We start from the raw sequence: 71798 nt of genomic DNA on the forward strand, positions 1-71798 counted from the left end.
ACACCATATCATCTACAACATAAAGTATTAGACGCATGCATATAACTAATAACATATGTAATATGCATAACATTTGCCCATATGATTCTCATTCAAAATATAAAGAATTAGAGTTAATACAAAAGTAATGCTTTTAGTATATAACCCTATCACCCCCAGCACCGAAGCTATCCCCAAGAACGAGCCTCGCAGCCTTGGCGATCTTCGCAACCTCCTGCTCGGTCACGCCAGCCTTCCGTCTTCAGCGAACTACTTCATTCCCGAACCTTGAAGACCACCTCATCCAACTCAACGGGAGAGCTACTATACCCCCCTCAACCTTCAGGTCGCCCGCCCGACCCACCCACCCCCGAGGCACCAGCACCTCCGATGGGTTGCTTAGGACCAATACGACCTCGGTCCCGGTCTTCCCTTGTCGCCAGATCGCTCTTACGTCTCTCCATAGCTGCTTCACTAGTTTGACCTCGAACCCTTCTCTTCTGAATTTTCCTCTTCTCCCTAACCACGGGACCTCCTCGCTCTACAAAGAAGTACGCGACCTCTGGTAGTGTAGCCTGCTTCTGCACTCGAGTTAGTTTCGCAAACCTATCGATCACCTTCCGATCAGTTCGCTTCTTTATATGAAGCTCTGCAAAGACAACAAAGAACCAGGTCAGCTAACACATCAGTAATCCAAACGTCAAAACAACAACACAATACACTCCTACCCACTAGCGAAGTTGCAAACCCTAGTTTGCAAACTACATCCTCTAGGACAAATGTTCCCAACTAACAGCAACGACCTCTTCTCCCAAGCTTCATTGCTTACACCATCAATCACGCTAGATCTTCCCGTCCGTGTTTGCAAGCTAAAGTTAAGAGAGTCAGATCGCTATACTGAGAAATGCTCAGCAATGTCAACGACCTCTATGCGGTATTCGCCACTCACGTTCAATAGATCAAACACCTTAAACAGCCGCCAAGTATTACCAACAAACTGGCAGGGCCCTTTCCAACAAAAGCTCAAGAAGTCACAAGTCAGCTTCGAGAATGGTATCTTCATACCAGCCCTCAGCTGTCCCTCGCAGACTATTACCCTGCAACTCAGTGGTACATACACCTCACTAAACACTTGTATGCCCTTCTCCAGTTCGTGTATTTCCAGGTCACTCCCCTGGATATAGTAAGCTTGCTGCAACTTAGCGAAAGCCTTAGTGGCATGTTTGTCTACAACCCTAGGAGGCAGCCCACTAGAGGACGACCCCTCATCGCAACCTGAAGTGCTAGCCACAGCACCAACAAATTCAGATCGCACATCTTCCTCCATATCCTCATTATCAAATCCTACTGACTCTTCCTTCTCCTCCTCCATTTCACCACAACTCAGTGACACTTCTCGAATCTCTTCAGATCGAGTATCGTCTGAGTCAAACATGCCCCTTTTTCTTACAAATTACTAATCCTAGAAGAGTAAAGCTAAAACCGACCTAACAACCATACGAAACAAGCAAGAGCAGAAGAAAGAAAAAGAAGATCAACAATGGCTGAAGCACTAACTTGAAGAGTTCTAGTTTCGGCAGTTCTGGAAATGAAAACAAGAAATGACTTTTCGGATCTCCAAAAGTTCGTTTATACAACCGCCCCTCCAGTTCCCAATGCATTATGATTACAACCTAGCCCTAGCCAGCACACGACTTCTGAAAAGTTGTCCTGTCTTTTCAAATCCCGAAAAAAGGGGCGACACGTTTTCTCCCTGTCGGGGCAAAAAGTTAACCCGGCGTTCCCGATGTAATGGTGCTTCCGAAGCTTGAAAGAGATGGGATTAGGTATTTTAGAAGAAGAGAGATTGCACCAACGTTCTGGTTGCCTACGTACCCCAGTAAAGAATCCGAAATCAAGTATCTTAAAACGTAGTTCTGGAGGCTGCAGAAGCCTCTGTATATATAACAATCTCCTGCCTTGGCGGCCAAGAAAGTGATTCTCGAGATTGCCTTCCTTGGTGAATCCTAGTATAATCCTATCTAAAATCGGATCATTCCCCAAGATTTCATCCTATCCTTGTGCAAGATCTTATCGGATTGCACTAGGATTCTCACCTCCGCGGATCGGGTTATTGGATCAGAATCATCCAGACGGATTGGATCCATGAACTTGGGCCACCCGGATGGGCCCTGGACCTGTTGTGAACTCTTACGGATTAGAGGTCCGGATGATCCAAAAGTGTTTATTTGATAGCCACCCGACTAATCCACCGTTGGTCCCACTCCCGGTCCATGGTCCGAGTACATTCTGAACTAATTCTGCCGCTGGTCCCACTCCTGGTTCATGGTCCGAGTACGTTCTGGACCGAAAATATGATGTAGGGTACACACACTCCCCAATTGCTCAGATTTGCTCACGTGCCAACCACGTACTAACTATCACCACACATCAGTTCGTCGGACAACACGAATCAATCTTTATAGTTCGTTGGGTATTTCCATTTACATCAGTTCACCTTTTCATTCATGATCAACACGCGCTACCGTGTTCTCTCAGTAGATCGCTTCAATATACTGCACGACCTACTGAGAGGGGGCTGTGTGAGGGAGTGATATTCTCATTCAGGAATATCAAGCACGTGTTCAGCATAGTGGAAATACCACACCAATCTCGACCTAGTTCTCTGAACTACCTTCAGAACGACCTACATCATCATTTTATGTCTGCAAGCTACGAGATCGCTCTAAGACAAATCGACTCGCACATCTCTCCACAGATCGTTCAGTATCATGACTCAGCCCATCTTCTAGAAGCAATCATTACCAAAGCCTTGCTTAATCAATCACTTGCCGCAAATTACGAACCACTGTAACTACTCCCCATCATTACAAAATTCCTACCACCTCCACTTCAACACTTCTTCTCAATCTCAATCATACATTTGTGATTGACAGGACACGTGTTGGATAGAGATCCACCTTTCATAGCTATAAATGCCTCACATATGAACTACGCCAGACCATATTTTTCTCTCCCCTCAGAATCGAGAGACAAATACGTAGGCAGTTCGCTTATCAACGAACTTGGTCTTTCCCATATTCAATCCCCTTCTCTTCTTAACCTTGTATATAAAGGAAGACCAAAACACTCATTTACAAAGACCACTACTTGACCTTCTTGATCATCCGATCTAATGAACATATCTTAGCCGCACTATTTTAAAAAATAAATAAAAACTAAAACTAAAACTAAAAATTACAAACTACAAATTAGTGAAATTACAAATGAACGACTAACCACACTGAATAACCAGTCATTATTTGGTCATTATGTCGATGTTTTGCACATAGCTTTCTCTGCTCAGTAAATACGGAGATTCATAATACGAGGATGTGCTGCCTGTTGTCCCCATTGTGTTGCTCGTGTTGCTATCCAGTGTGGATCGGACCATGGGCCAAACAAATGCTGGCTTGAAGTGAGGAACATCAGGAACAGGCACAAGTCCGCAGACAATTTGAAAGATCGTATCGGCTTTGGGCCTTTCACTTGCTATAGGATGAGAGCAGGCGAGCCCAAGAAGCAATAGTCTCACTGCTTCCTCGACCACGTAAGCAGTGCCCAATCTCTCATCAATTGCATCCAAAATGCGCCCCTCGCGATACAACTTCCACACCCAGTCGACCATGACCAATGACCCCAAGATCCTGGTCCATGGTCGTTGACCACAAACAACTTCAAGAACTACTGCACCAAAACCAAACACATCAGACTCTCTAGTAGCTTTTCCAGCGTGGAAGGTTTCCGGTGCAATATATCCAAACGTGCCAGGTACACCTTCAATTTCAGCATACGATGTTCGTCCATGCTCTAAAGCACGTGCAAGCCCAAAGTCACCTAGGCGTGCATTGTAGTCGGAGTCGAGTAGTATATTGCTTGATTTGAGGTCACGGTGAACCACCATTTGATCATATTCATTGTGAAGGTAGTGTAGGGCAGATGCTAGACCTGATATGATCTTGTATCGCTGAGCCCAACTTAAAAATTTGTCGGGTCCATTGAAAAGATGATTATCGAGACTGCCATTCGGCATGAATTCATAAACCAAAAGAAGCATACCACTTTTATGGCACCAACCTGAAAAAATATAACAACCAAATGTTAGACTATGAGGAAAATACATTTGATGACCATCAGTGAGAAAAATATCAATTGTTTTTCATGTTCCTTCATTGAACATTGATCATCAAGTATTTAGAAGAGATTCACAAAAATGAATTTTTTCTTCCTGAGAATCGAGATGAATTGGTCAAGGAATTGACTTTCTGTGGCTACTACTTCAATCCCCTCGCCCAGAAATATGTTGACCGAGGAGATTGATCCAAGGGAATTCTATGAAATTCGTTTTTGTAATATATAATGTGGTCCAATATATCTAGGTATGTCCCGCCAAGTTCTATTCGTGCATCTCTACAAGCTTGTGGTCAGCTTTGGATAGCTTTGAAAAACTATAAGAGGTCGCAAGTATAAGTCTCTTTAGGTGCAGTTACCATTGATCAGAACCATTTTACACATACACAAGAAAAATAATAGTATACATACACAAGCCTTGCTCCATTTATATGAAAGAAAGACAGCAGTAAAGAAAGTAAATCAATGTAGATAAATAAACATTGCATTAGATCAGAAGAAGAAGAAGAAGAAAAAGAACTCACCAATTAATCGAACAAGATGTTTGTGACGTAGGCGATTTATAATGGCTAGTTCAGCCAAAAAATCAGCTTTGCCTTCGATACTACCCCTTGAAAATTTCTTCACTGCCACTTCAAGATTCTCTTTAACTAAAACACCTCTATAAACAACACCAAATCCACCTTTCCCCAGCTTCATCTTCTCATCAAAATTGTTTGTTGCTTGCTTCAAATCCTTGAACTTAAACTCCCTTGGTATGCCAGGTAATGACATCAAAGCACTGGATATATTTAACTCATCAACATCCTTCTTCTTTAAATAATAAACCAAACCAACCAAACAAGTTACCATCAAACCCACAGCGACAACACCTACTCCTATCCCAACCTTTATCCAATGTTTCTTGCCTTTTGGCGGAATCTCACCAGTCGGCAGAATCTCAACAGTCAGATTCCATTTCAGCAAGCAGTTTAACTGCGCTGTAGTTCCTGTGGACGCAGAAAATCCGAAATAGGATATCTGATTTACATAATCCTTCAAGTTAATAGACTCATTTAGAATGGGGAGACTAGGCTTTGGCTTATCTTCTTTGTCCATGTAAACCTCCAAAAACTTTGTTCTACCATTATACTGCACCCAAACATTGTACTTGACTGCTGCATTAAAAGGTGCAATCGCCATGTCAGGCTTTGATAGTGACACGGTCTTGTGTGATCGAACGCTGTTAATGTTAAGTCCCATATGATTATCGTCGGGATCATAATCTTGCTTCTTTGTGTCAAGCTCTATGGCAACGAACTTGTTACTTGTATTGTTGTCATTGGTGGCGTTCGTTATGCCAAGCCACTCACCATGACTATTCAATGGAATAGTAAGGTCTGGGGCTATGATGAATGTGAAACCTTCGCCCGGTAATTCAGGAGGAGGAACATAGAAATTGACTAAAAAGGTGGAGTTGAAAGAAGCAACCACACCAGAAGAGTTGGTGTTACTTTCCCATAACGTGAAATTTCTTGTCATCATAATCCTACCAGACTTGTTTTGACGAATACTGATATTGCTAATTGTATCAGGTGTAATCTGAATAGCTCCTGTTGAATCGATTGTTGAATCTAGAGCAGTTAAGAAGCTGTACTGGCTGTTGTTGAATTTTTCCGCCGAGTATATAAAGGGATTTTGTATCTGAGCTTTACATGTCAATGGAAACATCATTATGGAAATGAAGAAAACTAAGATTATTGGGAGAAGACCCATTACATGAGATGATCGGGCAAACGACTTAAGGAAGTAATAGATTTTAATGGAGGGGATTCACAAGTATTTTAATTGCTTCTGGTTTAATAGAGGGAATTGAGTTTTTTATTGAGGGATTAAACATTAAAGGTTGAACATTCTTTTAAGAGATCGATATCCACTTCTTGGTTGTGCTCGAAGAAACTTCTTATTGTGGACTTTTGGAATTAAAATCTTGTTTAATGTTTATAAAACTAGGGTCTTATTATTGCCGGACCCCAATTTGTGTTGGGCGGACTCCTAAAAAAAAAAACAATTATTACAAATATGTCATTGGTTTCAAAAAAATCCAAAAAAAAAACAATTATTACAAGTATGTTATTGATTTCCAAAAAATTGAATTCGAAACCCCAAACTTAAACGACCCAGCTAAGTGGTTTGGACTAAACGACTTTCGTTTGGACTAAGTCCCAAACGACTTGACCACACCGTTTGTGACTTAGTCCAAACGACCCGACCAGGTCGTTTAGACTAAGTCCCAAACGACTTAGCCACACCGTTTGGGACTTAGGTCAAACGACCCGACCACACCGATCAAGAGCCCAAAAAAACAGAACTTTGAATTTTTTTTCAAAGTTCAAATCCCAAACAACATGGCCACATCGTTTTGAACTAAGTCCAAACGGTGTGACCATATCGTTGGAGACTTAGTCCAAACGGTGTGGCCATATCGTTGGGGATTTTTCTAAGTCCAAACGGTGTGGCCATTTTTTATAAGTCTAAATCCCAACGGCATACCACCACATCGTTTTGGACTCAAATCCGCACGGTGTGGCCATGTCGCTGGGATTTGAACTTTTTGAAAAAATTCAAAATTCTCGCTTTTTAGGCTCTTAACCGGTGTGGCGTCGTTTGATTAAGTCCCAAACGAAGTCCCAAACGAAAACGACCTAAATGATCGTTTAAGTTTGGGGTTTCAATTCAATTTTTCAATCAACCGATTTATAATAATCGTTTAAGTTTGGGCAACACAAATTGGAGTCCGGCAGTAACAAATATCTAAAACTATGAGGAAATGATAACATGCAACCTTCTAGCTAGCCTGTTTAGCACTCAAAATTGGTCTAGGGAAGTTTACATAAATCGTCAAAACGATCATTTTTAAACTGAGATAGACATAATGTATCATTGTTCCTACTTACTATATGCACTTTAATATTATTTTGAGCAGTTCATCATCTATTGATCTCTATTGTTCTTTGATAATTGATACTAGGAATTTTTCTGTCATTTAATTCTATAATAACGAACTCGTGTCACTCATGCCATTAGCTGAATGATTTGAGTTTGATTCACATACACCACCAAGTTAATTAGAGGTAGCTACTTTACTTAACCTGAGCGCTTAAAAGTGAACTTCGCTCTGGTAATGGTCTATAGACACTAGAGAGATTCCCTCATGTACGTCTACAGGCAGGGATAGAAACTGTTCCCTCATAGAATCTTAGAAGAAATCACATATTATTCTTCAGTTTTCACCAGGGTTTAGATAACACTGTCCGTTTTTGCTGCTCGCAAGGATGCCAGGAAACTACAAGCGACTGAATGGTTATTTCCCTTCTACCGCGTACCATTCATTTGTGGCATTCCGGCATCCTTGGAAGATGCCTTGCCCTTATCAATTTTGCTTCTCCCTATAGCCGGCCATCAGAAATTACTTGGAAGCATGCCTCTTTAGTCCGCCCAACCTTGCAGACCATGCCATAGAATAATTAAATAACATTGCTATAACTCATAAAATTCAAAATAAGGATAACATTAACTACCAGCCAAATGGATTGTGGATTTACTTTTCTCTTCCAGTGTGGAGAATATCAACCTTTGAAAGAACTGCAGATAGAAAACACCAAAGTAGATTTTTCTCCTTAGGCTTGGTCAATATCTCTAGCACTCTAGCAGGATAGGTATAATATGTTATACTGTGTGTCCAATCGACACAAGTGTATGGTCAAAATCCGCGGGTGACGGGCAAATAGAATAAACCTCACACCATAGGATAAAGTGTAATGTGTGATCCAATCACAATTAGATGCTGCCATGCCCAGGATGCGTGGATCATTTTTTGGCTTGGGTGCATCGAGAAGATGTGGAACAAAAGACGTCGAAGAGTCTCTTGTGACCGTTAGAACCCATCTTGATTTTACTTTGGTTATGGATGAGCTTGGTAGAAATAGAATATCCTCATTTACTGGCTTGATTCGGTTTCCTTGAATCATGCTAGCTATCACAAGGAAACGTATTAGATATTAGAGGATTTGTAGGAAGCTACCGTTGATAAAACTTCTATATATAAGACCCAAGAGAAGAAATAAGTAAATATGGTTTTTATCCTCCGTGAGATATCATGTTTAGTGTCTAATGTTTATGAACACAAGAGATTTGGAAAAGTTCAACCATCATGAGTTTGGTTAAGATATTGGCTATTTGAGAATGATTAGTCCCTGCCCTGCAGTATTATGGTGATACATAACGGACATATAATAAGTGGAATCAGATCACCTAAGCGCGGAGCCAAGAATTTCATTCAGGTAGGGCACCACGTATATCGCAATAACCTTTTGAATGTGAAAACAACATGGTTTCGCTTTAGCGGATGTTGCACTTGATTAGGGCGAGTATTTTGGAACTAATTAATAGGGACTTGAAATGTTTGGGCTCTCGTGATGTCACTTGAGTCCAAAATTAAAGGGCGATTTGAAAGGCGATTTCTTTTCTTCAGGAGTCGACTTTTATTTCCTCTTAAGCTACTATTTTTAGTAAGTTTTGGTGAGAATGGATCTCTACGAGTTTGAAAATCCAGTCTCTGTGAACAAGCCATCGGCAACTAATAAAGAGCAAGGAGAAGTACAAGTTACTAAGGTGCAAGCAAATGGAAAGAATCAGAGAAAATTTTCCTATGCAGATGCGGCAAGACAAAAGCAAAGTGTGGAGTTTCAAGATCTCCCACTACCAGAAAAAATGGGGGAATACCCTGCCATCACCATTCCACAACAAGCATACGAAAGGGGTCTACAGTACTGTAAGTTCTGGCTCTTTGGTAAAATCGACATACAAAAAGTCTCCACTGACAGAGTACGTGCGGGAGCTAGCTAAGGAAAAATGGGCACCAACTGGTGAGTGGCTTATAACCCCTATTGGTAAAGGTTACATCTTTATTAGATTTTCAAATGCAGGATATGAATCGGATGTGGGCTAAGGGTGCTTGGGAGTTTGACAAACTTCTATTGAGATTGAGTCAATGGATACCAAACTTTAACCCCGATTTGCAAAAACAAACACATGCACTTGTTACAAACACATGCACTTGTTTGGATCAGACTACCAGGGCTAAGTCAAGAGTACTGCTAAGTCAAGAGTACTGGGAACCAGAAACTCTCATGTCAATTGCTAACTCTCATGTCAATTACTAGAGGTGTAGGCTATCATATGCTCATAGATGAGAAAACACTTAAGAGACTTGGATATTATGCATGCATCTTAGTTGATGTGGACTTGGCTGAACCAATACCAGATCAAATCTATGTCAAGATGAAAGAGTTCAATTTATGGCAAACAATTCTAGTGGGAAAGCTGCCAAAAATGCGTAATCACTGCAAGATTGTTGGTTATCTTGTGACAGTTTGCAAAAAGCTTAAAGGAGTTATGCAAGCAAATGATAAGGGTAAGGAAGTGGTAGTGGACACAACCCCTCCAGTAGAAAATGCCCAGGTTGATGGTACAAAGAAAAAGAAAAGAAACAGGAAGACAGGGCATCAGGAATGGGTGAGAGTAGACACAAATAAGAAAGATGGAGCTAATAATGAGGAAACAAATAAGAAAGATGGAGATAACAATGAGGTTAGCGCCACTAAGGACGCAGGCACGAGTAACCAATTTGCGGCTTTGGCAGAAATTAAAGAGGATACACACGGAAACGAGGTAGTAGAAGTGCTGAATATTGAGACAACAGTCCGAGTGGTGACAGACTCACCTAGTGTGGATGATACTAACCTACCGCTTGTGTGTGCATCACCCACGACGATGGGTGCCACATCGCCTCAAGTGGATGTGCGACAAGAAAAAGAAATGGAACCTCTACGCTCAACGCTAGTGAGCACGAACTTGAACGAGCAAGTAAAGAAGGAGGCGACAGTGGTACAAGCTATGAATAGTAGAGTTTTAGACTCCTATTCTTCATCAACAACGAGAGAAGAGCCCTCTAGTGCCTCTTCAGAAGCAGCCAATAGAGTCTTAAATGAAACCAACTCCATATTGAGATTGGTCAATTGGGTAGATCTTGTTGAGGATAAAGATAACTTAGAGGATGGCGATGAACCATGGCAAGCTCAGAAGAAGAGAGGAAGTAAGCCAAAGGGGAAAGTTGCCGATCCGACTCCTCGTCCACCCAGGGATTGAAACATTCCAGCAAGATATAAATGAATTACTCTTACTGGAAACACACATGGTTTAGAATCTAGAATGAAAGTTTATCACCTTCATGGAATATATTATTTTGGATTCAAAATGGGAACTTAATCCAGCCCGGGTGGTGCTCAACCCCTATATTGTAACCTTATTATTATATATAATATTTACATTTTGCTTGCAAAAATAAAATAAAAAATGGAGGAGTATTTCTACTACCACGGCTATGGGTGATTGATCAGGAATACGCTTCATATGAATTTATCCATATCTAATTATCTATACAAAAATCAATTGCATACACTACAAAAAAAAATTAATTATTCCTTAAAGGCAAAAAATTAATTATTCTTTAAAGGCTAACCGATCGAACAAGTGAAAAACCCGACAAATTAAACATCACAAACACAAAGTCTGAGAACATAGCATAACCAAAACAACACAATCCACAGACAAACTAACAACCCAATTTCAGAAAAACAACAACTGAATCATTACTTTAACATATTGTCAAGTATAAAATAACAGAAGAAATTACCTTAAGGAAATAATCAGGAGTAGAAACAATCTCTTCGGTCCTTTAACAACGCATAGGTCATTTGCACTTAGGTTTTTTTCACACTTCAATTAGCCTTTGTTTTTAATGTTTGGGTTGTAGTTAGACGGTGGGCCTAAGGTAGGATAGTAAGTTAACAACACTACTATTTTTATTTTATTTTTATCCAAAGTTCAGGGAGGGCCCAGGCTCAGACTGGTCCATGAATAGATCTGCCCCTGACCTGCACCAAGGTTTGCTATCAGTGTATGTAGACTCTCGTAGAGGATACGATCTACACTTTACACTAGCCAGTCTCAAGGATAAGTGTTATGCATACATTAAAGAGTAAACTTGTTGCTATTGTGAAAGGTATATATGTAATGGCATCCAAAGTCGCACTCATCCCTAGCACATTTGAGTTCATGTCATATGAAGGCTAAATCTGAATCTGGACTAAGCAAGTGATGTCTACTACTCTTGTACCAAATTGTTGAAACAAATTTATGGGAGCTATGAATTGAATTTACTAAATTGAAAGAGAAGCCATAAAAGTGATGCACACAAATTGACACATACACACACACAAGTGTTGTACGGAGTTGAAGACATATGTAAACAACTTGCATCTGGTCATTAATTTATGGGTTTTTTTGCATTTTGGTCCTAGTGATATTAGGATTTGGTCAACAATTAATTGTTTATTGCACTTTGGATCTAAAATTGTCGTTAGCCCATAAAAAAATTTATAATACCACATTTATCTTTAAAATTATCGGCCATCACATAGCTGGTATTAAGCAGTTTGGTTCTAGTGATATTAGGGTTTGGTCAACAATTAATTGTTTATTGCACTTTGGCCTCGTCAGCCCATCTAAAATTTTATAATACCATATTTACCCTTAAAACGATTGGCTATCATTTAATCATTTGTTTTTAATCAATGACTCGTTTTACACCATGTGTATCTCAACTAACTGAGTCTCAAACTTACATTTTATCTTTTTCATATCTTATCACCACCACCTTCTCCTCCACCACTCAATTATCACCTCATTCATCACCATTCAACAATCACCGTCATTTAGCTTTCTCAACTTTATATAAATATTAAAATCATTGTCCTACTGAACTTAAAAGACTATAGGACTACAAAAATTAACTTTGAATTTAAAAAAAAAAAAAAAAAAAGATCCAGTATTTGAAATTTCAACTTAAACTCCCTAATAAATTAGACAAAAATCTTAACAACTCTTATCTAGCTTAACCCAAAATCTAAAAAAAAATGAGTATCAAAGATCAGCAACAAACTTGAATGTTCAAAGATCGCTGACAAACTTGAAAATATGATCGTAAAGTGAAAATGTGAGAAATGGGTTTTTGATTGAATTGGTAGTTGATTGTGTTAATGGTGACCATTGTTTTTGGATGGTAGTGGTGGTGACGATTCATATTGTTATGGAGGGTGGAGGTGGTGGTGGAGCGGTGTTCAAGAAAAAAAATGTTAACTGTCTAAACTCCATCGTTGGATTGAATGAATGAGATGATGTCTTGTGTAGTTTTTAGTAATTGGTTCCACTTTTAATATAGCAATATTTGCAGTTTGGTCCTCAAGTAGGTCACGTGTACTATATGCGCAATGTATTATGGGAATTTTAAAAAATATATGGACAAAATAGACGTGGAACGTTCGGTCAACACACTTTAACAGTAATTTTGGATCAAAGTGCAATAAACAATTAATTGTAGACCAAGCTCTAATATCACTATTATCACAATGACCAAAATACAAAAAACCCTTAATTTATATATAAATGGAGAATTATAGATCTGAATTTGATAGTATGCATTGCCTTAGTTTGGTTTGGCAGTTGGCCTAGATTCAATTAACTGCAATCCTGAACGACTTACTTTTGTTGTGGTCCTTGCAAAATAATACGTCTAGTACTCTAGTTGTTGCTGGATACTTTTCAAATATACATTTGGTTTAAATAAAATAAGACTTAGTTATTTTATCTCCTAATCCAAACCGACTATTGCTGATGATCGACCAAATTGATTATGCCAAGGGCCATATACATGTTTGGTAAAAATGCCCTCACCCCCTAATCATAATTCTTAAATCCACCACATTTTCTTTTCCAAATTTTCTTCCACTTCCCTTTCTTAAAAAATTTAATCACTCTAAAATATCCGCTCTTTATTAAAAAATGGTCTCCGATTAATATTTCATAGAACAAATGAAATATTGTGAAATATTAATTGGAGATCATTTTTAATAAAGAGCGGATATTTTAGAAGGATTAATTTTAAAAAAATGGAAGTGAAAGAAAGTTTGGAGAAGATGAAGTGTGGTGGATTTATGAATTATGATTAGGGGGTGAGGGCATTTTTGCCAAACATATATGTATCTAGCCCTTGGCAAAAGCAATTTGGTCATTGGCAATAGTCAGACCATATGTTAACGCTTAATTCCCCAAATCGCATATAGGGCGAGATAAACAAAATGATATATGGAAAAATAAGTAAACTAGATAGCAATAGGTCGGATAAAAAAATTAATAGTCAAAATTATTCATGGGTACTAAGGGTTAAATAGTATTACCACCACCACTGCACTCCCTGTTGGAGAATAACTTATCGATACCAATCGATCCTCACTACACATATTACTTGTAATATGAACACACTACTACTCCAAACAAATTCTAAATATCCACTAAAACCAACATAGCATGCCCAACTCTCTAAACAATTATCAACAACAAATAATAATGCAAATAAAAGTAAAGCATACACTACTACATAAATGTTCATTCCCCACGGTAGGTCAAAGAGTATATCCCACGGTTTCACTAATAACAGTGGCTAATAGGCATTTGTCACGGTAAGAATAGCTTTTCTAATTTCGGCACAAGCAAATACCACTAGTCTCATAAAGCAGTGGCATATAAAGTGCCATATACCACGGAACGACTCAAAATCAGTTAATTTGTGCTTCGGTATTCATATATCCCACAGTTTCAACAAAAAAGGTGGCGAATGTTTTGCAAAATAGCCTGGATACCGTGGACAAAGGCAGCCTACCAAAACCCCGCACCCTACCTTCAAAAATGAAGAACAAGCTCTCTGCATCACTCGGTCTTCCACCTCCAAACCCGACTACGCGCCTACCTTTAAAGTCTCACTAATTTCGACAACCTTTTCACTCATTTCAACGACACTCTCTTATCTCCTCCAAACAACAATATCACATTCTCTTCAATTTCCATTTCAATGGAACAAAAAATTTCTACCCCCAAATCAAAAAATTGGATTAACCCCACTGCTAAAGGGAGTCCAAAGATTCAAACTTTGATGAAAAACTTGACAACTTTTGAGAAAGCACTCATTGGTTCATCAACCGGAGGTATGGTCGGTGCTTTTACTTATGTCCGCTTTTACCTTTAGACACTATTAAAACAAAGTTACAAACCAAAGGGGCAACTCAAATTTACAAAGGAAGTGTAGATGTCATTGTGAAAACTTTCCAAGCAAAGGGGATATTGGGTTTTATAGCGGCATTTCTCTAATTGTTGGTTCAACTGTTTTAATACGCAATTTATTTTGGTACTTATGAGTTTGGAAAGTTGTTTTTATCGAAATTTAGTAAATACCCATCTGTTTTAATTCCACCAACTACTCTTTTTGCAATGGGGGAATATTGTGTCTTCAGGTAATGGTGCCGAAAAGAGCTTATTACTCAAAGGATGTAAGCCCGCCGGTGGGTAGGTCTTGGCAAGTTTTGTTGAGTATATTCTGAAAGACGGGATATTGGGTTTATATCTTTGGTTATACTTTGCGACTTTGCTTAGGAATTTACCTGCTAGGGTGTTGAGTTATTCGTCGTTTGAGTATTTGAAAGCCGATGTTGGCTAAAACTAAGAAAGGTCATTTGGAACCATTTGAGAGTCGTGTTGTTAAGGGGCGTTAGCGAGGCGATAGCAATGGCTTTTCTTCTCGGTAAGATTTGTGGATAATATGCTTGTTATGTTATTTTGCTTATAAACTTGTTGTTGGTTAAGTTTGAATTGTAGTGTGCTACTCAAGTTGGAAGATATCTTGTGACTATGATGATGAGTACTTTGAGTCATACTTGCAACCGGATTTCAATTGTCGGGGTTTGAATTTTTCATAATTTGGTGGGACATTTTACAATAATTTGGAATTTTTGGATTGAGAAAGTTTTGTGTGAATTTTGCTTGAAGGTGGGAACAATCAATTGGATACTTTGATATGGTATAGTTGGCTTGGGGAATTATAATCGAACGATGATTGGTTCCAATATGGTTTTGGAAGAACATTATAAAATTTGGTCCAAGAAATATTGTCATTCTTGGAAGGTAAGATTTCTTAGATTAGTTTGAAATTTTAATTACTTTCAATTTAACTGATATGTTCATTTTACTGTGATTATTCTTCTTCTTCTTGTTTTTGTTGTTCCCTTCTCAGTCTGTTTTATGTTTAATATAAACCAAAAGATATTTCACTTTCATTGTAATATTTGCAGAGGGACCTTTTCCCAGAAGGAAGAATGTTTCTGGTTCAATGATGACATCTCTTCCAAGAGAAATTGGTGGTGCCCCTCCATATAGTTTTGTTGTTAGACTGTCTGAAATAATAGGAAGCTTCAAGACCCTTCGAAAAATGGCATTATTTTGGTGTAGAGTCGTCACAGAAGTAAGTAAATTGGTAGTACTTGAAGAAAATTAATTTAACAATCAATTTCATTTACACAAGACCATCTTGTTCATAGAATGATGTATCAAAATAGTAAAAATAAATCTAGCGTAAAGTCGTAAACTCTTTGAATCGTAATAACCCGGAGAAATGTAGACATCTGGTTCTATCACATTCACCCAAAGATATGAATTGTCGTCGCGTCGGCATAGTCCTTTATCAATTAAGATTTGTGATGTAATTGTTATGAATTCTTGTTTTCAGTGTTGATGTTTGTCTGATGAAAATTAGAATCATATACTATTAGATATTGGTGCTGCAAGTTAATAAATTAGGGGAGTGGTGGTGAATCTAATTCTATAGAAAGACCACTCTATGTCACACTAGACTTTCCATCACATTCAACTGTTGGACTTCAATTGTTCAGTTTTCATCACTTGTTAATATATGCTGATTTTGATTTAAGTATTGGTGATGATAGGATTAATTTAGCATTGTAAATCTGTTGGAATGCATTGATACTGTTGTATTACTAAATCTTTAATCTGAGACTATATGAAAAACATGGAAAAGTAATTGATGAATCCTTAAAATATGCAGTTGAGAAGACTATGGTCTGATGGGCAGCCAGTACCTCACGTGCTACTAGATGAAAGTTCATATCTCAATACCTGTCTTTTGTATCAACAATTGCAGGTTATTAATTGTTGTATTTCCAAGAAGATTCGTCGTTCCATAGCCTCTGATTCACTACAGTCTATAATGAGAGAAGCTGGTCCAAACACTGAAGTAGCAGTGGTTTCTCTTGGCTCAAGCTCTGCACTTTATGCTAGAGTTAGCACCGGGATCTTGTTCTTCGACTTGGAGCTCATCAACCATCCGGAAACCTAACCATGTAGGTTGAGGAGGCGATGAGTACAAAGAAAAAGAGCATAAAAATAAGCAAAACAACCCGAGATACAATGTCACCCGCTCTCTAAAAATGCAAGCAATCTGCCTTTGTTTTTTTTTTTCTTTTCTTTTGCCCGGTGATATTGAACTTTTAGTGTTTGAATGCAAGTTGAAGAGATAACTGATTCATCAAAGGGGTCTGAATTTTTTTACCTGCCCTAGCATAAATATTATCGTCATCTTTGTACTTTTTTTTTTCTTTAATAACCAATCCCCATATTTGAATTCTCACTTGTGGTGTTTGGATGTTCTCAACTCCTCTCCGACATGCAAGCTTTCAAGGTGAAGTATAAGTCACGATGAACCTTTTCTTTTATTTTGGGCGCCCTAGGGTGCTTAGTTGCCTTGATGCTAGTTTGTGTATTTGTATAATGGTAGCAATATCTAAACTCACATGTTTTAAATATTGTGTGTTAAGTTTTAAAACCCAGGTGCATCTTAGAAGATTTTGTAAGATGGCATTCTCTTCCGATCGGTCGAGAAGTGATCCAAAAGATGAAGCTCAAGATTAAGTATCTTCGAGGATTCAATATCTAAAATAGGTCAACTAAGTAGTCGAATCGTAAGGAAGGTGAGGTGCTATCCTTTCCGGATGCATACATCTTAGCTCTTTTGTTCATTATTTATCAATCGAAAAGAAATACTTGAATCCTTCCTAGTTTTACTTTTCGTAGTAGTATATCTGAATCCTTCCTTCCTAGTGATCTCTTCCTATATTTCTTCTAATTAATTAGTTTTGCTAATTTTCAACAGCTAAACAATGCCGCACCAATAAAGGTTTTAGACCCTACTTTGCGGTTCATGTTGAAGATATTGAGCGGTGTTTCTTTTTCTCTCAATTCATTCATCCGAAAAAACGCTTGTTCCAGAAATGTGGTTTTCTATCACCTTCCGCAAAGGAGGTGGTAATAGTAAAGGTCCAATGCCATTAATCAATTAGTGACCATATGTTTAATGAGCTAAGAAAATTGGTGACATAAATCTAAACAGTAACCATTGCTTTCCATGATATGAAGGATTTTGGCTTTTTCTCAACTGAGACGGATGGTCTACTTTAGTTACTAAGTGTACTTATTCTTCCCAAAGGGGCCGGTGGTGCTTAACTGACATAGTTTTATACATCATGATTGTATGAATAGATTGTCTCAACAAATTTGGTCGCAGTGATCTCATTTTGCAAACCGGTTACTTAACTGCTCTGGCATTGGTCGAGACGGTTAAGTAGCTGGGTTAATCAATGAGAAGTATATTGCTTAAATTTTCAGGTTATGACAGAATTTTTATTTATGAAATGTTGAAAATATAGAGGAGATTCTGCTAAATTTTTTCCATAAAAAGTCATGTATCTTAGGTATATAGTTGTTTGAGATTTGGGGCGTGACACTTTCCTAGCTCGATAGATCATTTTGTTGTTGTTGGGTGTGTTGTGTAGGGTATCAATTCGATGAAGGGGGAAAAGCAAGAAGACCAAAAGAAAAAAAAAGAATTGCATGCTCTCCAATCTGACGATCATCACTGCTATTTGAGTAAGGTATTATCCGGGTTCTTTATGCTTATATTATCCGAGCTCTATGTACTTGTAGCATATTTATTTATATCATGCATTCACTTACCTTCGCCCAAAAGGTGTCAAATGCTTGCATTTTTTTTTTTTGTAAGCTTGCTTGTTAAAGAGTCCACAGGGGGGGTAAATTCCTTGAATGAATATATGCCACCGATTTTAATTGTTTTGATCCTTGAATGAGTACTTTTTTATTTTATTTTTTAATCACGACTATTTCTTTTGTAGGGTGACCAAATTTTGTTTAATCTTGGCTGAATGTTCTTGGGACGAGAATGCCAACATAGAGGAGGATGTTCTTGGTGAAGTTATTTCGAATGCAAAACAAAATAGAATAAGTTGGTTTGGAGGTTTTTTATAATATATTTGTATTGATTATAATTTGGATTTTCGATTTGGAAGGGATTGTTTTCAAATTGTGTTAGCAATTCAATGTCTTTGTGTTGAATGTGTAAATTTATTTCTTTTGTTTGTGTTGCACTATGAATTGTTTATTTGAGCAATGTGTTTTTAAATCCAGTGTGAATATATATGGTGAAAATAGGCAGGTTGCAGGTTGAATGAATATGATTAGAATCAAATAATTAGGGGTTTTATAAAAAAAAATAAAACCACGGTTTGATAAGAACCGAGGTATAAACAATTTATATAACCCACGGTTTGTAATGACTATACACCACGGTTTGATAAGAACCGAGGTATAATTAGTTTATATAACCTACGGTTTGTGTCCAACCGTCGTATATATTATCACTATTTCCCACGGTTTGTAAATATAAGACCAAACTTTTCGGACTATTAACCACGGTTTGTAAATCCTAATACCACTGTTTTACTTAAAACCGTGGTATATAAGAGATACTTTTCCCCACGGTTTTGTTAGAAGTATTTGTCACGGTGGTTGTTACCACGGTATGAAAACAGTGGCTAAAGGCTTTTTACCACTGTCAATAACAGTGGTATATGAGCTTTTCTGTAGTAGTGATACCACAACACAAAGATGTACCGTGGTTCGGCCAATGATGCCTACTTCCACAAGCACTAATCCTTTTATAATGTGGGAAGGAAGATTACAATCACTCCTCTCAAATCTCTCCAACTTACTAGATCACTCCTCTCTCCTTATAAGCTTTTCTCTTTGCAAGAGTTTTCTCTCAATATTGATAGCTCTCAAAATTGGGTTTCTATTCAAGACTTCTTGTGTTAGGTTTTCCAAAACCTTGTTTTTGGTTTATATACTGCCCTTTCAAATTCGCGGTTACTGTAGCGAATTAGAAATTGCAAATATAGGCATGGGCGCAGGCGCGCTCTCGGCAAGGCCAATTCCGAGCGCGCTCCCTCAAGTGCCTGTTTGTGACTTCCAGTAACAAGGACACGGGCGTGCCTTGGGCTAGATAATCTGAGCGTGTGTGCGCTCAGACCTCTTCACGCGAATGGAACTGATTTATCTCCTCTTCTTCCTCATCCTCATGTGAGGGATAACTCCAACAATCTCCCCCTTCCAAACAGTGAGGGGGGATACCTCCATGCAATTTCCAAATCAACAGGAGGAGTCTCGCTACCATTCCGGCAGTAGCATAACAAACATCAAACTTGCCTTTCGATAAGACTTTGGTCATCATATTCGACCCGTTCTTGCCGGTATGGATCTTCTCAATACACAAATGTTTGTCTTCAAGTATTTCTCTAATCCAATGATAACGCACATGTGTGTGTTCGGATCTAAAATAAAAACTCGAATTCTTGCTCAAATAGATGGCGCTCTGACTGTCACATAGAACTACAAACTATTTCTGCTTTAGCCCTAGTTCATCGAAGAACCTCTTCATCCATAGCATCTCTTTGCAACACTTTCGTGGCTGCATATATACTACGTAGTGGAGAGGGCAACACACTTTTGCAACTTAGATTGCCAAGAAACTGCTCCCCCTGCAAAAGTAAACAGATAACCGGAGGTGGACTTTATCGAGTCAACATCACCTGCCATGTCTGCATCAGTGTAGCCTTCAAGTAAGGGCTTACTTCCACCAAAACACAAATATGTTTTGGAAGTGCCCTTGAGATATCTCAATATCCACTTAACACTTTTCCAATGCTCCTTACCCAGATTTGATAGAAATTGGCTTACAACACCAACGACGAATGCAATATCTAGTATTGTACACACCATTGCATACATTAAGCTGCCCACTGCGAATGCATAAGGAATTTTTTCCATCTCTCTCTGCTCACGCTTACCCTTTGGACACATCTCTTTGGTCATGTGAAACTGGCCACCAAGCGAACAACTAACTGGCTTCGCTTGATCCATGTTGAATCTCTTTAACACCTTCTTAATGTAGCTTTCTTGAGAAAGCCACAACTTCCTACATTTTCTGTCACGAGTGATCCACATCCCAAGTATCTACTTTGCTTGACCCAAATCCTTCATCTCAAAGGACTTACTCAAGTTTTTCTTCAGCTTGGATATCTTGTTGATGTTCGGACCAACTATCAACATATCATCCACATACAACAAGAGCACTATGAAATCCCCGTCTGGAAATTTCTGAACAAACACACAATGATCGAAAGCAAAGTTCTTGTATCCTTGCTTCACCATAAAGGAATCAAACTTTATGTACCATTGTCTCGATTCTTGCTTCAACCAAATACAAACTCTTTATCAGTTTGCATACTAGGTGCTCCTTGCCTTTGACCTCAAACCCCTCTGGCTGGTCCATGTAGACATCTTCTTTAAGGTCTCCATGAACAAAAGTTATCTTGACATCTAGTTGCTTAACCTCTAGGTTCATACTTGCGGTCAGACCCAATACCACCCTGAAAGAAGTCATCTTAACTACAAGAGGGAAAATTTCATCAAAGTCAATACCTTTCCATTGACCAAAACCTTTCACAACAAGGCGAGCTTTATACCTTAGGTGTAGATTATTCTCCTCATGCTTGACTTTGTAGATCTACTTATTCTTGAGAATTTTTCTTCCTTTCGGTTTCTCAACTAACTCATAAGTGTGATCTTATGCAAATAATCCATCTCATCATGCATGACCTTCAACCACTTCTCTTTGTTTGTACCTTCAAGAGCCTCTTGATAGTACATAGGTTCTCCACCGTTAAATAGTAAAACATATGTATGTGGTGGATACCTAGTTGAAGCTTGTCTCTCTCTGTCGGACCTCCTTGCCCCATTTTGTTGTGTCTCAGGAGGATGCACTTCTGCTTGCTCAGGTGGTGGTTCTTGCACTTCATCTGCATCTTTTATATCAATAGGTTCTATCCCATCATGAGTAATAGGATCATCATCATGAGCCTCTTGCTAGTACGTAGGTTCTCAACCATCAAATAGTAAAACATACGTATGTGGTGGATACCTAGTTGAAGCTTGTCTCTCTCTATCGGACCTCCTTGCCCCATTATGTTGTTCCTCAGGAGGATGCACTTCTGCTTGCTCAGGTGGTGGTTCTTGCACTTCATCTGCATCTTCTATATCAATAGGTTCTATCCCATCATGACCAATAGGATCATCATCATGAGCTTCAAACCCATGGTTCTCTGCATTCTCAATGCCTTCTGCACGTTCCACAGTAGGAACTTCTGGTTTTGAATTAACAAGATCATTAGTAAAAGCTTCTAGCTTCTCACCATCCTCAAAGTCTGCTATAGTTTGGTCTTTCAAGAACACAACATCTCCACTTTGGATTACCTTCTTGTTAATCGGATCATAGAGTTTGTAGCCAAACCTCTTATTCCCATCACCCAGAAAAATGCACTGCTTGGCTTTGTCATCAAGTTTGGATCTCTCATCCTTGGGAATATGAACAAATGACCTGCACCCTCAAGTATCCATAATCAACATCTCTGCCTGACCATACTCTCTCTGGATAATCACTATTCATAGTCTTTAATTTGACGGCGATAGGTTGATTATATGCACGGCGGTACGCATTGCTTCTACCAAGTAACTTCTAGGTAACTTAGAGTGAGACAACATGCACTCATCCTCTCTACAATGGTACGATTAATCCTCTCGGATATACCATTTTGTTCCGGTGTCTTGGGAATGGTCTTCTCATGACGAATCTCATGACTCTTGCAATACTCTTCAAATGGCCCTATGTACTCACCCCTATTATCTGAGCGAATACACTTTAAAAGCTTCCCTATCTCTCTTTCCACCATGCTATGGAAAATTTTGAACACGCCAAGTATTTCATCCTTGGTCTTTAAACTATATGTCCATATCTTTTTTGACGCATCATCAATGAAAGTCAAGATATACAAAGCTCCCCTGTGGGACTTTACTTTCATAGGACCACATAAGTTAGTGTGAACTAGCTCAAGGACATTGTCCTTTCTGTGAGACAAGAATTTTTGGAAAGACACCCTGTGTTGCTTTCCTACCAAATAGTGAGTGTATCTATATAATTGCATACCTTTGATGTTTGACAAGGCCTTTTGCTTGGCAAAAACTTCCATGTTTTTTTCTCCCATATGGCACAATCTCTTATGCCATAGTTTGAAGGAAGCTTCTTCTGCCGCATTTACTTCTTCTTTACACAGATTAGCCTGTGTTTTATAAAGAGAGCAAGTTTTCTTCGTTTTGGATGCTATAATGGAACCTCTGCTCAGTTTCCATACCCCGTTACCAAACAAGTTTAGAAAGCCATCATCATCTAACTTCTCAGCGGAAATTAGGCTTAGCCGAATGTCAGGGACATGTCTTACATCCTTGAGTGTCAAGGTGTAGCCGACATTGGTTTCTACATGAACATCACCAATGCCTATAATCTTTGAGACTCCACTGTTACCCATCTTTACCTCACCAAATTCACCACAGTTGTGGGTAGTGAAGAATCCCCTGTGCGGTGTGACATGAAAGGGTGCTCTTGTATCTATCACCCACACCCACTCTATATCCTGGCATGAGGTACTAAGACAGCATACACCACATTCTGACACAATTCCCACTAGACCATCGTCGACTAGTGCGGTAGTATCTCTGCCTATGTTTTCGTTCCTCTTTACCATGTCTTTATGTACACAGTTATTCTTTTCATCCATCTTCAGTGTTCTGCACTCATACCTGAAGTAACCCTTGGTGGCACAATAGTAGCATTGTCTCTCTGCCTTAGGAGTTCTAGCTTCACCCATATATTTGCTTATGTCATCACCTCTAGAATGAGATGGTTTTCTACTTTACCTCTCCCCCGCTTCTCTGTGACAAATATCTCTGAGTGAGAGGAGCTACTTTGTGTTCTTGTCTCCTCATTCAACAATGCCCCGGTAGCCATCTCCATGGAAATAACTCCATCCTTAGCGGCTCCGTTAAGAGAAACTGTTAAAGTCTCCCAACTGTCAGGTAGAGAGTTTAATAGTAACAAAGCCTCAACTTCGTCACCCATATCAATCTTCATCAAGTGCAACTGATTTATGGTATTCTGTACTTCAGTAAGATGCTTAGACATTGAAAAACCTTCTTTGTACTTCGTGTTGGCAAAATTCTTAATGAGCAGCACTTTGTTTCCGGCCGACTTCCTCTCATAGAGGTCTTCGAGTTTCTTCCACAAGCCAAAAGCAGTAATGTCACACCTCGAATTTCGACAAAATCGGAAAAACAATATTTGTTCCCGACTCTTCGATTTTCGAGGTGTGATGCACTCTCCACTTCCAAAAACCCATCATTTATTTAATTATTCTAATAATTTGAAACCAATAAAATTTTTAAATAAACAAAAATCCTCTTCATTACCAAAAATTCACAAATATGTTTAAGTTACAAATTTCCTTTCAACAACTCTTTAATTATAATTACAACTGAAAATACAAAACAACATCTCAAGTGAAAATCTATTGCACCTCAAGGGAAAACAAAACATATCCTGAAATTAGACACTAGCGGCGCAAACCACAAGCAGCAACCAACCTTCTTCAACACTAATCCTGTCAAGACTTATCAACTAGATTCATTTTATGAACACACCCGATAAGCAAACATGCAAATCGGGTCAGCATTATAAACAATGCTGGTATGAGTAGTCCTAAAATACAAATCAAACATGCAAATCATACTTGTAGTCCTAATATATATATATATATATATATATATACACAATCCATAAGGCAGTTAGTTCCTCTACCGAGGTGCCTTAACTTCCAACGACTAATACAACATTCTTAAATACATTAATTAAGACAGGTAGTTCCTCCACTGAGGTGCATTAGCTTCCAATCCGTACTAGTAGATTAATTGCATCCAATAATAAAATAACAAAACTAAAACTTACTTTATACTTACGATGGTGTAAGCCTAATCACAGAGTGGGTCACACCTACATAGATAATCAATTCAACCCACCCTTCTGCAAAGCCATTGTGAATGCAACATAAATTACAATAAATCATTTATTATAGATTTAACGTACACTTTGATATATCATCACAATTATTGTTTAGAGTTTCTTTAAGTGTCTCTAGAATCACGTCGTCTCTATATTTTACCTAGTTTCCCTGGCTACCACAATCGCTACCCAACGCCGAACATGTACATCCACATGTCTCCCCTCACATACTGGACCACTCCATGGGTAATTACCTTAAGCGAGATATTGCATACTAGGTAACCCTCACACGAAAGCCATTATGTGAGTTATTCGGCATAAAAAAATAACGTGCATCTCGTTCTAAAGTTTGCGAACGAAATAACAAAGTCACTATTTGGCTACGCCAGAAGGGCCATTTAGATTCACTGAAACACCAGAAGGGCTAATCAAATCACATACGCCCTTCACATGGGCCAGTCACATGAGTTGTGGTAGCTAGGTTCTAGGATTTTTGTTACGTAATTTATTCAGGTATCATACGTATATATCTCATAACAACTTTCATTCTTTCACGTGCCAAATAAATTATTGCACTAAGCCACAATCCCGTGGGAAATATCCACAAATATTATACTACCTCATAGTATAGCATCTCACAGATATAATGATGGAGCGTTTACATTTATTTCTCAAAGATATTGCATTTAATAGATATCCTAACATATGATATCATTTAACAAAACAACAATTTTCTCATACCACATAATGTCACAATTGCTCCAAACTTACCGCATAACGTTTTTATAGCGTTTTAGGAATATTATGTCTCTTACAATTTCAATCTCGTCACGTGTCAAAAATTACATAATATCAACGTCAAATCTTTCTTAGATAATGACAAACCAGTTTATACAGGCTTCCACAACATTCTACCATAGGATTAGTCGATAAATTTTAATATATAAAAAAGTCAACAAAGTCAACGGTCAATAGTCAAAGGGTTGACTGGTCAACAGGTTAAACCCAACAATCAACAGTCCTAAACGGGTCCTGACGCAACTCGTATGTAAAACACTTCAACCCATGGTCCTAATCCAACTAAACAAACAAAGCCCCAAAACCAAGGCCTAAAAGTCTAAACAACTAAAGACTCAAACTGACCCATCTTAAGTCATATGGACCGGCCCAAAACCAAAAATTGAATTGGCCCAAAGAAACCACTAATTAATTTTGGCCCAAACAAACAATAAATAGAAACTGTCCCAAAACCAAACTAACTTAGTTTCGGCCCAAGGAAAACAAACCCATTGGCTTCGGCCCAAGCCCAAGCCCAACCAAACTAACAGGTCGTCTTCCTCCCTCACCAGTAGCTCTCCTCCACCATGTTCCAGCCACCACCACCTCTCCTTTTCCTCCCATTTCCACCCAGCGGTTTTGGTCCTGGTGCAAAATCCTATAACTTTAATTAACACACAATTCAATTTTCTTAACTATCGAGATCACTCCCCAACAGATCTCGACCGCCATTAATGCCCTTTCCAAGCTTTTTCCAAGCTTCAACAGCACCCCCCTCCAGCACTAAATCAACCAAAACAATCTATATGCCAATTCAAATAAGTCAAATAATTTACAGACGATTCTTTCTGTTGGGCTTTAACCGCCATTACCAGCCCATAAAGCTTCCACAGCCCCTATTCGACATTACTCCAACACCCCCACTACAACCAACCATAACCCAACAAAAACCACAAGATTATACAGGTTCAAAGAAAAATATACCAATACAACAATAGTATCGCAGTTCGAAATAGTATACGGACACAGGACGATGTTTGGGGTTCGCGCATCCATTAACAACCACTTAAGAGTTTGAGTTTCAACAGTCCTACAATTTAACTAGTTTTAAAAATAACGCGAAGAATAATAATAGAAGAGAATGAGCGGAAATATTGTACTACAATAAAGTTATCTCTGTATAGACGTGAAATAGAAAACTAACCTACTCACCTCTCGTATCGCCGAAAAAGAGTATATAGAAAAATTATGCAAGAAAACCAATCCCAAGCTAGCTAGAAGACGCACGAATCCGCCCCTTCTCTTTCTTCTTTGTTTTAGGTTGTTGAGTTTTTGTTTTAAGAAAAACCTTATTTTTTCTTTCCAGAGACCTTTCTAAATAATATTACATACCATATATCCATATATTATGTTTAACTTTTTTAGAAACTTCATATTTTACCAACTATCTCTATTCCTAATATAGAATATTATTTTCTATTAAAAGTACTCTATTTATTACCGACCTTATATTAATATATATTTTGAAAACTTTCCAAATAATTAAAAATCTCTACACAATATTCAAAATTCAAAATACTTGTTTTCACTCTTTTCTTTTTCTATAAAAAAAGTCAAACCCATATTTACTAGCCCGTTGACCAAGAAATAAATATCAAATTCCGAAATACTAAATATTGTTACGAAATAATGTAAAAATAATTTGGGGTCTTACAAGTAGTCTCTTGGGATATATGGTGAAAGACACTGTCGTCAATCCACTGTCGAATGTACCCTATTGCTTTTCTATAAAGCTTGCTCCACTCAGACGCAGTAATCGTTTTCGGTTTTTCTCCCCCATTCTCAATGGGTTGTGTCAAGTCCTTGCAATATAACAAGTCTTCCATCTTGGCCTTCCAAATAGTGTAGTTCAATTCGCTCTATTTAGACTAATCATGCGAGTGTCACTGAATGGTCTATCTCTACAAATTATTTAAACTCAAATCTTCTCTCAGGAATTTTGTAAAACACCTTCCGAGCAAAATTCGGATAACACTTTAGGTTAATTTAACCTAGCTCTGATACCACTTGTTGGGGAATAACGATACCAATCGATCCCCACTACACAGATAACTTGTAATATGAACACACTATTACTCCAGACAAATTATAAATATCCACTACAACCAACATAACATGCTCAACTCTCTAAACAACTATCAACAACAAATAATAATGCAAAGAAAAGTAAAGCATACCACAATACAAATATGCACCGCGGTTCGGCCAATGATACCTACTTCCACAAAACCTAATCTTTTTATAACGTGGGAAGGAAGATTGCAATCACTCCTCTCAAGTCTCTCCACCTTACTAGATCACTTCTCTCTCCTTACAAGTTTTTCTCTTTGCAAGGGTTTTCTCTCAATTTTGATAGCTCTCAAAATTGGGTTTCTATTTAAGACTTCTTGTGTTAGGTTTTCCAAAACCTTGTTTTTTATTTATATACTGCCCTTTCAAATTCGCAGTTACTGTAGCGAAGTAAAAACTGCAAATATAGGCATGGGCTAGCCATCGGCGCTCAGAAGGCCAATTTCGAAGACGCCCTCAAGTGCTTGTTAAGTGACTTCCGATAATAACAAAGCGGGCGCTACTTTACTAGACCAAATCGAACGCAGCACGCTCGGACCTCTTCACACTGAAACGGGCCGATTTCTCTCCTCTTCTTCCTCATCGTCATGTGAGGGATAACTCCAACACCCCCACCCCCCAAACACAGGTTGACCGTTAACTTTGAGGTCAAGCTATTGAAAATGACATTAGCATTGCCCTCACCTACATAAAATTGAGTCTCCAGCTACCCTGAGAATATCCTCATAGGGATGAGGATCCGCAAACCGTTGGATGTGTGATCCAATGGTCTGAAAATAAAAAAACAAAAAGGATGAGAGAGAAAAATGAGAGAATGTTGTATTTCTAAACCGTTGGATCACACATCCAGCTGTCGCTGACCTCATCCATATGAGGACATCCTCGGGGTGGACAACCTCTAAAATTGAACGTTTGCTTCTTGAAAATGGTGGGGGAAGTTGTGTCATTTTCAATAGTTTGACCCCAAATTAAAAGTCAACCCAAGTTGACCGTGTGTTCAATTTGGGGTGAAGACCCTAATTTCCCCCGGGAGTAATACTAGTGAACCGATTATTCATTTATCTGCATATATGGTTATACTAACCTGTTTGAAGTACTCTCTTATATCTTGAAATGAATTTTTGTGATATAGAACTTGAGTCTAGTGTATACATGATAAGCGAAATATCCTTACAAATCCACACAAATGTATGTATACATATGTTAACAGATTGCTTAATAAATTATTATATGGTAAGGTTGCGACAGAAGACACAATCATTAGTAATGCCATACTATATATCCCTTCCTTCCCCTTTACTTGGGCATGAGACCTCCAACTACAGCTGCTATTATAGCTGATGGATCACCAAGAATGGCCGACACTATAGCACTAACTGCACCGCTTGCCATCTGCGAGTACTTTTTCACCTTGGCCTCTCTTCCTTTAGGATGTTTCTGCATGGTGCCCTTAAGGCGAGGAATTTTTGTCTGTATCTCTCTAACTTTATTATTGTCCACATTAAGATGCATAGCTTGCCAACTCTCCACAAGCAACTGTTTAACACAAGATACATGAAGATTATAGTTCTTGCAGTCAGACCTGTAAGACCATCCAGATCCTTGACCTCCACAACGATGACAAAGACTTGAGAGCTTGAGGTAAAGGTAAAGATTATGTTCACCATCATCCAAAATATGTGGGAGATTAGCACAACATGGGTGGAGATCAAAACCACACCTGTTACAATGGTACACAAAGCCTAAAATATCATCTCTACATGCATCACATATCCTCATTACCTGTCCAGGGGGATGATGGTAGAATCTGAATTCACATTTTTTGTAGAATGGATGAGTGATGGTAGGAGGTGCCATGGCACATGCTTTGTGTAGATCGAATTCACACTGTGTGCATTTGTACTTGAGGCCAATGCCAGCTTCCTTACACCCGTCGCAATTGAATGGGACTTCGGTGTATTCAAGCCTAAGTTTGTGGTTTGGGTGGGCAGGGTGACAAATTTCTTTGTCAATCTTCATGAATTTTCTTGGTAGTTTCTGTTCTCCCCTTAGTTTCTGCGAGAGAAGAAGAGGTTGGTTTCTTTATATTCAATGGATTTGGCTTTGAATACCTGAAAAAGGACTGACCTACTATTCTGCTAAGCATATTACTTGGCTTAAATGTTACAGAAGGAATAAGTTGACTGGCTGTGATTGAGGATTACACGAGAACAGAGAGTGCTAAGTGATGGATTAACAAAGGAATTGGTGGAATCTTATGCTAAAGAAGGTATGATTGGTTTCCCTTTTAGCTTAGTTGATGAGATAACCCTTTAAGATGACTAACACTGACTGTTGGTTTTGGATTAATTAAGAGGCCGGCAAGGATTTGGGTGATGGATCAAGACTGATTTTGGTGGAATATAATGCTAAAGAAGTGATGGTTAGTTGTTTTTTCTTTTGTACTAGTTACAAATTACAATAACCCAAATATGCATAATCTGCTATGGATATTAACTATGCGTTCTTTGATTTACAAGAATCTGAGTTGCTGTTTTCTGCAGTATTCTATTAGTTTCTCCCAAGGGATCACATTTGGAGTTAAGGATAGTTTGTTGAATTGTTTCCTAATACTTCATTGTGTAGCTCAACTTCGATCACTTACACAACACGTTGACCTATCTAAAAGAAGACTAACCAAAGTATCGTGGACAGTGTAGCACATCTGATCAACCTGATGACGGCACATACAGCAAGTCAGCGACTAACTAGAGGTTGGCAATGCAATTCTCAATAAGTTGTTAGTTATTCTCTTTATTCCTTTGGCTTTACTTAATTTCTCTCGGAAGGCATGCATGAACCAACAAAAGCTGTAAAAGTAGTCTCAGGCACCCTACTTACCTAATAGAGAGACTCAAGTGTTACATTTTTTCAAATTTGAAAGAGACTTATTAACATAAAAGTTAAAGAAAGGTTCCTGCAGTCCTGCACTATCTGGAGGTTCCTTCAACATTTTACTAGGGAAAGAAAAGAGTGTCAAACCTCCAATGCTTAGTCCAGGTGCAATGAAGCACAAGAAACAATATACTGGCTTTAAAATATTATTGTTGCGTCTTCAAATTGTTTTAGCATTGGAAGTTCATTTTGCGTAAGGTTAGTTAGGCATCCAATGAAAGGAATATGTTGCAAGGAATCACCTATAATGGAACCATACTGATAATCACAAAGGTACGAACACCAAAATAGTACGGTTTTGGTTCTCCCGCAGGGGAAAACTAAAGATAATATCTCCATGAAACTTTTAAGACTTTATTTTACTTCCTTTTCAAAGAAAAGAACACAATTACCTTTCCCTTTTCTTTTTTTGATAACCTACCTTTCCCTTTTCTAATGGAAAGTATAAAATGACCAATATATGGATCCTGATGTAGCTTTGCCACCAAAACAGCCCAAATTGAAACACTAAAAATAAACCAATTATGGCTGTTATAAGTTGTAGTCAGGGGAGGCCTGCTACATTAGTGCTTTAAGAGCCAAATCATACAAATGCAACTCTGGAAAGCACTGTGTAAGAATTTTGTGGTATATTTTTTGCAAATCCACCAGAAACCACAAATTTAGAAGTGTTCAATAGTATTGAGTAATGCTTCTAAAAGTTGGTTCAATGCACTAGGATCAAGACAATAGTGACTATCAGTCGGTCTTTCTTTGAAAATTCTCTTCCGAAGTTACATAGCTTAAATGAGGAAGCTGTGGTCTCTCTCTTTTCTTATTCTTCTTTTCCTTTTGATTTCTTGAAAGGATCTAAAGAAATGTCTACTATTTAAGAGATCTTTCATAATAATGAAGCATCTGATTCCAGTGCACAACGGCATAGATATGAAACAAGGCTGCAAAAATTCTCATGTTTTCTACCATCAATACTCTTTTTCTTTGTTCTATATCAATAGCCAACAGAACATACCTTCACGAGAGATTCTAGTACAAACTACCATACAGAACAACTCATCAGAAAATAAAATGGAAACCTCTAGTAGTAATCGCGCAAAAAAATAATTTAAAACAAGATATTTTCCAATTAGTAGTACATTTCCGTGTTAAATCCTCATGATAGAAAACTTTCGTTTGAAACACTAAGAATATTCGTCTTTGCTTCTTTAGGTTGATGCAATACAGTGATATTAATACGATATTATCTTCCCAAAGATCATGTAATAAAAACCAAATTAGGAATTATAAAGATGCAAATCTAAATTTCAAGTCAGCGATTATGAGTTGAAACATGTGCTCCAATGATTGAAAGGGAGTATCTGATTCATCCTAGATTCCTAGTGGAAAACCTGGTTCCCCTAGTGATTAAAATAAGGCTGCCAAATTGTGATATAAAAAAAATATTCTCTAAAGAAAAAAAGAGAGGAGGCATATTATGAACAGAAAAAGGACCAACTGATGAAGCTACCGTTTTGGTTTTAAAAGGGCCGTAATAGAATCTGTCTACAGGTTTGTCAATCCCTAACAGAGCTATATCTGATTGTAAACTTTGTATTTGGTTAAGTCAGGCGCCAATACCCTGCATTACCAATCTTGGACATAAATTGCCTTTGCTTCGAACATCATGAAATGGCGAAGAATATTCTTACCCTTAAACCAAGCTAGCCCAACTTAGCATAAACTTATTCGTTTCAGAAACTAAATCCATAAAAGCTTTTGGTTTAACTCTCAATCAATTATTTAACCAAGCAGGTTTAATGAAAGTTCTAAAAATACAGATTCAGTTCAACCACCATTTCCCAACTTTCCCCTGATCATTTCTTGTGAGCAGAATTTTTTTGTCAACAGTGTGTGATAGCAATCATAGTTTTTTTTAAAAAAAATCTATACATAGGCTAATAACAAACTAGAACTTAGTGACGATTAGCTAAATAAAAAGCTATACGCTAATATCTAATAGTCTTACTTTGCGATATCTGAAGTTATGGTCAAGTCTTCCCTAAAACTTTCATCAGCTTCATATAGACTTAGTGTGTCATACTCCTCCTCCTCCTCTCGGATGTGATTTTGCTTTCCAGAACCAGCTATTAAAGCAAGCTCTTGAGCCACCTCCTTCATTGTCGGTCTCTTATCACCTCTCAAAAGCAGACACTTCCTTGCCAATTCGGAGACTGCTCGTAGATCATTTATACTCCCTTCTCTAAATACATTGTTGTCTAAAAATTCATTTAGATCTTTAGTCTTCATTGAATATAAGAAATACATAGCTAGGTTTCTTTCTTCTTGTGATCGCTCAAACGAAACAGGCTTTTGTCCTGTTAGGAGCTCAACAAGAACTACTCCGAAGCTATAGACATCGCTCTTCTCAGTTAACTGGCTAGTCTGGAAGTACTCCGGATCAAGGTAGCCTAAAGTCCCCTGCACCAATGTGGGTATCTGCGTTTCATTCAAAGGAACAAGCCTTGAAATACCAAAGTCAGCAACCTTCGCAGTGTAATGCTCGTCTAAGAGAATATTTGAAGACTTGACATCTCTATGGAAAATGGGCATTGATGCAGCTGAGTGAAGATATGAGAGAGCTTCCGCTGTTTCTACTGCAATTCTTAAACGATCAGACCATGATATTGGAGTGCCAAAAAATTTGTTGTGAATGTGCTCGTGAAGAGTTCCATTCGAGATGAACTCATAAACCAACGTCGGTACTTCAGTCTCAAGACAGCATCCTAAAAGTTTCACAACATATCGATGATTTATTTGTGTTAAGATGATAAATTCATTTATGAACTGATTAATTTGGCTCTGATCCATGACTTTGGATCTCTTAATTGCGACAACAGAACCATCATCCAAAACTCCTTTATAAACTGTGCCATAACCACCAGTCCCAATAATCCTACTACGACTGTAATTCTGAGTAGCTAGTTTGAGTTCTTCCAAGGAAAATATTCTAGCAGAACCAGTCCCACTTTCACGAGAAGAAACTTGTTGTTTCAAAAGAATACCTCCATTTTGCCGAAAGTATTGTTCCTTTAGCTTAATGAGTGTCCTTTTCTTGAGTGCTGAGTAAAATAACAAACCCCATAACAGAACTATTCCGAAACCCAAGCCAGTCCCTGTGAAGGTGCATATAACATCACACAAAAAATACTGATTACTGACTTGTAGTTGTACTATGTTTCATTCAAGGGATTCTGTAATCACATTGTTTGGTAATTCTAATCTAAAGATATTTAAAAGGTAACATAAGCTGAGGCTGTGACATACCAAGAACAGCTTCTATAACTAGGTATATACTTTTGCAACCAGACCCATGTGCTAATCCATCTCCAGTACTCCCAAATGGGCAAATGCATCTATACCCAGGAGCTTTGTTCACACAACGAGCAGCATGAACACAAGCGTTATGTTCCAAATCTCGGCACTCATCTATATCTGTAACAAACACAAATCAGCACTCAGTACTAAAAATATTTCAGTAAACAATTAAAGTTCACCTTTTAACATCCCTACAGCACTATAGAAAACAACAGAAGACAGGTTAAGAAGTCATTCTACCTTGACAACCTTTAGAATCTCTCATATACGGATTTCCCGTATATCCATCAGCACAAATGCAGAGATATCCAGTCCCTCTTAGTGAGTCGATGCAAACACTATTTTCACCACATAGATTACTATTTATACTTGAACAACTAATGTTACCTATACTCCAATCCAATGTCATAGAAATATCTGTTGTCCTATAAAAATCCCTTAAATAATGTTCCACGAAAATAAAACCCCCTTTCTCAACAACAAAAGCATAGCTACAATTATTAAACCCAGAAACATTCTTAAAACCGAACATATTACTAGTCCCCAGACCAAGATATTTCTTCCCTTTTGGAATAGCTGATTCACAACAACCAGCCCCAGAACAAGTACCATTTGCAACGCTATTCTGCGCAGCACAAAGTGAAACACACCCACTTGTAAAAGACTTGTCATCAGTGATCACTGCTACCATATCACACCCAATTGCGGTAAAAGTATTCGATATATCAGATATTGTAAAAGGACTATTTTCTGGCAATGTGATATGAGTGGCATTTTGAGTACCTTGTAAACATTCTCTAGCAATATAAGGTGTTGAATTTATTCTCAATTCTCCATTCGTAATGCTTAGAACTTGATGTTGCGTTCCGTAGACGTATGGGGTTGGTTGTCGCGATTGTTTGCAAAAAATTCTATAGCCTGCCGAAAGAGAACAGTGCTCGGCAAGGCCGAAAGGGAAGGGGATTTCAATGGAACCACATTTTTGTGGACAGCCATTTATGGAGTCGGCATAGATTTGGGTCACAAAGTGCAAAAGCAATAGAGTTAATCTCATTTTCTCTTTTACTTTTTTTTTCCTTTCTTCTTGAAATGAAATATTATTCTAGATTTGTTCAAGTGAATTCACAGTTTGTAAGAACGAAGAAGCGCCAAAAAAATTTGAAGATTTGAGTGTGTAACTGCCTAAAGTTAACGGTTACCCACACGTCCCCTTATTTATTGGGCCCAAGTGGCTGATGGAAGCCCGATCTTTACGAATAGTGGGCCTCCAAAAGTGCATTTCATTGGATGGGTCAACAGCCCATTTCAGCAGTTTTGGGCTTTCCTTATAGGACTAATCTAAGCCCTTGATTGTTTTTTTATTGGATAGAAGTCGGTGCAGAAGTCTGTCTGTTTCTAATGGTGTAATAAACGTGTTGGAATTTGATGTATCATTTGCGCTGATACGTGGAAAACTGATTTTTTCCGTTGAAACTTCGAGTTTCCCCTGCTAAACTGAAAACAGTCAGCTCAACAATTAGTTCTACCGAAAATCAGATGGCCACTACGTCTTTGTCACCCAAGTAGATAGATTGCAACATCTCGTCTGTGTTGAATTGTCAAGAACCTACTGGTAACGTATTTGAAAACGTGATTTAATCGAGCACTCATCAAATTGCATTTGGCAGCCTCCGGTCCAAGCCTAACAACTAAGTCCAACAACAATAGCCCAATACACCCCCACACCTCAATGTATACAGGCTATTTTGTTTTCAAATTTTTTGTAGCTGGTATCATCTCTCTTGCGAGACTGAACCAAAAAAAAAACTTCGAGTTTTTTGTCGTGTTCATATTTCGAGCGTTGAGTTGTAAATCAACAATGGAAATTGAAGTTGGCGACTCACCCAATTCGAGTTGTGTCCCGTTTGAATATATACTCAAACTTGGTTGGGTTGATTAAACTTGATTAGGTTGATTAAATTTGATTAGGTGGAAGATTGGATTGATTAAACTTGATTGGGGTGGAAGATTGGGTTGATTAAACTTGATGATTTCAAACTTGATATTTTTTTGGAGTTTGGGTGAAAAATTAAGTTGATTAAACTTGAGTTCGAGTTTACCCAAATTTGATGAAGTCGTTTTCGAGTTTGAGTTCGAATTTGAGTTGATTAAGTGGAAGTTGATTTTTTAAATTAACATCATGACAAACAAATCGAATTTTTTAAGTCCAAACGACCCAGCCATGTTATCCATGAGAGTCCCCAAACGACCTCGCTATGTCGTTCTGGAGACTGCCCAAACTACTCTGCCATGTCGTCCTGAAGACAGTTCAAACGACCCCGCCATATCGTCTAGCAAAAAATCAAGAGTTTTGTCTCAAACGACATGTGCATACCACATGAGCGTATGCTCAAACTACATGATGAGGTCGTTTGAGTGGACTTGAAATATTCGTTATGGCGAGACCGGTTGAATTTGTTGTTGGGCCTGAGTTTTGATAGCAAACTTATAATATGACAAATTTATAATATTTCTTTTATTTTTAAAGTTGACCAATCCAATTTGATGAGTGCCCAATACAGAACTCTTTGAAAACTAGTATTTGGTAAACTTAGCAATTTCGGTATAGGGCACAGTCTGTTCGACCATGCATGAGAGTTGAGACACTATAGAGTATATAGAACTATAGACAGACCCACCATTTAGAGAAAGTGAGAAGCCCAAGTTCAACTTGCAGTCTTGCCTTGGATTGTGACTTTGTGAGCACAGTTGAAGCGTTTGCGAATTCATCTACAGATCCACTGTACTTGGTTAAGGTTAACTTTCCAAAAGAATTATATGAGTTTTCAACTTATTTCGTACCGATTTCTTAGAAACCCGAAATGTCTTGATACTTTTCAATAACAAATGACATGTGAGGGGCATTTTGGACAGTGAAAACAACAGTAACGTTTGGAAGTGAAACACTGCCGAACTTGGTCAAAAATGTACGACAATATCTCGCGATCAACTGATATAAAATAATTTTAACCCAAAAAAAACGATACAAAAAAAAAATCAGTAAATCAAGACATCAAGTAATATCATCAATTTTTCAAAGAAAACAAAATGAAAAAAAAAAACAAAGCATTTCTGTTTTATGTCGCTTTACGGTAATTAGGTCAACGTTATTGTAAAACATGTGGGCAAAGCCTCTATATGAGCTGGGGTTCACATGATCCATTAAAAAATTTCGCTGTTTCAGCAAAGCTTTTTTGTACGGTAACAATGTAACATACAGACCAAAGCAGGACAGAGTGAAACAATTGCCAAAATTTTGATCAAATACAAAACCAGAATCCAAAGCCTTGCAAAAGAAAACTGCAATTACAGCTAAGATATTATTCTTGGGTCTCTTTTTGCACTATTTCAGCAAAATACTAGTATGATCATTCATCTTCGCTTGTGTGCAGTGCTTGTTCTTCGTCCTTGCTTGAAAAGACAGCTCATTTTCAGGTCCTTTTTCTTCTAGGTTCTAGCAGTACTGGTGCGCAGTGCGCACAGACACTTGCTTCTACAGTGTCCCGTATCGTGGGGAACGGGGACCAGTTCAACCTCTACAGTTTTAAACACGTGGTTTTCGTACTTGATGTCTATCATAACATGTGTCAGTACAAAATGGACCCCACCTCTAGTTTACGCTAAAATCTTCGCATTATTTGCGTTCTTTTCTGCTTCTCTCTAGTGAGTACATTCACTACATTGTATGCTGTGTACTTGTATTCTTGTTTTCTTTTTGTTAATCAAATATCTTAATAATTGAAAGAAATGGGTTTTGCTAATGACATATACATTGACATTAATACCTAAACAATTTGTTTAGAACAGAGAAATTCGTCACAGTAATTAATACAATTCGTCATTTGTTGTTTTATATGATTTGTTGTTTTTCATATAAAATTTTAGTATATCATATCACAAACAAATAAAAGAGGCTCTAGTGTAATTAGTCACCGTAAGGCGTAAGCAGTTTTTTTTTCTTTCGATAATTAGGCGTAAGCAGTAAGGACTAAGGCGTAAGCAGTAAGGACTAAGGCGTAAGCACACTTCTCACCATGAAGTACAATGCATGAGAATGTGTTGGAGAGAGAAAAATATATCTACTCTTTGAACTAGAGAATAATTAATTTGGTTATCCTTATTTTGACATCTGAACAAGGATTGGATTGGATGATGGTTATTGTTCACGGAGAATTTTACAAGAGCATGAGCATCCATAGACCATATTGATATGATCCACAGATCCAACCATTGAAGGAAAAAATATTGTACCACTATAATGACTATATATGCAACAGTTTTAAATTCACATAATTCCAAGAGACAAAAATACCCAATACATTTGTTTTGGAATCGACTTTTTCGATAGGTTTCAACACATTTTGGTACTATCTGGTATTTCGGAAAAGGAGGGGTTATAAGGACATCTTATCTTAACACGTAAACAAACCCCAAATCGTTAGCATATTTATAAGTTTTGGATTAGTATAACAACCCCAATTTTTAAACAATATAAATTAAATTATTTGATTGAAAATAACAATTATATTATGAAGTCTAGCTTATTCTAGAATTTGTTTAGCTATTGTTGATTTTTAAAAAGAAAAGTTAATGTTTTTACTTGAATTGTTTGTTAGAACTTATGTGGGTATTTTATAATCATTTTGGGGCGAAAAGATTGTTAAAATGTACCCATTCATATAGGTATGGACCTTGGGTGTTTTTAGACCCATTGGAGGCCCATAAGTTACCTTAAAACGGACTTAAAACATGGAATAAAGAAGAGTGCTGCGATTTTCTGCAGAAAAATATGATTATTCAAAATCAAACCCCAGCCTCCAATAAAAAGAAGGGAAGAGGAAGAAAAGAAAAAAGGGACCTGAAAGTATTGGGCTCACCGCACTATTGATATTCATAGTTGTTTACATCTTGTAGACTTAATAAGGTGAGTTATATTTATTTCTTTTATTGTTTCCATAGAAATAGGATATGTTGTTTGTTATGTGTGATCATATGGATTGTATATTGGGAGGATAAAGCCATTAATAAATTGTATAGAGTTTTGTGAAGAAGATGAACAGTTAACAGTAAACACCATTCTAGAAAAGTTGTCTGCGCAGTTTTTTAATTCTGTTCAGATGGAGATCTTTCCGCACGCGGATGTCTCTCAAATTTAATCCATAGTTTACTGACACATTGTAGTCTGACATATTAAAATTTTAGACAGATCCAACGGTTGGATTTCTGTCGAGGCGCGCATAAGCGTGACACGTCGTAGTGTTTCTACACCAGAAAAACTGCAGTGTGCAGTCTTTTGTTTCTGCTTAGATGGTGTCGTTTCCATAATCGGATTTGTATGAAATTTAATCCATAGTTTCCTGACACATTGTAGTCTGACATATTAAAATTTTAGACATATCCAACGGTTGGATTTCTGTCGAGGTGCGCATAAGCATGACAGGTCCTAGTGTTTCTACACCAGAAAAACTGCAGTGTGCAGTCTTTTGTTTCTTCTTAGATGGTGACCTTTCCGTACTCGGATTTGTATGAAATTTAATCTATAGTTTCCTGACACATTTTAGTCTTCCATATTAGATTTTTAGATTTATCCAATGGCTTGATATCTGTCGAGGCTTCCATTAGTGGGACTAGTCGTAGTAGAAACTACACCAGAAAACTGATGGGTGCAGCCTTTTGTTTCTGTTTAGATGGAGGTCAACCTATTATCGGATTGACCTCAAATTTAATCCATAGATTCTTGATATCCAGTTAAATGACATATACAAATTTTAGGCAAATCCAATGGTGGGTTGTCTGTCAAGGCACGGATTAACAAGGTTGTTAGAATTAGCTCAAGTTTAAAATAGATATAGTTGGGTGGTTACATGATGGCATTAGATGGTCAGTGGTTATTATACTTTTGATATATTCTTACTATCATGAAAATATTGGTGTGGAATGAAAATATATCTATATGTTTTATTTTATCGTGATTATTAAAATATTTGGAGAATTGGTTAAGAGCTACGTAAGGCTTGATTCTAATCTTAAAAGATTGGATCGTGAAAGCCTTATGTGTCAGTCTTGATCACTATATCTATAATATATATATTAGTTTGTTTGTGATAACTATGTGATTGTGTTAGAAATCTTGTTTTTTGATACTACATAAATATATATGTGTGAGATATAGAAGTTGTATATGAATATAGACTTTAGTATATGTAGATCTGTTTTGGACATTAGTGTGTGTGGACTTGAATTTGGGTTAATGAACTATTTGTTTACAATATTGTATATATGAGTGTGGTTATGTAAATTGTATTTGTTTGATTATAAGTCCGTTTTACATTAAATGATGCTTAAGTGCTTGATTTGCCTTGACACGAAATGACTCTCTACATGTGTGGTCTGTTTTGACATGAGTAATGCTAGTATAATTATAAGTGATAATAATGTTTTAAAAAGTAAGCCCACATCTTTAGAACTCTCCATGCCTCGAGATTTGGTAATGAGATATTATGACTTGTGATGTCATGTGATAGATGGGTATTCATTGAATGTGCCATGAATGACCCGTATTCATTGAATGTGCCATGAATGACCCAATAGTTTGGACCGCCTAGAGAGGAACTAAGGTATTAAGCCTTGGGGGTTGGTCGTATTCCTTGAATGTACGGGAATGTAGGTTTGGGTATTCCTTGAATGTGGCGGGAATGACTTCGGGGCATTCATTGAATGTGCCATGAATGGCCCGATTAGTGTTATGATGGGTATTCCTTGAATGTGGCGGGAATGACCCAAGGTATTCATTGAATGTGCCATGAATGACCTGATATTTTGTTATGCCCAAAGGAGGCTTTGTGATTATGTGTATGGAAAGCCTAGAGATGGGCAGTGACTCAAAAGTTACGAGTTTACAAGATAAAAATATGTTTCACGGAGGCGATATCCCGCTTTGGGACATATGTCTTGTAGTGGTACTTTCTCGGTGTGTGAGTGAGGCACACGGATATGTGTGATTTGGCAAATGTGTGTAGTGCAAATCGTGGAGTAGGAACTAAAGGTTGGTACGTGTCTTTGAATAAATGAGTCAACGAGATAATTAATAAGCAAAGTAAAATATTGATTTTACGTGTGATGGAGTTATTGCATATGATGTATATGATTTATTATGATAAATGCTTACGTGGTTTGTATGAGTTGATACTCACAAGGGATGAATGTACTCCTTGGTTGTGACTTTTCATCGTTCTCATAAGTAGACGAGTGATACTAAAGTAAAAGTATATGAATTGTGTAATGTTATGGATATGAAGTGTAACGGTAAATAATATTAGTAAATGATTGTGATTTCTATGTGACTGTGAAATGACTATAACTTGATATGTTATTACGAAAATATTAATGACTTGTGATAGTCTGAGATCTATGGTTATGCACGCAGAAACTTTATGACGTAATGATGTCATATGAATGACTATCCTTGATGAAGGTATTATGATAAGTGGTATTCCCGAATATCTTGGAGACGAACCAGGTAATATCAATTAGACTTAATTGTCTTAAATGAGGTTTGGTTATGAATGGAATTTTGATTGACTGAGATAAATCATTTTATTGTGATGTCTAACTCTGTTTTGCAGGAGGGTATGACCTATTAATCTTTTCTGCAGGGACGTAAATATCCTACCCTAAGACGGCGTGTTGGCTTAAAGGTAAGGTATACCAAACACATATTTAATTAGGTTGTCATATGTGCATTTAATAAATGGAATGTAAGTGGTATTGTATTGTGAGTTATTTTGGAAAGTTGGAATGACGAGTACTGTTATATGAGATTCTTGGAATTTGTATGTTGGGGGTGAAATCTTACTTGGGAAGAAACTACACGCCGTTTTTGGAAAACGGAACTATATTGTCTTCCAAGTTGAAATTGTTTGAAATGTTACATTTATTCATTTAAAAGATTATTATATATTTTGTTGTTAGTTTACTCATACCAGCAAATTCAATTTGCTGACTCATGTTTGCTTTGTTTTGCAACGTGGGTGTGTTTTTGGGAACATAGATGGTGGAGTGCAGTGGATAAGGAGACGTGATTTGGAGTTGCTCTTGGAGTCTTCTGGTTTAAGATTTTCTGAAGAGTGGATTAGTTTCTTTATAGTTTAATAATGTAATTTAAGGATTTTTTTCCTTTTCGTTTCTTTTGATTTCAGTTTTTTGTATATATCGTGTTTGATAACAGGGTTTTGGGTTTTGTTTCACCTTGGGTTTCCAGATAATTAAATATAATTGTTTTAAATATTGTCTGGAAATTTGGGGTGTGACAATTAGGCTAATTTTTTGTAGATGTGATTTTCTAACTATTCTAAACATTATCACAAATAATCAAAAAATAATAAAATTCTAAACTTGCCAAATATAGTATAAAAAATAGTGAAAATGAACGGTCTACAATTAGCCAAATTTTATAAATTGTTAACTACATTTGACAAGTTTGAAATTTTTTGATTGTTTTGATTATTTGTGACAATGTTTAGAATAGTTAAGAAATCATATCTACAAAAAATTAGCATAATCCAAAACTTATAAATGCCCTAACAATTTTGAATTTGTTTACGTGTTGAGATAAAATATGTCCCTAACACCCCTCCCTTTCGAAAAAGTGAATGGAAATTTTGAGCTTTTTAATACAATTTGTCCATGTGAACCCCCTCAGTAAAGATGCAGTTTGAAAGAAGATTATGGCTGGTCATCCAATATTCTACTTACACAATGTTCGAGAATAACTCACAAATGATTTTAAGCTAATTAAGATATGGATTTTAACAACTGACCTATTAGGGCATCTCCAATGGGGGTGTAAACCGTATAGAGTGGAAATTTTACACCCCAAATATAAAAAAACTCTCTCCAATAGGGGTGCTATACTGTAGGTAATAGTGTATTAGCTAATAGAGAGGGTGGGAAATTATCTCTCTCGCTATTAGTTAATAAAAAGCCCAGGCGACACTCGAACTGACGTCTGAGTGAAATAATTTTTGGACGTCACTTGGAGTAACGTCCCTTTCTAATTCTAAAGTAATTTTTTAACTCGGACGTCACTCCAAGTGGCGTCCCATTAAATTAAAGAGGGGCGCCACTCAGTGGCGTCCGAGTTTAAAATCTATTTTTTTTACACTCTTCCATTGGAGAGTATAGAGTGTGGATATTTATAAATTATACAATAATATACAATTAGAGGTGTAAAATCCTAATAGCACCTACGTGGAGCCTAGGTGGAAGTGTAATTTTACACCCCCCATTGGAGATGCCTTAGTAACCAACACAAATGATCTCGCTTCGGTAGCCACCATTGAAAATGATTTATACATTTGAAAATTAGGATTGAACAAAAATTTACAAGTATTTAACTATTTACGATAACCTTTTTTTTAAAGCATTTTATGGATGTTTAAGATTAAGAGAAGAAAAAAGTCGATTGGTTGGTTTAGTCAATGAAGTTTTCAAGATGGGGAAAGAGGAATGCATAACACCATGTCTTAATCTTCATTATCATTTATATATTAAGTTCCACGACAAGATTAGGACATTTTGTCAGCAACCATGGAGGAATAGTTAAAAGGTTGAGACATCTCCGGCTTAAATAGTTTCTTTATTTTGTGCCGTTTATTAAACATATCACTAGAAAATATGGTTTGCCAAACACATGAATAGAAAATTTGTGTTTCAGAAAAACGACCCTTATAATATGAATCTCTATTGGTTGAAGAGAATATTTAGTGATATTCACTGAAGAATTAATGAAGATATTAACCTCATTAAATATTCAACAAAAGTGATTATCTTATTGGATCATATTTATTATTTTGACATGAGACCATACTACCTATGAGGGAGTGATATTCACATCTAATGAATATCAGACACGTGTCCAGCATAAATAGAAATGTCCTACAAACCTCATGTCCTCGTCATCCGAGCTCGCTTCATTAGCAACTCGCCTCATGTAGGCAATCTACTTCGGCTCGTACTACAAGCAACGACAGTATTGCCCGATCTAAAATATTCGTCCTACGAGCTCGCTCCAAGGTGACATAGGTCGAACGGACGAACTCATGCATAACGCTTCATCTCATGATATCATATCTTGTCCAGATGCAATCATTATCAGGGTCATACTTACATAGCTCATTACGCAAAATACGAACCACTGTAACCACTCTCTATCATTACGAAATTCCTACCAACTCTAGTCATACACGCATCTTTAATCTCAGCCACATATTTGTATTCATCAGTACACGTGTTGCACATATCTACATGCTCAACAACTATAAGTACTCCTACATGAACTACGACAGACCTGATTCTTCTCTCTCCCTAAAATCGAGAAATAGATACGTAGACATTTTGCTCAATAACAAATTCAATCTTTCCCGCTTTTTTACACCTCCATAATATCTTGCATTCTTGTGTTGCGCACCATGGAATTGGATATAGTGATATGTTACAATTAGGAATTTTCGTAGTGCTTTGCACATGCCGACATTCTCAAATCTCAACATATTATTCGCTCACAGCCTCACACTACAAAACCGTAATCTAAACATGAAAAAATATTTCATATTCATACCGAATTACCGATGCAGTATAGTATCGGGTTGATTCCTCTGAGATTTTGTGACATTTTGTGCTTGACCCCTTCCTTCCTTCCTCTTGAACGGTGCATGCATTTGGGTTGACAGTGTTTTAAGATAGCAAAGTACTAAGTACCGCTCTTTACCCAATTTTTGATGTGGACACCCAGCTGTAATGAGTTGTCCTCCAATGAATGATGATCCAACTATCCAAAGTACCGTACTATTCAACGCCATTGGGCCAGATAAAAAAGATCATCCTCTTCTCCGTACATTTCCTTTTCAAAACACATTTCTCGTGAAATGACGGTATCTTTTATAATTGTTTCTCGTGAAATACGTTAAAGAAATTTAAAAAAAAAAAGAACAAGTGGTTCAAAATGGCCCTTCTCATGAGATACCAGGAAACTCTTATATAAAGCAAACAAACTGAACAGTGAAAAGTCTTGTGTCAATCAAGAAAGGCCCTTGTTCACGAATTTCATCAGGTTGCCCAAAGCCCCAAACTGAGTACTTCCTTAACAACAACTAGTAGTTAGGCAGCTTAGTGTGCAGTGTGGCAGTGTGCTAACACAAAAATAAAAATACTATAATTGATGATGATGGACGGCTTCAAAGCATTACCACAGTCCACAACGACGTTTCAGTTTTTTAACTTAGCAAAAAGTGTGGGAGTATGAAAAGATAGATTTCGGTGAATATTCTGAGTCTTCAGCTTGTCGGATTCGGTTGGACAAGGATTGACATCAAGCAGCTAAATAAACCATACAAGTTATTCTAGTGAAAATCGACGAATATCAATCGTAATTTTTGTCAATTTAATCAAACAGTATCAATTTTGCTTTACCGAAGACAATGAGAGTGAAAAAGAACAGGCGGATATACCTCAAGTATAAACCTCGGCACTCACAACAGGATTCAGGGTCTTCTTCAGATTGTTTTATTTTTTTCTCTTCTTTTTTGGATAATGAGGGGAGTCTTATTCACTTATTCCATGATCCTTCGCTTATACATAAACACCAATCATAATTCATAAGCATGCCAAGTTGAAGCAACAAGATGAAAGTGGACACCATGTTTAAAGCACTACATAAATGATGTATCTTTGCGCTTGGGGAAATGACGCAGCTAATGAGGACTGCATAAATGATGTAAGGGCTGATCTCATTACCAAATACCAAACAAGCACCTCAATAGATTCGTTTTAGACTCACTTCCACAAATCTTTTATTTTTTGTTTGTTCTTTAATTTTTTCATAAGATGACTACAAATTGTTTCTGATGCAAAGGCTTAGTCCAATGGTTACGCACTCTTTATCTTTGGGAAAAAAAAAAAAAAAAAAGTGTTTTGAGAATGGCTAAATCTACTGTGCGCGAGATGTAGGCTACGCCCTCACATCTCTGCCACTCATCACAAAAGGGGTGCGTGTGTATTGTATCAAGAAGTAGTGATCCACGGCCCTCACTTCCTGCGCACAATACATCTCGCGCACCGAAGTAGTGCTCAATTTTGAGAATAGAGAGTACATTTTTGTTTCCAACAGTCTAAAGTCCAAAGTCCAAATTTCAAACCATATTAACTACATTTCAACCTCGATTGTACTTTCTATTCTCAAAACACACCTTTCATTTGTGTTCCTCAAAATTACTCTATAATATATAAAATTACTCATTAATATATAGAATCTATATATAGAGAGTAAAATGATGAAAAGTAGAACTGCTTTCCACTCCACTTTTGTGCCGATATGGGCCATTGGACTCGGCCTAAGAAAAGAAGGGGGGGTTATTGGTGTAACATCGAATCCAGTGGTCATCGCACTATCAAAATAGGTGAATGGGTAGACATGCACATCCCCCATTTTTGTACAATCTCTGCTTGAATAACAAGGCTACAGTGCTACACGAGCACCATATAACTTAGTTTATGAGGATTTCACGAAAGTTTAACCAAAAGTTTAAATATACCAAAATTTGCAAGAATGATCACTGCTTTCTTCACATTTTCCAGTTTTGATCAGAAAGCATGACAAAATTTGAACGAATGTTTATTTCCAGTCCTCGAATCATTGACCGCAACCACCAAAATTGCAGCATAAGCGAAATTTAGTACACGGGTTGAAAGCCAAAACGAACCAACAAGATAAACGCGGTAGTGGTGCTGGTAGTGCATTAAAAAAGGGATCAGTTCTCTGTCTGACAACTTCTTCATAAAGTACTAACAATAATTGAGATAAGAGATAGATAAAAGGAGAGATAACCCAGACATATAAAGTCGGTGGCCAAAATATATGCTGATTTCTCTCCCGTCCCACCAACGCACTTCACGTTGTCCCCCACTTGAAACCACAGTGTCCATTTCTTCAAAGTTAAAACATACATATGTGGGCATGTGGCTGATTACTCGTTTTGGGATCAATAGGATGCATTTACCCATACGTCAAGCATCCCCCTCGTCGCTTTTCATAGAGAATCACATTAACCACATACTTAAATTTAAGAATAACAAGAATATAACGAACAGAATCCAGCAACAAAACGAAATGTATTACACATTGGATTGGGATAACTGATGACAGCACATAAAGTCTGCAAAACATTTTAATTGCAATAAATTCTTGCGTGATCTTTCGTCAAAGCAAGAGGTGATTGGAAAATAAAAATGGCGGCTCTCTCTTGGATTATACAAATGACAATTTATCAATTCAAGTACAAGAATCACTGCATGAACTCAACCATTTTTATCTAAATGACCATTTTCATATTCCTGTCAGCCACGGCCAACACCCTGGGAACAGTGACCAAAGAAGAAAAGATCTAGTTTCTTTACCACTTTGAAAGACAACTGCCGAAGCTGACATGATCATTTAATTTGATCTAATAAAGAAAGAAATTAAAACAACAGACATTCAATGTATGATCTATTTTTATTGAAATAATAATAAATAAATATTTTTTCTCTTGTCCATTGATATATTTGTCAAAGATCTGAAACCTAACACTCTGATTTTACAAGTGGTAAAGAAACACAAAAGTTGGCTAAAATCCAAGGCAAAAAATAGATACTTCCCAAAACAAAAGATACAAACTGTAATAACTTACCAAGAACTCATCTAAGATGGTCAGCTTGCAGAAGATTTCTCCTAACAGCATTCCTTGCACAGCTCATTCTTTTCCATTCTTCGATAAGTATAACATCTCCTTTTTTCCTTTTTGGATAAAGTTGTTCCAACTTTTCTGCCCCCATTCTCTCTCTTTTACAAGATGGAATTCGACTGCAAGGGTCATTCAGCATCTTGGGGGATAACATTCTTCTCAACAGGATAGAAAGTATCTAAGTGTCCATCTACCTTTTATGGATGTGCTGAAGAAATATTCCACATTGAAAATTACCCATCAAGTTAGTGAGAACAGATTCCAAATCAAATTGCCCATTGTTCTCCTCTCGGGGCTGAGCTTCATTCTATGCAGTGCGTCTTTAATCTAAATTGTTCCAACGCCCAGATTCTCCCACTTGAATGGAGCAATAGAACCAATGTCAGGAGCGCCTCTAAGGAGCAGAGCCACACAGACACATACAGCAGCGATAGCAAGCAGTGGACGCATGTAAGGTTGGCGAAGCATCCCTGGATAAACTTGCGGCCCGTGATTTCTAGTCATCGCAGTTGAACACCGGATGCATGATCGAGAAATTTTCCTAGCAACTTGCCTTGATATCCACGACTGGTCCAATGCCTCGTTCCCAACTAGTATAGAGACCTGACCTTGCTTCCTATCAGTAACCTTTTGATCGACCAGCCTGTTGTAAAAGTGGTTTCTCCTTGCCAAGGCATAATCATATGGAGACTGCCCACTTGCATCAGGTAGAGAATGCCAACATTTCAATCCAATCTGTACAATGTCAGAAGAGAAAAGATCAAAACTTGCCAGGGTAGAAAACGAGTACCATTTATTTGTACGCACTTATAGCAGAAGCTTGTCAAAGTTAGTTCAGAGAGACCTCGTGCAAAATGAACAGCTTACCTGTTGAGGATCGTTTGTCAAAGCATCGACCACTGCTTCTGAGTCATGCGTGGAAGCAGCTAAATGTAGAGGTGTAATACCTCCAGGGCCAGCTTGATTTGGAAGGAAAACATACTTTTTGGAGGCGTCACTACTGCTTGATATAGAGTAATGAATGAGTAAGTTGATCATGCCGACGCACTTGCGCTTCACAGCCCGGTTCAAAAGATGGACCTCCGATAGCATGTCCAAGGAATCCTTGGACAATCCTTCCTTCACCAAGTTTCTTTCAACAAATATGTCTAGTAGTCTTTTTACCAAAGCGTACCAGTCCCTTTCAATGGAAAACGCAAATAGAAACTTGAATCGCATAAGAGAAAAATCAGGAAGATCGGATCGAATAGAGTCAGTTTTTCTCTGAAACAACCATCCAAGTTCATTCAGGAAATAGACTACATCCTCCCTTGATCTTGGTCGCGCTAAATCTTGACTTGTGTCATCAGAGTTAACATCGCTGACTCTAGTTTCTTCCTCAAACTCAGACTCAAGAAGTCTCAATTCTTGGCAGATGGAAGCATCCGCAATTATAAGAGGGAAGCTGTTTCCTTTAAATCCGTTCTCTACCTGCATATACAATGAAGATTTTCAATTATATACACAAAGAGGGCCTATAATCACTTCAGTGTAAAAGAATAAGAGAGGGAAAAAAAAAAACAAAAAAATATGATATGAACTCCTACCTCAATGAAGCAGCGACCTAAGGCGCATGGAGCTCCACTGGAAAAACTGAAACTTTCTGAGCTTGCATCATCATAGACGGTGCCTGCTGATCCTTCAACTTCCTTTGACAAGTATCCACCCGCATATGTGCAATGTATTCTGTAAACACTTTGCTTATAAATACAGAAAGAAAAGGCTGAAATTACTTAGCCCTCTGCTGGGGTGGGAAAAGGAAGAGTTTTGCACTTACTTAGTGCCTGGTACATTCAAATTCCGGCCTCTTAAAACAAGTGAAGAGTTTTGTCCACCTACAACTGCCAGAGGGGTTACTGATATTAATTCCGGTGAGCTCCATGTTTTCCACGATTTGCACAGACGAATTTTACCTGGAGGTTCATTGGAATCAACATTGAAAAAAAAAAGTTACTAACAATTCACCAACGCAGTCAATAATTAACAATCCTTTTAATCAACTATTTCCTACAAAATTCAATTTAATAGCACAGACTATTAAGTATTAAACTAACAACATAAAAAATAGCAATGAATCAATACTTACCATCCTTATGTGATGCTAGTTGCCCGTCCGTCTGAACTAAAAATCTTCCACTCCTCCAAATATCAGAGTGTGAATCATGAACAAGAGAATTCACACGCTGAAGAAGGCCTTTATGGAGCTGAAACATGCAAACTTTCAGTAATGAATAGAAAACAACAAAAAAGAAGCTCTTTACTATTAAAACAATTCTTCACTCACTTGTTTCCAGGCTGCAGAAGGCATGGATATGTAAATTGATAGAACCACACAACCAGGCCTTATATAGCTCTCCATTTCTGATGGACTCTGAGAAAGCCAATGTAAGATCTGAAGCAAAAAGGGTAAAAAGTAATTAATTAATTAATGCCTTTACTATTAGTTTAGAAGAAAAACAAATAATAACTGCATACCTCTGTTCTAAGTGTTCCAGGGAAACTACTAGGATCTTTGTCAAAAAGTTTGAAAAGGATACGCCCAGTCCGATCCTGTGTACAATCTAAATGTAAGAATGTACTATCTGATAATAATGTCACAAAATTTTATCCGATTGAACTACTATAAATGGGGAGGGACAACGACCAACAAACTACCTGAGCATCCGAATTTGAAGTAGAAGGGGAATGATCCGAACCAGATGAAGAAGCATAACCCACATGGTATGGCAGATTCTGAACTAAACTATTTCGAGCTTGGCCACTTGACTCTTTAAAGAATTCCATAGGTGAGTTCCAACCACGTGTTGTACTAGCTTCGGCAGTCCCATTATCCTCTCCACTGGTTGACAAACTCTCATGCTTCATAATTTCTGATCCATTTCGCAGCGGAAACAGTTTGTGCACAACAGGGGGAGAAGATGAAGGAGACCTCTCTTCCATGGGATTACTACTGTCAGAGGAGAAATATTTTCTGGAGGAGTCCAGCTTTGCAGGGGAGTCATCTTCCGGCGAAGAAGTAAATAGTTGCAATGGCAAGCTTGGTTGAGATTCTTGACCGCGGCTATCAAAAATTTCAATAGGAGAGTGGAAAGTTGTACAACTTCTCTCTCCACCCACTGATTGAAATCCAGATACTGGTTTCTTTTGAAAACCGCAACCAGGAGGTTGGTCCAAACAGTTCATCTTGATTTTATCAACATTACTACTGTGACTGCTTTGAGACAAATTCGCAAGGGTATCTGGAGAAGATGCACCAACTGCAGCTTGAAGAACAGTAAGCAAATCCATAGTTGATGGTGCAGATGCATTCACATTCGACTTGCTGGGATGCTCTGATGGAGCTTGTTGAGAAACATTCAAATCGAAACCTCCAGTTACAGGTACCCTCGAAGAGGAGTTTGTGGTAGCGGGTAAGGAAATCTTATTAAGAATCTGAATGAGCCGGTCTTTATCAGGTATTGATGTGCCATTAGCAATTTTTCCGCCATTATTCCCTGTGATAGGAAGTGTCTTCAATATAAGTAACCTAATTGGAAACTACTAACAGATGAAATGCAAAATAACATCCATACCTTGAATACTAGCCAATAGGGTCAACAGATTAACAATATCTAAATTTCCATTTCCATTGCTCTCCACAGTTCCAGGGAGCCGTGCCGAAACTTCTTCTGGTTGGGTTTTCCTTCTTCTCCGGTTGTGCCCTGCAAGCCTACGCCTACAGCTTCTTTTCCCCTCATCGAATTCAGAAAGCGGATGGAACCTGTGGTGTAAAGATAACTGCATCATACATATGAATACAACAAACACTAATTCCACTAGATCATATATCAAGAGTAGAACGACTTCTATTTGAGCTATAACCAGATCTCAAATACAGCCCAATAGTTAACCAGAGAGATGTCTAACCTATTCATTTCAACCCTTTTTGATACTAGAAACAAAATCCCGTCTTTACTCAAAATTAGCTTACCTGCTACATTGTTGGCAGAACCGTTGCATCTGCTTCCCCACAAGTGCCTTGGTGGTCTTACTGTGAATCTCACAAACTTTATGTCGGCGGTGATAGTCCTTTGCACTGGTAAGATCACCCTTACAATCATCAACCTGACACACCGGGTAACTAGCAGTGCCCGGCGAACCAGATCGAACTCGTTTGTTGGGCCTAGTTGTTGGCTCCTCACCAGAATACAGACTTCCTCCAAGCTGCAGTGTAAGGTTCTCAGCTTCTTCATCCACTGACTTCTCCACAACCATAGGCTTTATTCCACTATCCCCTTTCTTTTTCTGTGCAGTCTCAACTATTCCAGGCAACGTAGTCCCCAAACCGCGAGAATTCTCAGCTTCAGATACCTTTGCAACAAACCTCACACTGTCCCACTCATAAACTTTTGGATCCCAATTACCATTTGGGCCTTGATACCACTGTTGTTGTTGCTGCTGGTTAAGGAAATTAGAATTTTGCCATGGTAAATCTCGCTTTTTCGCCATCGTTGGCGGTTCACGGTATCGACCAGCAAGTGGCTGGTGAACATAAATTGGATGAGCTACTTGTGCACCCACTTCTTCCATTTTCTCAAACAATTTCTTCTCTTGAATTCAAACTGCTACCTAAATGTACCAAAAGAACAAACACCAACCAAAAACTAATAAATAATATTGAACATGAAAAGAATGAAAGACAAATTTATTAGGAAAAGACTGCAAAATGAATAAATTTCCACTTTTTTCGCAAGAATTTGTTTTCCACAAGATAAATTTCCGACTTCTATCAATCACACCAAGATCCAAATCCCAAAAAAATCGACACTTGGAAACATATTCAATAACATTTCTCACTCAAAACCTTAACAACTTGAGAAAACAATATCTTTATTCAAAGAGAAAACAGTTTCCATACCTTTAAACACCTTCACAAATCTCAAATAAACAGACTTTACTTCATTTCTTCTGCTTATAACTCAATATCACATCCATAAATAAACAAACTTTGTCCTCAAACAACAAGTTTACTTAAATTCCATCTCAAAACAAAACACCAATTCACCAACTAAAAACTCAAAATCTCCAACACACAAATCAATTTATTTCATTCCCATCTCAAAAACCACCAATTCACTGCCTAAAAACCCATAAATCTCCAACGCCCGGATCTATAACCAAACAAACAGATCGAAATATATAAAACTAAAACAATCCCAGTGCTAAAACTTACTTCAAAATACCCATTTCTCTTCTTCTTCTTCAACTTTGCTTTGTGAGGAAAAATAGTTTATTACTGCTGCTCAAAAGTTTTTGTTGTGTGTGTGTGTGAAGAAAGAAAGAAAGAAAGAAAAAAAAGAGAGAGTTGTATAAGTGGGAAACAGTGAAAAAACAAAACAAAACAAAACAAGAAGAATCCAGGAAAGAAAAAAAATTAAACACTAATAACTCGTATGTAGTACAACTCAATTATTTCGCATTTCGACAACCAGTGTGAATGTGAATTGCCTTCCTTCCTTCCTTTTTCTTCCCATCTCTTTCTCTGTTAATTTTTTTTATTATTATTATTTCGTCCTTTTAACTGTGAACTGATCTACTGAGAAGTGTCTGAAATGACTTAGATGTCCTCCGTGCGTGATCGATAACTGTTGATATATATATATCGAGTTTCTTATCCGATATTTGTTCCTATTGTAACACGTGTACACGACTCCAGTCTGTTTAGTCATACTGATTTTTACTTCCTTTTGGAGTTTTGAGTCTTTTGCCATAATGGATGACATCATGGGTTGGAAATTACATTTGTTGTAATTGAACTTGTTCGTTATTACTAGAAGGTCTACTTAGGGTTGTTTTGTGAGAATAATGTATTGGCTATCTCACGTGGTATGGTCCTTTGTATTTAGTACGGCGGTATGGGCAAATGTGACCTTAATATTGTTTTTCTTGTAAATGATTTGGGCTAGCACATGGTAATGTATGATGCAAACTCCTCAAGTACAATTTAGTTTGCTATCTCTCTCTACGTAAATTATAGAATTACTGATAGAATACGATGACCTTGGGACAGACTTTGGTTCATATGTAGTTTAAATTTTTACCTGTCATGGTTGTCTAAGAAGTAAGAACTCAATGTCATATATGTTATCAAGTTGGAGTAATTAAACGAACATGTTACCTAGTTTTAAAATCTCTTGAATATAGTACAGCAGAACTTTGATTGGGATTATCACGTTATCACTAATTCACTATCGATCTCATTTCACTTTTAAATAAGAACCATGGATGAATGAATGTTAAACTACCGATAATGACTATATATGGTGCAGTACATATAAATAGTAACTTGATTGATTGATACCATTAACTCACCCGCAAGTATGCATTGTGCATATATATGGTATGCATTGTGCTTCCTTTTCTTTGTTTGCTCAACATAGCATCCAGTTAATATAGTTCAAGAGGAAATATAAGACTTTATAGCATATTTAGGAGTGATACCCAACCTATCATCAAATACCAAGTTTCTAATAATTTGGTGTTTTTTCAATTTCAGAGAGTCACATGTTGATGAAAACTACAAAAAAAACACCAAACCAAATACTAAATCGACTAATATTTAGTTTTAGTTTTGGTATTGTATTAAATCACTCACGCGGTTTTAGAAAAATCATACAGTTTTGCCAACACCGCATGGGCTTGGGCTAGATTGCAGGCTTCAATCACGCGGTTTTGCCAAAACCGCGTGAGAGATTGGAAAAAAAAAATAAGAAAGTTGATTGTGCGGTTTTTGAAAAACCGCGTGGGCTTGGACTTTTAAGATGGGCTTCACTGGCGCGGTATTGGGAAAACCGCGTGGGCTATATGGCGCTGGTTTATCCAAAACTGCGTCATTTGATGTTGCTCCTAAAGATGGTTAATGTTTTTTTGGTTTGGTGTTTAGTTTGGTTCAAAAATTTTGTGTTTTTTTGGTTGCTTTCCTAAAGATGCTCTTAGGGAGGAATGGGATTTCGATATCAGTCAAGCATAGTGTAAAGACAACCATGAAAGATGAATAAAGAAAAGACAATTATTTCGTCAATTCATTATATCTCTCGTTGAACTCCTTGAGATTTAAGACATCACCTTATTTTTTTTCAGATTCTCATTAGAGTATTCCCAATGCAAGTCAATATGAGAGGGAATTGTGAACTTTTCACCCCCAAATGCTAAAAAATCTTTGCCCAATGCTAAAGTGACTACGGGGGTGACTTATTCACAAGTCAAAATGATAGTGAAATTTGCGACCGAGATTAGTAGTTGAGTTGGAAACTTCACACGGGATATTTTATTCCGTCTTGTGTGTGTGTTTTTTAATTCGGTTTTTTTTTTCGGACGGAATGTTTCATTCCATATCGCATGTTTTTTCGACTTTTACATTCAAACAGAATCAAACATCTCATCCGAGAATAATAGTCACCTTTACATTGGGTAGTCTCACCCTACTTTTCACTAAAACGGTGGAAAAGAAGAAAAATTAATCCTATGTAGAAATAAATATGAGTTACTTGTATTGGAAATGCTCTTATCGCAACAAAATAAGACCACTTGAACAACAAGAGATGGAATAAGTAGATAACATGACATGAACACCAGGTCGACATATCACATATGTGCGTTTCGATTAGACTAATTAAAGTCGTTCAAACTTTATTTCCTTCTTTCTTTCTATTTTCTTTTTATAGGATTCCGTCTCTCTGACTCTCTCTCTCTCAATTCCTTGAAAACGCACGACTGTATCATACATCTCATTGTCTGCCGAGCATTTGTTTAATTATTACAACAGTTAAAATGCCAATGCAAGAAGTAGCCACTTATAGTTACTTCATGTTGCGAGGTCGGCTCTTTCGAATATTTAGCTTAATTTAGTCTAAATTGAATCATGCAAAACGTTGCGTTTAGCCCTTTCGATGATCGTATTAATAAAAATGTTGTGTTGTTCTTAAAAGAGATATGATCATGTCGTTTTTTTGGGTAAATCAAAGGCATATACCTATGTAATGTTTTATACTCTTAGAGGATATATGAAATGACTTATTTTAATATCAGTAACTAGCAATTGTATTTGCATGTGGCTAATCTTCTGATGTTTATTTTCCATGTGCTTCTTGTCAAATACACCATATCTACATGTATATTTGATGTCTCTCCTAAAAAAATTAAGTTGTCGTTTCAACTAATGTCATGGGCCAACATTAATGAACATGTTGATACCAAAAGAGCCGCCCGCTTGTTCCTATATACAAGTCTAATTAATATGGTTTCACTTGACTAAAACAACATTGTATATCACAGCACTACTTATTATAACCATGACTTCTTACTTTTCATGGATATATTAAATAAACAAACATTATTTTCTCATTTTGATCTTTCACAAAATCTTCGATTTTTGTTTTAAGAAAAGAATGTGGTTGATAGCATGGCATGTACAATATTCTAAAAAGTGAATCCAAATGCAATTAAATTCCTAGTGAATTTCGCATTATCATTCACAAATGGTATTGCCCATTAAATCGAAACAACAGAAAATCTGAATGCTAATTTGTTAACAACTCAAACGGTGGTGGTCAATGTCTCGAATAAAATAATTCATTCCACTAAACTCATCTTCAACTCCAAAAAAGTAACGACATATAATAAATCCACGCACTAGATGATTTTTCTTTACGTATTCACTATTCAACCAATATAATTGTATTTTCTTTATATAAGAAAAAATATCAAACTAGATATAAAGAGTACATTTTCAGTCACCGCGTGTAACATACTAACTACATAAGCCAGTCAACTGCTGCCACATGTACAAAGGGACATACAAATCCGCATTACGCGTCCAACCAAAAAGCCAAAACAGAAACCAAAAAAAAAAAAAATGGAAAACGAAAAAGAACAGAATGTATCCAGTCATATCCTTTTTGCTTCCGTGTACAAATCTTTAAAATAAAATAATTGTTTTCTAGGCCCATAACCCAGGCCCAATTTCGTTTCTCAAATGAAAACGTCAAAAAGGCAAAAAAAGAGGTACAGACTCTTCAGCAACCAACATTGCTAACCAAAGAAGCAGGTAACGCGTTTACTCTTTCTTCTTATTATTATTATTCTCTTGGGCATTTCGTCAAACAATAGTTTAGTGTTTCATCTTTTTTCAGGAACCATCAATTTCTCTCCTCGGTTTCTTTTCATCGATCGCCGGGCAAGTGTTTAAAAGGTTAGAATTCGATCCTTACCCTAACCCTAGTTTTTTCTGTTAGTGATTATTAATCGTTTGGTTTTTTACAATTAAGATGATAAAAATGGAGTTGGATAAATAGTCAAATAATGGGCCATAAAAAGTCTTGTTTAAAGTCAAACATGTTGAAATTTAGGGTACAACTTTGACTGAGGACGGATTAGTTAGGACGACTGACCGATTGACCTTCTCTTGATTGAATACAGTTATGAACGTTTGGAAAAATATGTGTGTCACTAAGTTTTAACACCCAACCTTCCAACTTTGCGGCAGAGGTGATGTGAAGATGAAGGACCAAGTAGTCAATTAAGAATAAACGTAGAAATACCGTTGATGCTGTGTATAATAATGTAAGAAACCATACCGATTTTGTAGTGTTGTGTTGACATAAAATGATAAAATGACAAGTGGAAATCAAATATGTGATTGAGATTAAGTTGATGATGAGGAAACATACCATTATTATAATTAATGAAATGATGATTAAACCGTTGAGCATGACAATGTAGTAAGAGGATTGCTCAGTTCTAATTTTTTTAGGGCGGTCAGATATAGTAGTCAATGATATGTTGAATTGCAATGGGATGTTTGGCTGATCTTATGGAGATTGGTGTAGAGAATAGAAGTTGTATAACTATACAAATTAAGGTTTATTTCTGATAGATGCAATTAAATTCATTGGTGATGTGGCAGCAGCTAACATCAACCAACGAGATCCTGCAGATTGTGGTTTCTGTTCACGTACAAATTAGGGTGGGACTTTTCTTTCTGGACTGCTGCATATGAATCTATATTCTCAATCACATAATTTGTGTTAGATTCTGTGAAGTGTAATCGAACTTTGAAATGATGTAAGTTGCAAGTTGTAACTATGCATGAAAACTCTAGAGCATATATTTTTTAGGTTTAATCGATGTGATAATTCTTGGTATATAGGTGCGTTATTTCTGAAGTGAGAAATGAAAGATCCAAGATTGATGCTGCCCGATGAAGTATCTAATCCCAAGTCACGTCAGAAGAAGACGGTGAACCACGGCGCTCCTATGTTTCAGATGCAGAGGGGGAATCTAAAAGGAGTTCAAGAGACATTGCCTCCATCCTTCAGGACATCAAAGAAAGCTATGAAACGAAGCTTGAAGCCTGAAGTTTCTTCCCCTTCATTGCAACAGCCAGAAAGATCGACCTCGGATTCTCTTCCGGATTCCACAAGAGGTGGAGATGAGTACAGGTCCCTTAGAAGAAAGTATTTGTTGCTGGAAGATGAAAGTTTTGTATTGGGGAAGGAACTGAGAGAGGTTGAAGAGGAGGTTAAGATCCTGGAAGACGAGAAGTTTGCACTCTTGGACCAGCTTGTTGTGCTAGAAGGTTTAGTTGACCCCGCTGAAATACAGAGTCTTCCACAACTGCCTACATAAGAATCTTGTCACTAAATGTTTTACCGTAAGCTAAAGAAAAAGAATAAAAAATATCGTCCCCATTTGTAAATATGAAATTAATGCAATAGAATTTGACTGTCCTTTGATATTTGCATGAATTGTTAGAGTATATCCTTTTTTTTCCTCCCCTCGTCTTGTTGTTATCTGTTATGCAATCTGTCAGTTGTATTATCGTTTGTATCTTGAAACACTCTCACAGGTCGCACCACTTCACCATAAATTTATCTTGTCATTAATTCCTTTTGTTAAAAATGATAGCAATAATAATGCTATTAGTTGATGATGGTTTTTCTGGTCTCGCAAGCATGGAATGCATTCTAGTGCTTAAAACTATTGAAGAAATTCGAACATTTCAATGCCTTTAGTTTAATTCCATAAACATGAACCAAGATCATTAACTTTTTGGAGAAGCAAACAGGTTCGAAAGTGCATCGAACTGTACATTTCTGTTATTTGGCTGCTGGAGTTTGAACTGTACATTTCTGTTATTTGGCTGCCGGAGTTTGTAAATAGTAAAATTATTATCTTTGCCCGGCAGGAAGAAGAAAAGAAAGGAAAAGGGATTGAACTCTTCACTGATCGAAGCATTACATTCAACCTTATGGCTTATGCATAAAGAAAAACCACTTAAAATCATGCAAACATGTACATTGTGAAGTTTAATGTGAAAATATATAAAAGATTAGAAGTTGAGAAAGTACATTGAACTTTTTTATTTTTTTTTCTAATGTGTAAGTATACAGTGTATACTATTCACTTTCCAAACTTTAACTATACAGAAAACTTTCTTGATTTCTAGAGAAGATAGAAATGGGAATACTTTTATTGAGATCACTGTTCTGTTTCTGTGCGGCCTGTGTATGATAGTTACTTAGTCTGTGAATTTTGATTCACCTAGAGCTTTAATATCTTGCTTGCTGCAAGCAGCCTGCAAGTTGTGCTGAACTTCTTCAATAGTATGTTAACCCCAACAAGAACGGTACCTTTTAAAAATCTGTATAACTAGAACTTTGGCAGATTTTCGTCATCTTGAAAAATTCGAATCAGAAGACCTGGCTTGAACAACCAAGGGGCTTGTGACTCTTAACTCTTTGTTAGTCCATGCCAAGGACCCAAAGACGTAGCCCTTTGATGGTGCAGTCACCATAAAATTTACCGTGAAATTGATCTTCTGCCCATAACTGTGGAAAAGTAGGCGTTTGGGCACAACGTTGACAGCAATCCCTCTAGGAGCTGATACTACTGCTATGTAGATACTTTTGGGCTTCCCAACATTTGTTACTGTTCGAGATACTGAGTAGCTTTGTTTAAGATCAGTTACTGTAATTGACGGATAGTTCAGGTCAGATGCACTTCGGAAGGTGTGATCACACGTGCTATTGTCACTTGTGACCAAATGTAGTAATTCCTCGTCGTAGCCAATTGAACAGAGGAATGCTTTGTAATCTCTGGGTTGTGCATCATACACAAGGCCAGGATTAAGGACTTTTAGAGGATCTACAAAGCCTGAACCATAGTCAAATGGGTTCCCTCTTCTTCCTTCAGGGTCCACTGTGATAGGTCTCCCACTCTTGCTCAGTGTGGTAGCTGCATTTTGGGACATCAGTTTCTTGTTGATAAGATATGGATAGGTTATAAGAGTCAGTTGAATTTATAAGATCACCCTGAAAGTTATATGTTCTATGTGAATATTGGTATAGCAATTAAACCCCCATTTGAGACAAACTGACTACTTGAGCTCAACAAACTATTTCGGTTAAGGACACTCAAAAGGCATGGAAGGTACTGATTCTAACATGGCAGTTGTCGAGGATGAACAAAAATTTGAGTCTATCTATCATGGCTATAAAATCTTAAGTCTGGTAAAAATAATTGTGGAATTAGACGCTTGTATAGTTTTAGTTCAAAGATATTGAGATTTTTACCGGTTGTCATGATAGCAGACTTGATCGCTGCAGGAGACCAAGTTGGATAAACAGCCTTAACCAATGCTGCGATTCCTGATACATGAGGACAAGCCATGGAAGTTCCGGATAAAATGTTAAACTTCATTTTCCTTATGGCAGGAGACCAGGCTGCTAGAATATTCAGTCCTGGAGCTGCTATATCCGGCTATGAGAAAACACTAATCAGAAAATGTGTCAATTATGACTAATAGTGAGATAAAAAACTGTTAGTAGCTTTTACCTTCAAAATATCTGGGGTCAAGGAGTTGGGACCTTTTGAAGAAAATGATGTTATCCGAGGAGCAGGTCGAGATCCTGTAGCAGTCTTTACAGGGAAGATTTGGGCAGTTGGTTTCCTGAAAATAGTTACATAGAACAACTTAAATTAGAAACATTCCCCAACTAAGCCTTGATGCTTGTAAAAAAGAAACAAACCTTGTATGATTAGCATATAATAAAATCCTCTCCCCTGTTTGTGCACCGACAATTGCTGCAGGGATTACAAAGGGGATCGCCATGTCCTTATCTGTGTCGTCTATGAGAATCATGCCGACTCCACCAGCTTCTTTTACTACCACACTCTTCTCTAGTTTTGACTCTGAAGGACTTCCAGAGTGCCGACAAACCAGAACCTTTCCTCTAGTCTTACTGCTATTCAGTGAGCTCTCTAAGCAGTAACTATGGGAGCAATATAGAAGATAAGAAGTCAGATTTCCTTTCTCACAGAAAGTGTGTCAACTCTCAACCACAGCAGGTAAATGCCGTATACTATATTCCCTCACCTGGACTGATCCGGAGTGAAATATCCAGCATTAACTTCTGAAGCAGATATTATTGCCTTGCTGTTGTTCATCTTAAAAAGAGAGAGACTTTCACCCTATTCAACGGCAGGGAATGCTTTACAATCTTAGGAACTTTAGTTTCATATCAGTAATTAACATTTAACAACCAAATAGCATTACCTTGTACTTGGTCTTGTCTCCTAATGTGATATCAGAAGTAAAATCCCTATCTGTTGAACTAGCACCAACAGTAATCATCCATGGGGCGAGATTTGTTGCAGAACCTCGAAAGCCTTCATTACCAACAGAGGAAACAATCATGATTCCATGTTTGGCCGCATGGAAAGATCCAATCGAGATGGCATCGTGGAAGTAGTCTCCTTGAGGTGATTCAGAGCCAAGAGATAAAGACAAGATATGAACTCCATCTTTAATTGCATCATCAAATGCAGCTAGGACGTCTACATCGTAGCAACCTGAGTCCCAACATGATTTGTACACTGCAGTTCTTGCCATTGGTGCACCTCCTCTGGCACCTCCCGCTCCCAAACCATTATAATTCATATCAGGCACATAGCGACCTGCAGCTGTTGAAGCTGTGTGGCTGCCGTGGCCATTACTATCCCTGGGAGATCTAAACGTCTTTTCTGATTCTTCTTCGGCATCATATCCACTTAAATAATACCTAGCACCTATCAGTTTCCTTCATAATGAGAAAGGGAAGAGGGGAAACAATGAGAAAAGAAAAACTTTAACTTCTACCAATTTATATATCACCAAGGTACATAATATAATTACACCTACAATAGAACTATATAAACCTGTTGCAAGACGAAACATTGAATGCTTCTCCTACTTGACATCGTCCCTTCCATTTAGATGGCACTCGAGGCATATTGTGATCACTGAAACTTGGCGACTCTGGCCATATTCCTGAAGTCAAATGATAACCAGAGTGGACAGGTATATCAGAAATGCACAAGCGTCTAAGGATTATAAGAACTAGAAATGTGTTATATGTGACACAAAGTGCTCTCCTGCAATCCAAATAATTTAATACGATTCTTATGATGATAATCAGTCAAATAATTCTGAAAACTATTTGGAAGGCGAAAGACACAGGTATGCAGGTCCAGTACAACTAGTATAAGATGTAGGTTGGAGTCTGAAAATGCTCTTTTTCAATAATTATGATAGGAGAAGTACGCGAACTTGTAGTTTTGGATCTTCAAATTTAATGAAAAGCTTGGTGAGACGAATTCATGCATATTAATGTACTTTTATGCTATCCTCCTACATCTAGTTCTCAAAATAAAGAATGTGTACAGTCTACTAGTGAGCTTACAAAATTTCCAACTTGGAGTTCCAGTAGCCAAGCTCAGAATTACCAGTGGTATATTTAAATTACCAAGAGTTGTCATGATGACTGAATTTCAGAAAAACCTTTGAAGGCACACCTCGAAATGTGATTGCTCACCTGTATCAATGAATCCAATCACAACATTTTCTTGATTCATTGTCGTGTGTCCTGGGATCCCTGTTGATTCATTGGTCGTAGCAAGACCCATAAAATCCCAAGAATGAGTAGTATGTAGCTTCCTTTTTGAATTCGGGAACACCGAAACCACACCAGGCATTCCTAAATTATTGGATTAAATGCAAACAGTATCTCAATACATGATAAGGATCACTGATGACAACTTTTTGCAAGTAGAACACCTTACTAGCTATATTCGTAGCTTGCTTCTCTGTCAACTTCGCCGCGAATCCTCTGAAGCCATGAGTGTAGCTATAGACATGAGAGGCTTTGGCTTGTTCCGTGCTGTCAAAAAAAGAGGTCAAGTAAGAAACCACTTTTCAGAAACTTCCTTAGAAAATTATCTCACTAAGTGCTGACCTTCCTCCAGGTATAACAGTTAACATGGTGTGATGCTGGCTCAAAATATCCTGTGAGTGCTCATTATTTCTGCTGCCCATGTAAACAACATAAACCTGCAGTCACAACAATCATTGGAGCATTTAGGAAATAAAATATGTTAAACGCCACTACGACAGATACAGTAAATAAAATTGTTAAACAAATAAAATTTTACAAATAGTAACAAGTAACTCACCTTGGAACAAAAACAGAATCTGAGCTCCAAAACAAGAGCATAAAGAAACAGATAAGATATTCTCAACATAGCCATGTTTCAAATATGCAGAGAGAAAGAGAGAGATTCAGAGAAAGGGGCATTTAAAATAAGGTGGTACATTGACATCGATAGTTATACACATTTTATAAGTAGAGAGTATATTGCTGTAAACTTACACAAAAGCAAAGTTAAACGTAAAGAGATGCTTAAAATTAAAGGTCACTTAAAGAATCTAAAGAGCTTATTTTCTTTGCTCAATTCATTTTGTATGTCCTTCATTTCCGGAAGCTGTACTATTACATGTGTTTCTCAATTGCGTGAACTTCATTGGTATAAGTGTATTAACTGGATGGACACTGTTATGGTTCCATGGCCAGTTACCCTTCGGGGATAATAATTTCAGCCTTCAGATGGTAACATGCGGGCTGTTGAGGTGGACCACAGTCTCCACAGAGGTTGCTATATATATTGTGCCATGAAGAGGCGATGAGACTACATAAGAGGCGAAAGCATGTCAATTTCTACTGTTTCACACCTAATTGCATGGTAATTGTAACTTGTAAGCAAAAACCTGAGGTTTAGAAAAAAAAAACTCTCTCTTTGTTGGCCTAGGAGTGAATTCATATGCAGTATGGTACTTGTGGACTACCACACGTCACAAGTAGAAATAGACTCTAGGCAACACGAACCAATAAGCATCACAAGTTGTCACTAATAATCAACAATAAATTGGACGCTACAAATATCTCTAATCCAGTAGATTGCACACCACTAATTCCCCAAGGTCTAATTATCACTAGATGCATCACTAGATCGGTGCTTAAACAAAACCTATCATATATGTACTGTTGATGTGCATCTATTGATGTATTAGACGTATAGTTTCAGGCATTCCAAAAATGGCTGGACGAAACAGGACCGGCCTTCTGCAAAGCGCACTAGACCCGCATTCCTCCATTGATCATGTCTCAAATATCTTCAATTATATTGCAGAGTGCTGGATTTGAGCCTGGACCATCGGAGATTAGAATGGGATGATGTCATAAAAGCCCATAAACATGTCAACAGAGTTTCATAAACATGAAACACTTGAGCGAAAATCTAAAACCTCTGTCTCTTTTTAAGCTTTTCTTTTCTTCTCATTTAGGGTTTATACTGTTCCTAACTCTCTCTGTCTATCTCTTTAAACCTCTCTTCCATGGCTACGTTTCTTCTCAGAAACCTTAAGTCCATGCTCCCTCGCTGCACAAGAGCGACTTCGAGTCGCTTCCCAGTCTTCGACTCGATCTATGCAAAAAAGAGACTCTCAAGTCTCATCTATTGGATCATGGTGGAGATCAATGGCCACATTTCCCACACCATATTGGGATAAGTCATATTCTTCGCGAAGCCAAGGATATTGAAGACTCCTCTAGTATACATAAAAAGAATGTAGATTTCCTTCCCCAGACAGAAATCATGTTGCTGTTAGAAAATTGGATTTGCACAAATCCATTGAGATATGAATGAGTAATTTGTCTCCCAAGTTACCCCACTTGAGATGAAATAAGTTTATCTTGAAACAATATGTAAAGTGAGAAAAACCTTTTCGAAAGGGTGCACTGGTTCGAAATAGTGCATTATGCCGAAAAGGTATGACTTTTTGAAATGTGCACTGGTTCAAAATAGTGCATCATGCCGAAAAGGTGTGACCTTTCGAAATAGGCGCTGGTTTGAAACAATGCTTTATGCCGAAATGGTGTGTCATTTCGAAACATGTGACTTTTCAAAGAGTTGTTTACTTTTTCCCAAGAGTAACTATGTTGATTCGAAAATGCACCACTCACCTATAAATAATTGATGAATTTAGAGAGAAAGACACACCAGATCACACAAAGTTCTGATCTTTCTCTTCTCTCTCTGTTCTTAGTAAAATATTATATTGTGTTCGCTGATTCTATAGAATTGAAGTGCTAGCTTTCTATAGAAGAAAATCCGTTTATCTTGGGAGACAGTTTTCCATCAACCTTCAAGCAATGTGAGGGGGAAAATCTGTCTTAAGGACATAGTGATCATCACTAGGCTCGAATTTAATCATTGGTAAATTAAGTTCATTTGTTGAATTAAAAAGTTTGTTTGTTTGTGGAAAGTAAAGGTTTGTTCATGATATATTTGTTATATCAATTTGATTTATTGTTTACTTAACAATAAGTATATTTTTGGAATAAGTTTCATATAAACTTAATACATATTTCTTTTTCTTGGATGGAATTTTGGTTATTATACTTATTGTTAATGCACTAACAATCTTTATTGGTGTGAGACAATATGAAAGTATCTAAAGGTAAATACTAGTACAATTCAGTAACACGTAGAAAGTCAGGTATGTTTTCGGGACCTTGTTCATATATTTAATATGAACAGTACACATACACTACATGAAACACCATTGATTACACCATGGATAACATATGTAATAACAGAAAGTACATTAAATGATGATGTATAGGTGTCATTGATTACGACTTCGACAACAGTCACGTTCACTAGTCATGCATTGTTTCAGTAACATGCATTAGTAAATGTTAAGGCAAATGTTTTCTATTTGGAAAAATGAAAGCCACATGTTAGTAAATAAGGTACGGTTCAAGACTTGAAGTCTTCTTGTCTATGTGTAAAACGGAACCAATAACTAACATAAACAAAGAAAGTATGTTGCCGCCACTTTTTTAAAAAGTGGTTATATTTTATTAGTGCATGTCGTATATGGTGGTTACATCTCCTGCCCTCAGTTCACTAATATGTTTATATTGAAAAGGCGTGACCTTTCAAAAAGGTGGCGCATGTTCGAAAGGACACATGGAGACTCAGATTACACTTATATAAGATGTGGTCTTCGAATGGACCATACCAGTCAACTTCAAGTATATGAGGAATCAGAAACGCAAAGGGTTGCTATATTTCGAATATAGATAAGTTGGTCACTGAAGTCGTACGGTTTTACTAGTTAGTAAAGGGTGCGACTATTTGTAAAGGCAAACACTTAGAAAACGGAACCAAGATATTTTGAACAAGACACCGACCTGTTGGTAAGATAAGGTTCAAAACTTGGAGTTTTTGTGACTCTTTGTGAACATAACCAATAACCAACAGAAGTACTAAATGATTGACTATTTAGTCTTGTGAATGTCAACATACTTGTAAGCAAATTGAGGTCTTAGAAGTGTTTAGACAATATATGAATGATATGTGACATTTTTTAACAAGACGTCTCACTTGAAAAACATATATCTAAATGGTTTCCAATTTATTGACTTTGTCATGAGAATTGGAAAAATGTGGGGGATTATGTATCTCCTTGAATTAATCAATTCAAAATTGGAAATTTGTTGAAGCGTTACTCAAAAGACATCAAATGTGGTGTTTTACTCTAGGAGAGATGCATAAATTTCAAGAAAATCCTCAAAGCAAACGTGCATAGCAAGGTCTACTATTGAATAAGAATTCATAGCATTGGACAAGGTTAGAGAAGAAGTATAGTGGATTCAAAATTTCTTAGAGGATATTTCAAACTGGGCTAAACCTGTGCCAGCAGTGTGTATACACTGTGACAGCCAATCTGCTATTGGTAGAGCACAGAGTAGCATGTATAATAGGAAGTCTCGCCACATACGTCGTAGACATAACATCGTTAGACAATTGCTCTCAAATTGAGTTATCTCAATCGACTATGTAAGGTCAAAAGATAACATTGCGGATCTACTTACAAAAGGTTTAACAAGAGAGCAAGTGGAAAGATTATCAAGGGAAATGGGCTTAAAACCTTTGAGATAATCAACCAAGAGTCCTCATAATGGAAAAACCAACCTAGTTGACTGGAGATCCCAAGATCTAGGTTTAAAGGGCCAACTGAATTATGTCTGTGACTCAGTTAACACTGGAAAGTAATAATATAATACTCTAACTCATTCCTATATAAGACAGTGCATATCTACCGTGAGAACCAGGATAAGTCAAACTTTTAATGATTTAATATATCTTGAAAAGTTATGTTATCCAAGTGGAGTATTGCAGAATACTCTTTATAGAAATCACCTATGTTAGTGCGAAGTGGGGCCGCTTCTATGAGAATTTTAAAGGCAAATGTCTCAAAAGCACTATCTGAAACCAAGAAGTGTTCAAGGCCAAAATGAACACAAACGTGAGAACCAATAGTATTCGAGAAGGTACTGCGTGAAGATGATTATTGTCTAGGTTTATACAAACGGCTGACAGTTCAAGGATATTAATTGAAGTCTACTAATCGTCCAATTAAATCCGACCGTCTTTCACTAAGGCAAGTTCAAGGCCTTCCATGCTACTTGACTTGATGCTGTATCTTTTCATTTGTAAAAGAACATAAATCCGATGTTTATGATAGAAGAAGCCAAATTTTCATTCATGTGGGGGATTGTTAGAAAAATGGATTTGCACAAATCCATTGAGATATGAATGAGTAATTTGTCTCCCAAGTTACCCCACTTGAGATGAAATAAGTTTATCTTGAAACAGTACATAAAGTGAGAAAAACCTTTTCGAAAGGGTGCATTGGTTTGAAACAGTGAATTATGCCGAAAAGGTTTGACCTTTCGAATGTGCATTGGTTCGAAACAGTGCATCATGCCGAAAAGATGTGACCTTTCGAAATAGGCACTGGTTTGAAATAGTGCTTTATGCCGAAATGGTGTGTCCTTTTGAAACATGTGACTTTTCAAAGAGTTGTTTACTTTTTCCCAAGAGTCACTGTGTTATTTCGAAAATGCACCACTCATTTATAAATAGTGGATGAATTTAGAGGAAAAGACATACCAGATCACACAAAGTTCTGATATTTCTCTTCTCCCTCTGTTCTTAGTAAAATATTATGTTGTATTCGCTGATTCTATAGAATTGAAGTGCTAGCTTTCTATAGAAGGAAATCCGTTCTATCTTGGGAGACAGTTTCCCATCAATCTTCATGCACCATGAGAGGGAAAATCTGTCTTAAGGACATAATGATCATCACTAGGCTCGGATTTAATCATTGGTAAATTAAGTTCATTTGTTGAACTAAAATGTTTGTTTGTTTGTTGAAATTAAAAGTTTGTTCATGATATATTTGTTATATCAATTTGATTTATTGTTTACTTAACAATAAGTATATTTTTGGAATAAGTTTCATACATTTGTTGCTACTACAATTGTACGACCAGGGAAATATTTTAGAGCGAAAAATGATTAAAAAGAAAAAGGGTATTCAACTTTACAAGTTTTGACAATATGGGGAGGACTAAACTTTTTTTTTTTTTTTTTTTTTTAAATTGGGGAACAAACTTTTTAATTTTTGCAATGTGAATACAAGTTACACATGTAGTCTAAATTTCTCATACAATGTTTTATAATTCATAAGTTACATACATTGTTATACACTTTCTTATCAAAATATATCCATGCTACAACCTCATGACCATAGAAATTAATTCGAATTATGAAACACCATGTGAAAAATTTAGATGTCATATTACACATGTCCCCACATTGCAAAAATTAAAAAGTTTGGATCCTAATTTGACCGAAAAAAAAAGTTCGATACCCTTTTTAGTTGTTTTTCATATTTTAGAGCGTCTTTTAATTGTAGATCCACTGCATGTTCATCTTTTCATCATGTGTAAAATATTTTCAAGTGCATGGGAAAACTCTCTTTAGAAGAACTTGCTCAGAAACTCATTCAAGAATTGAAAACAAGTGAGGTTGAAGAAGAAAACATCTCATACTTTATGTGTTAATATGTTGCTCACTTGCCAAATTCGGATGCTCAAGAAGTGAGAGACGCATTTAAAAACATGCATATGAACAATGAAATGATGCCTTCGTTTATATCATACGAGGCGCTTATTGTCCATTTTTGTGAGTTAGGCGAGGTTGATGCAGCTCTTGCTGTATCAGATGAGATGTATAAGACGGATTTGGTCGATGATGTTGATGTTAATTTCAAATTAACGCATTTTACCTATTGTCGAAGGCGAGCATTAAGGTGGAAATAGATTCATGTGTGTACCTTGGGAAAAATTTGAGAAGGAAAACATAGAGCAACTTCAATCTAAGAAGGACGAATTAAATACATTGTTATAGTTTCTTTGGGAGTTGGAAGATTCGGTTAGTTAGATTCGTAAACTTAGACACAGCAAGGTACTTTATTAACCGTATTTCCTTCAGCCTAAGCTTCTAAAGTCATTTGTGAATTATGATTAATTTGCTTAAGAGACTAAAGGATCATAATGTGAATATTACATACATTGTTCTGAATAAGTTGATTTATCGAATCTATGAGAAAAGAGATTGGGATCTTGAACTTCATTTGCTTCAAGATATCACAGAAGAGCTTAAGTTGTCACCAAAGCGGATTTGGTTGTATTTTTTTTTTTTTTTTGAAAAGTTTGCTGGGGTTAAGGCAGACCACCACCTTTTTATTGTACATAGAGAAACATTACATACCCTCCCTAAGAGTATGGTCATTAGAATGAGGTATAACATAAGGCATCAAACCTAAAACACTTGGGATTTCTCCCTACACGTACAGTCCCGAAGGAACAAACACTGGCAAGAAAACCACCATCAGCAACGCCATCAACCATAGCCTGAGAGACCATCTGCCGTCAATCCACAAGCCCCAAACAAAGACAAAGGGAGCATACAAAGATTACAATAGGCATGAAGCCCTCACACAAATGAGATTAATCATTACACATACCACAACAAGCAAGTATTCATAGGAATCGTCTCATTTGATCTCCTACTTTTTAGCCTTCAATTGCTTTACTATCTTAGGATGATCTTTCCTAAGATGAAGTTGCGTGTTCTCATAGTCACAAAAAAAACACCCGCAAGCACAACACACGTATGTGAGTCCCAAAGTGTCGTCCCAAAACTCTTTTGTATAATCCTCAAGATACCTCTTTTTGTTTTTGGTTAGTGACTTTACCTTCTTCATCATTGCGAGAGTAGGCTCAATTTCTCCAGAAGAACACTCTTGGATTCTTTTGCTTCTTTTTGGCTTTACAGTTGACCGATCCTCTTGAGACGTTTCATGCCTTAACCTGTTTTTAGGCAAGTGGTCATTAAATATTTATTCCTCATAATCTGATAGGTCATCCATATCATCTACTTCCTCATTTTCAGCAACTAACCCTTCATACATATTTCTTTCTTGGCTATTGGGTAGTTGGGGAAGAGAAGTAATCCTATCTTGGTAACTCTGGATAGGTGTAACCATAATGCTCTTCTCAAAATCTCTTTGGTCCCCAACAACACCACCTTGCACCTGTGCAATATCAATTTCCGTATATGTACATACCACTACACCTGGTGAGATCAAATGAAAGTTACTCCCAATTGCGGCTCTCTGCAAATGGGGAGCAGAGTTCACCCTTATGTTAGATTGTACTCCACTCAATCTAATTGGTTAATTGTCCTTTGGAGTTCGAGGTTGAGGAGCCGACCCTAAACTCACTCTAAGAAAACCCTGAGAGATTGGAGTTTGAACATGACTGCTCCTGAGGGATTTGGTTGGATTTACTTCTTCGTGTTTGTGCAAATGCGAAGAAAAGAATTTGGGAAGAATATGCAAAAACACACAATTCCTACAATATTGCGACTGATTTGAGGATGTACGTAGCTCATAAGACTTGTGTGGAGCATGATGATGCGAAAAAAATAATGAAGAACATACCTAGAAGTTACAATTACAATTTCATCACTGCCACAACACCAGAATTCAAGAAATAGGACACACTCTTAGGACTATATATATATACCCCGTCTTAAATTAAGAATGACAATTGCCATCTTAAATTGTCTTAACCCCGTTGTAGTTGTTTTTAGGGTTGACTAAGGTTAACTCTAGGACATTAGTTTTTGTCCCAAATACGAGATAAGACAAGTTGTCGTTCCTGGTTTATTTGGCGACTGTTGTAGATGATTTTGCAGAGAGAAGGTATTGCTCACGCGCCCAATATTTCACTATCCCACCCAATATTTCTTTCTTTTAGTAACCCTCGTGTAAAAGGAAAGTGAGGCTTTTTCTATATAAAAAAAATGGAAAGTGAGGCTTTGGTGGGAATGATTTGACGTTTAGAGCTGCATCTCTCTCTCAAGTTTGGTAACCCCCTCATCTCTCTCTCTCAACTTTTTGTATCCCTCTTAGCTCTATCTCTTTCATCAATTTTCATTTTTGCATGTTCAGTACCTCAATTTCTGAACCCCTATTTATTTTTATTTTTATTTTGTTTTGATAATCATTTTTGAACCCCAATTTCTAGGGTTGTACATTATTGTATACATACAATAAGTGGAGAAGAGGTGCCAATTAAATTGATATGTTATACTCTTTGTGTTTTTTTGTTTGAGAATTTTAAAGCACTTTGTAGCTTGTGTGTTTGTTGTAGTATTTTGATGTGATTGTTCACATGCTAATTTTATCGGACCTAATTAAATCGTCATGGGTTTTGTAAGAATAATAATTGAATGTTAAAGATATCTTTTTTCCTTAGGTATTGAAACCGATGATACAAGCTTGTGAGCTGATAGTTTTTCTCTGTTGATAAGTATCAAGTTTGAATCTTTGTTGAAGCTTATTTAGTAAGTTGGTTTGCTTAATGGTAATATGTGCTAGGTTTACATCTAGAGTTTGGAAATACAAGTGATTTAAATGATTAGTTCCCTTTTTAATTTATTTAGAGAACTCCCTTTGCCTT

General features: G+C 37.2%; 5 protein-coding genes, 2 long non-coding RNA genes and 2 pseudogenes across 9 annotated transcripts; 3 read left to right on the top strand and 6 right to left on the bottom strand.

Annotated features, from left to right (window-relative positions):
- Window positions 1–3177: 3177 nt before the first annotated feature.
- LOC147491437 (putative L-type lectin-domain containing receptor kinase S.5) lies at window positions 3178–6112 on the bottom strand. The gene is made up of 2 exons (XM_086566439.1): window positions 4674–6112; window positions 3178–4095 (listed from the first exon to the last, which is right to left on the bottom strand). Exons 1-2 carry the CDS (start codon window positions 5902–5904, stop codon window positions 3278–3280), a joined length of 2049 nt encoding a protein of 682 aa, XP_086422565.1. The 5' UTR covers window positions 5905–6112; the 3' UTR covers window positions 3178–3277.
- A 1140-nt stretch (window positions 6113–7252) lies between these two features.
- Window positions 7253–11019, bottom strand: LOC147491438 (uncharacterized). The gene is made up of 2 exons (XR_015197333.1): window positions 10886–11019; window positions 7253–7631 (listed from the first exon to the last, which is right to left on the bottom strand). It is a non-coding gene; the product is annotated as an uncharacterized LOC147491438 (long non-coding RNA).
- Window positions 8390–10575, top strand: LOC147491439 (uncharacterized). The gene is made up of 2 exons (XM_086565764.1): window positions 8390–9056; window positions 9563–10575. Exons 1-2 carry the CDS (start codon window positions 8813–8815, stop codon window positions 10336–10338), a joined length of 1020 nt encoding a protein of 339 aa, XP_086421890.1. The 5' UTR covers window positions 8390–8812; the 3' UTR covers window positions 10339–10575.
- Window positions 11020–13977: 2958 nt separating the features above from the next.
- LOC147491440 (protein MITOFERRINLIKE 1, chloroplastic pseudogene) lies at window positions 13978–14855 on the top strand (annotated as a pseudogene).
- A 13609-nt stretch (window positions 14856–28464) lies between these two features.
- Window positions 28465–30221, bottom strand: LOC147491441 (uncharacterized). The gene has a single exon (XM_086565817.1). It carries the CDS (start codon window positions 29375–29377, stop codon window positions 28655–28657), a length of 723 nt encoding a protein of 240 aa, XP_086421943.1. The 5' UTR covers window positions 29378–30221; the 3' UTR covers window positions 28465–28654.
- A 1766-nt stretch (window positions 30222–31987) lies between these two features.
- LOC147491442 (wall-associated receptor kinase 5 pseudogene) lies at window positions 31988–34697 on the bottom strand (annotated as a pseudogene). The gene is made up of 3 exons (XR_015199416.1): window positions 33884–34697; window positions 33593–33760; window positions 31988–33441 (listed from the first exon to the last, which is right to left on the bottom strand). The product of XR_015199416.1 is annotated as a wall-associated receptor kinase 5 pseudogene (transcript).
- A 12515-nt stretch (window positions 34698–47212) lies between these two features.
- Window positions 47213–53018, bottom strand: SPL14 (squamosa promoter binding protein-like 14). 2 transcript variants are annotated; one of them, XM_086569205.1, is made up of 11 exons: window positions 52397–53018; window positions 51470–52107; window positions 51072–51259; window positions 50155–50993; window positions 49975–50049; window positions 49784–49891; window positions 49586–49703; window positions 49277–49412; window positions 49047–49185; window positions 48328–48930; window positions 47213–48195 (listed from the first exon to the last, which is right to left on the bottom strand). In XM_086569205.1, exons 2-11 carry the CDS (start codon window positions 52066–52068, stop codon window positions 47788–47790), a joined length of 3213 nt encoding a protein of 1070 aa, XP_086425331.1. In that variant the 5' UTR covers window positions 52069–52107; window positions 52397–53018; the 3' UTR covers window positions 47213–47787. The 2 variants fall into 2 exon arrangements, with proteins under 2 accessions (XP_086425331.1, XP_086425332.1); XM_086569206.1 differs by having other exon boundaries at window positions 52712–52836.
- A 3469-nt stretch (window positions 53019–56487) lies between these two features.
- Window positions 56488–58271, top strand: LOC147491444 (uncharacterized). Its single transcript, XR_015198544.1, has 3 exons — window positions 56488–56584; window positions 56670–56728; window positions 57686–58271. It is a non-coding gene; the product is annotated as an uncharacterized LOC147491444 (long non-coding RNA).
- On the bottom strand, window positions 57715–63467 carry LOC147491445 (subtilisin-like serine-protease S). The gene is made up of 11 exons (XM_086565887.1): window positions 63028–63467; window positions 62811–62905; window positions 62638–62735; window positions 62391–62552; window positions 61735–61846; window positions 61094–61616; window positions 60914–61008; window positions 60567–60809; window positions 60373–60487; window positions 60111–60297; window positions 57715–59772 (listed from the first exon to the last, which is right to left on the bottom strand). The coding sequence occupies exons 1-11, from the start codon at window positions 63100–63102 to the stop codon at window positions 59210–59212; spliced, it is 2268 nt and encodes a 755-aa protein (XP_086422013.1). The 5' UTR covers window positions 63103–63467; the 3' UTR covers window positions 57715–59209.
- Window positions 63468–71798: the final 8331 nt, after the last annotated feature.

This window comes from Coptis chinensis, chromosome 6, assembly GCF_015680905.1.
Source record: "Coptis chinensis isolate HL-2020 chromosome 6, ASM1568090v1, whole genome shotgun sequence".
NCBI classification, from domain to species: domain Eukaryota; kingdom Viridiplantae; phylum Streptophyta; class Magnoliopsida; order Ranunculales; family Ranunculaceae; genus Coptis; species Coptis chinensis.

Coding starts and splice junctions, on each gene's coding strand:
- LOC147491441 (XM_086565817.1), bottom strand. CDS start 29,377: ATGAAGATTGACAAAGAAATTTGTCACCCTGCCCACCCAAACCACAAA.
- SPL14 (XM_086569205.1), bottom strand. CDS start 52,068: ATGGAAGAAGTGGGTGCACAAGTAGCTCATCCAATTTATGTTCACCAG. Junction 50,994..51,071: donor CCTATTGGCTAGTATTCAAG/GTATGGATGTTA, acceptor TTCCTATCACAG/GGAATAATGGCGGAAAAATT. Junction 48,931..49,046: donor TAGGTCGCTGCTTCATTGAG/GTAGGAGTTCAT, acceptor TTGTATATGCAG/GTAGAGAACGGATTTAAAGG.
- LOC147491445 (XM_086565887.1), bottom strand. CDS start 63,102: ATGGCTATGTTGAGAATATCTTATCTGTTTCTTTATGCTCTTGTTTTG. Junction 62,906..63,027: donor GATTCTGTTTTTGTTCCAAG/GTGAGTTACTTG, acceptor TTGTGACTGCAG/GTTTATGTTGTTTACATGGG. Junction 62,553..62,637: donor GCAAGCTACGAATATAGCTA/GTAAGGTGTTCT, acceptor CCAATAATTTAG/GAATGCCTGGTGTGGTTTCG.
- LOC147491437 (XM_086566439.1), bottom strand. CDS start 5,904: ATGGGTCTTCTCCCAATAATCTTAGTTTTCTTCATTTCCATAATGATG. Junction 4,096..4,673: donor ACATCTTGTTCGATTAATTG/GTGAGTTCTTTT, acceptor ATATTTTTTCAG/GTTGGTGCCATAAAAGTGGT.
- LOC147491439 (XM_086565764.1), top strand. CDS start 8,813: ATGGAAAGAATCAGAGAAAATTTTCCTATGCAGATGCGGCAAGACAAA. Junction 9,057..9,562: donor GGAAAAATGGGCACCAACTG/GTGAGTGGCTTA, acceptor ATCTTGTGACAG/TTTGCAAAAAGCTTAAAGGA.